Source organism: Lissotriton vulgaris, chromosome 3_1, assembly GCF_964263255.1.
Source record: "Lissotriton vulgaris chromosome 3_1, aLisVul1.2, whole genome shotgun sequence".
Classification (NCBI taxonomy): Eukaryota; Metazoa; Chordata; class Amphibia; order Caudata; family Salamandridae; genus Lissotriton; species Lissotriton vulgaris.
Genome location: NC_141689.1, coordinates 544013832 through 544085920, shown reverse-complemented (window position 1 = coordinate 544085920; position 72089 = coordinate 544013832). Strand labels below are relative to the sequence as shown.

The 72089-nt window shown below is 46.2% G+C and overlaps 1 non-coding gene across 1 annotated transcript; it reads right to left on the bottom strand.

The window, feature by feature from the left end:
* Positions 1-37370: 37370 nt before the first annotated feature.
* Positions 37371-37477, bottom strand: LOC147726760 (U6 spliceosomal RNA). The gene has a single exon (XR_015309665.1). It is a non-coding gene; the product is annotated as a U6 spliceosomal RNA (small nuclear RNA).
* Positions 37478-72089: the final 34612 nt, after the last annotated feature.

Sequence of the window (72089 nt, the reverse complement as noted above, 5' to 3'; positions counted from 1 at the left end):
ATTAAAGAATATGGACCTTATAACTGTGGAGCTCCAGGATCTTACTTTTAGGTCCAGACGCCATACAACAAGCTCTCAATGGATTTTAGAAAGAAGCCTCAAACCAGTGATTCGAAAAAGGGAGGTCATTTTTCAATATCTAGGTGACAATGACAAATAATGATGAATCATTTTATTTGATTCAGACCTCAACTGAGGTCAACAAATACAAAGACATAATATGGAAAATATTAGATTATGTTAATAAAAACATGTTAAAAGCTCTTTATGAGGAAAGACAAGTAACAATAGTTTGTGGTCCGCACAAACAATTTACAATAGTTAAAACTATTCGATTTGAGCACTTTTTCTTTAAAATAACTTTAAGAAACTCTATAAAAACTTGCACAAGTTGTAACAAACAAACTCATTAGGGGAAGACTGGCACATCGTGATTAGATCTTGTGCTGAAATAGCATTGTGTCTTAATAGGATTGGCTTTATATATCAACGCTGATACAGATCGTGTGGTCCGCCATTGCATAAGTCACATTTACCTAGAGAATTGTTTGTGGCGTCCCATCTAGCTGAATATGTTTTTAGAGGGAGAATTCCCTACCGCATAAAAAGGATACAGCCGCTTACACTGTGCTCTAGCTGAAACTGTAAATATTGTTCTGGGGTTTTAAGTACTATGTTTTCCAAGAAAGTTTTGTAATGCTTTAATTGGATACAATATTCTTTGTCCATTTCATAGCTTATTCTCGGCATCATATGTTTTAAGAAGAGCTTCAGGTGCGCTGAAGACCAGGCCTGCAAAAGTGTGACAGTGCATTGTGACACCTCAAGGGCTTTTAAAAGGTTCCTATTGAACGTGTACCGAGACGCTTCATCTCTTAAAGTCTCCAATTTTAATATATGCCTTAATGTGGCTGGAGCTGCATGAAAGAGATTATAGGCCCATCTTATGATATTGGAGACAACTCGAGCAAATATGCTCGTACAGGGACTGATTGGGATACTTTTAACAGACTCAGAAGTATAATCCCTTCCTTTACTTTTAATAATTGCCATGTTTTAATTTGTGTATGGTTCATGGCGTAAGATTAAATCGGTGGGATTTTCATGCCCTAGACCTCCAACAAAGATTTAAAATATCAATTGCCCATTGAGCGATAAAATCTCTGTAGTGCCCCGACATGGGATCCAGCCTTTCGCCCTAGATGTTGGACATGGGAAGTGTCTTGTAAGTTATACGTGAAGATACGGCCCAAGTAGATGTACTGTTTCGCTGTCTCAATTGGGTTACCTCCCAATGACCATGTGAAAGGAAGAGATTTCCTTCTTCCACTAACGGGTGCAATTTTGGTTTTAGATATATTTGGGACCAATACATTTTCTTTTGCATATTGATTTCAATCTCTAGCTGGTGAGAGGGTAGTTCACTCTATAAAGCAGGGTATTCACATGTTTTTACTCACCCACAGAATGTTATCAAAAGTACTGCTTATTTCTTACTAGTGAGTTTTATTTTCATTTTTGTCACAGTACAAAATCAAGCACAAGCACTACCTAGACTTACTTCACACATATTCATCAATAAACTCAACTATGTCCCTATATACCTGTAACAACCTTTAATGGCTCATGAAACTGTGGCATAACATTCTTTACCAGCCCTGTAACCATGAACCATGAACCCTTAGGCAGCCTTTTGGCCTACACACAGTATGGCATCCTCCCCTATGCCCCACGCTCTGTCTTGCCTTGCTTCCACCACCTTATCAGTGGTTGGTCGGCAACAAGAAAGTGAGTGCGTAGCTCATTTTTCCTTCTAGCTGTCTTCCACGTGAGACATGCTCAGTGTGTAGTCTGTTTTGCCCTCCATCTGCTGTCCACCTGATACATGCTCCATTCAGCACACACATTCGACACACTGCTAGCTGTATATCTCTGTACTCATATAACTGCATGCTACAGTCAACCTTTTCTGTCCCCACTCCTTAATAATATAGGATTTGGATGCCACCTTGAGTGCGTGCGCCGAGGATAAGGCGCCACTAGCTCACCTGACTATGCGGGTAAGCATCATAATTGGAAAATCCTGTTATTTTGTGTTGCCACATCTGCACTGACAATGTTTGATGAGGCACTGTATTAAGAGTGTGTGTATGTGTGTGCTAACATTTTCTTGTAACACTTGTCTCTTTTCAGGGAAGCCGCTGACCAGCAGAACTAGTGATTGATTTACAAACCTACTTGCTAGTTGTATGCTTTTTAACCACAACTAAATTAGCTATGCGTGGTTGGCTCACCTTATTTTGCAATTCTTTGGTCCTGAAGAAAGCCATGTTACCCCTACGGAGGGCATTACGGCTGAAACATGTCGCCCATTTAGAGACTATGACAGGTTGTATCTTCCTGCATAGCCCACACTTTTTTAGTCCTGACCCCTGGATGTATCAATAAAGCTTGACCTGACATACCAGGGAGTTAGTTTTAACCTCACCTTCACTTTCTTTTTACACTCAATCCACATCCGGCTCATCTGAAGATTTTAGAATCCCTCTCGACCATATCACAAAACATCCCTGAGCTCTTTCCTCTCAGAGAGGGGTTTGTAGACCACACTGCGACTAGGTTCGCAGTGTGAGGAGGATCCCCTATGATGAAGCATACCACCCATGGGTGGGTGAGGGAAACCATCTTTTAAAAGGGATCTCCTCGCACTCCTTTTTCACTCTTGCCCAGGGGTGCCTTTTGTATTGCCATACTTATGACAGTCTACCACATGGTGGCGCTGTTCGTCTAATGTAGAGATGGGCACAACAACAGTTGTTTATTAATTCAAAATGCAATAAAAATTACTAATACCTGCAGTCCAAACCATTACTATAGCTTTGGTGGCCTGGAATAGTGTGAATTGTCTCACTAGTAGGAGTGTGATGGTTAGTTGTTGTGGCGGCACTGCCATTGGCAGACCTGGTAGGGGCAATGGGTGGGGCAAGTTGTAGTGACTCCCTGATGAGGCCCCTGGCACCTTTTGGTTTACAAATTAGGCACTGCTAAGCAAACTGCACATGTTGGTATGATCCAAAAGAGGTCTTACGACAACGGACAGCCCAAAGTTGTGAAAGAATGCAAGTCATACAAATAAAACGGATGGTAAAGACGTTATGCTCCAGGGAAGGGACAAACACAAACAGCATAAGTAAAGCCATTGAATAAGAAGCAAGCAAATGAGAGTGGCAAGAAAAAAAACCAATAGTAAGCAATGAGCTGGCTCTGAACCCACTGTAGGTTTTTGTATGGTCCTCAAGAGGTCTTTTGACAACAGACAGCACAAAGCTGTCTGTAGGTGAGATCTAAAGAAGAACTCTTGGAGAGTGTCTAAGATGGCAGCAGTTCGGCATCTAACTCTCCAAGCATACCTCCTCTGCATGCCCAGTGCCAGATACACAGTGACCTGCACAATCCTCGGTTGTCCCGAGCCTCTCCAGACCTCCTGGAAACTACAGTATTGGGTAGACAGGCCTGACCAGAGAAGCCAAGATGGCAACCCTGCACTTCAGAGCTCTGTGTGGCTAGCACCAGAGGTGATAACTGCTGGTAAACAAGTAGGAATCAACCCCTTAGAACAGATAAGCTCTGCAATAGAGGCTCATAATCTTTCCTCGTGCCATTTCCCAAGTGGGAACCATCACCCTGATGGGATTGAGCACAGATACTAAGCAAGCTAACGGGGTGCCCACACCCACATACAAAGAGGATTGATCTGTGTTGCTCCCCCAAAAGGTCTAACCCCCTAATAAGGTGCTTTATAAAAGACGTTGATGCTGACTGGGGGGCAAACCATCAGTGGCCCACCCTGCACCAAATTCCTTCTAAATAAAGCAACAGGCCTAAGGAGATAATGAAAACTCAGCCTAGCTATCCAGCGGCAATTCCTACGGTTACCCTGAAGCCCTAGGCCACTAAGCCCCTGAGGGTCAGCCTACATTTGGGATCCTTGGGCCATCTCCGTACCGATGGGACAGCTGATGTGTAGATTAGAGGGGTATACAGCTTACTGCAACGTCTAGATCTCAAAGAGGCATGCCATTAAGACTCTGAAACAAACATTGCTGCACACACAAACAAAAGGGATACCACCCTAAAAGATATGCTTTCCAACAGCAGAGAGACAGTACTCCCTCGAAAGGCCAGCCTTGGACTTCAACAAAAGCCTTGAGTGCTCTCTACAGAGAGAGCCTCATAGATCTTCCAATGCCCTGCTTACTTGCGCCTTCATGGGAGATCTGTTTCACAGACTTGGGGGCAAGTTCACTGCCTTATGTGAGGATATCTAGAAAGACTTGAAGGAGATGAGACATGATGTGAAAGATCTGGGAGAGTGGATGCCCATCCATGAGTGCTCAGGGGGCATCAGCTGGAGGAGTTGGAGGCTCTCAGACAGACGGTGTGAAAGCTGTAGGATCAAAACATTGGCCAACAATGTCATCTTGAGGACCATGAAAACAGATGAAGGAGATCAAACATCAGAATCAATGGGCGTGCCTTGTGATGCAGAGAAAGGAGACATTACAAGCTATGTGAAAAGGCTGTTCAAACATGTCTTGCCAAAGCTGTCGGAATCCGACATCCAACTCAACAGAACACAACCAACAGGGTGACCTTTCAGATTTCCAGAAAGCCCCCCACGATATCCTGACAGGCATCCACCACTTAAAAAAGGAAGAGGGCATAATGAAAGCAGCCCTGACAATGGTTGCCATCTTCTTCAAAGGGCCAAAGCTTTGAGTGCATCAGGACCTGTCTCCCACCATCCTCCTAAGGCGTCTACTCACTCCTGAGACAAGCAACCAATTTACTGAGAAACAAAAGAATAAAATATAGATGGGGACATTTGTTCTGCCTTTTCTTCTTTCGGTACAACGAAACACACCAGGAGCCTACTCTGTTTGAGGCACCACTGTGTTCTTGGCATCATAGAGGCCCTGGAGGGCACTGGATGGCTTATAGCCATGCATGCACCATGAAAGCTTGTAACTTGAAAGCAAAAGAGATGAGGCAAGACACCTTCAAAAAGGAACATTCACAGACCTTTATCAGAAGAAATCCTCCATAAATGACAAGCAATCATTAATAAGTTGCAAGAAGATGCACCAGCAGGTGGGTAAACCCTTCATCAAAAATAGCTGAGATCTGGCTTTCACCGCGAGAATATGGTAGACTGGTTGTGATTATCCCTCGCAACACTTTGAGAAGGGATATAGTTATCTTGAGAGTGGAGTTGGGGGCTGGCCAATTTTCAAGTGCCTAGCATCCTGGAATTGGGTTGAAGAGACATCTTCTAGACCACATCTATAGCAATCTAGATAGCCTAACTGTCGAGGCACCCATACCACTGCCCTGGACCGATCATTTTTTAATACCCTTTACATGGTCCACAAGCACCCCTCCCACTTTACAAAATCACAATAAACACTGGGGAAGAAAATGGACCTCGCTCCCGCTCCCCGAATGGAAATTGGTTCTCACCGAACACCCACCCCAGAAGGTGACTAATCCTAATACAGCCACTGCCAATTTTGACAACTGGATTTCTAGTACCCTTGATCAAGTCCTCCTGAAGGCTTCCCTGCAATCGATAAAATGATCCAAAGTCGCCCCCTGGTACTCTCCTGCCCTTAGAACTATGAAACAATCCTGACGCAAACTTGAGAGAACCTGGAGACAAGAACGCTCACAACTAAAGAAGGCAGAGTATAGAGCCGCAATAAAGCTCTACAAAAATGAAATAAAATCTGCACAAGCCCAGTTTTACAAATCTAAAATTAATCTTGAAGCAAACTCCCCTAAAGAAACTTTTAAAATTGCTAAATCTTTAATTCCCCCCCCCCCCCGAGAGTCTGTCATCTGACGGCGCACAAACCCGCTGTAACAACTTAGCCACTTTCTTCTCCCAGAAGATTCAGGTCATCTATTCCTCATTCACCACTGGTAGTGGGGACTTGGAATTCACCTCCACAACAGATCCTGAATTTCCCGTCCCCTGTCTTTTCAACAAAATCCCACTCCTTGACTCCATCACATTAGACAGAATGATCCCCAAAGTTCCCTCGGGATCTCCTAACGACCCAGCACCTCCGCAGACTTTAACTAAGGTCATTGATGCCATTCGCCCGGTCATCCTGGAAGTCCTCAATGCCTCTATCACCTCCAACTCCGTCCCAGCCCCATGGAAGTGTGCGATGGTCAAAGCCTTATTGAAAAAGCCTACCTTGGACCAGAACAACTTGGCCAATTTTCGCCCAATCTCCCTTCTTCCCTGGATGAGCAAACTGCTTGAGAGGCACGTCAATAACATCTTAGTAGATTATTTAGAATCTAATAATCTGCTACGTGTCTCTGAGACGGGGTTCCGCCCTCAGCACGGAACTGAAACTGCCCTTTTAGCAGTGACGGAAGAAGCTAGAGCTGTGCTGGACCGGGGAGGAAAAGCTGCCATTATACTACTCAGTGCCGCGTTCGACACGGTTAACCATGCCATACTATTACATCGTCTGAAGGGCATGGGCGTGTCCGGCGCGGCCCTGGAATGGCTGACCTCCTTCCTGGATGAGCAATTCTTTCAGGTGTTTGAGGGCAAGGTAGTCTCCCCCAAGCATCCATTCGGCTGTGGGGTTCCCCAGGGCTCCTCCCTAAGCCCCACTCTTTTTAATGCCTACATGCAACCTCTAGAAAAGATAGTTCATCCCTTCGGTGTGCGTATTGTCACCTACGCCGACGATACCCAACTGGTGGTCTCTCGGGACCACACTGAGGGGTCGTCCAACACCCTAGGCCCCTGTCTAGAGGCTGTTGCTAAGTGGATGCAATCCTCTTGTCTCAAACTCGACGGGGAGAAGACGGAGATTATGCTACTGGGCAACCCCCCACTGACCACCCTGACCTCCATCTGGCCCACATGTCTCGGTCTCCCTCCCCCCCAAACCCCAGATAAAGAGCCTTGGAATCTGGCTCGATAAAGCACTAGACTTTGCGGTCCAAGCCACCAAAACTGCCTCTACATGTGTTGGGCTAATGAAAATGCTCCGCAAGGTGCTCCCTCTACTTCCATTCCAGGCGAGGAGAGTCATGGTTCAGGCACTGATACTCTCCCGCCTGGATTATGGAAATGCGTTATACATAGGAGCTTCGGCAGCAGTGACCAATAGGCTTCAAGTCACGCAAAACTGTGCAGCTCGATTACTGTTCCATATTCCCCGCTGGCAGTCAGCCAAGAAAGCCCTAAAAGAACTTCACTGGCTCCCAGTGGTTGCCTGAGCACAGTTTAAGGCCATATGCATTCTGCAAAAATCCTTTCACCGAACTGGCCCTACCATCTTGTTCCCCTTAGTTGTGCCCTACGCTCCGACTAGAGCCCTCGGCTCTAGCTCACTGCATCTCGCAACCACAACCAAAATTAACAAAGCCCGATGGGGCGGCCGCTCCTTTTCCCACACCGCCGCAAGGCTTTGGAATTCTCTCCCGCTAGTCCTTAGAGAGAATAATAACCGGATGTCACTCAGGAAAGCTCTGACAACCCATCTGTTCGCAAAAGTGTGCTGATCCACCCTATAGCCCGCCACAGTAATCAGTCAAAAGCGCTGCGAGGCCTCCGGGTAGTTACGCGCTATACAAGTGCAATTTTTCATTTCATTTCAGAAGGGGACCCCATGATTAGCTTGATCAAAAGGGAATATACCCAGCCATTTTAGACTACCTAGGTAGACAAACATTTGTCTGTTTCGTTGCCTCTTGTGGGGAAGATGCAGAAGTTCCTTTGAGCCCCTCCGAAAGACCACTGCTTCAGGCACGCCTGCTAGAGATTGATACCTGCTGACACATACAGTTGGAATGGCCAGACTTGCTGGTGGTTAGAACTTTTTTCTTTGTAGGGAACATGGTTACAATACCAAGCCTAAATGTTAGAGGTCACAATGCTCCAAATAAGCGCCTGACACATTTTAATCTGCTTAAAGATTCGAAGTGCGACATCTGACTCTCATAGGAGACCCACCTTCTCAAACGTGACTGCAGTCGCCTATGATCTTGATAGTTCCCAGAATAGTATTTCTCCTCCAGCCCTATTGTTGCTTCCTAACATGTTTAATGGGACAGTTACAACCACATTATCAGAAGTGGGTGGGAGGCCCCTAGTGCTATGAATGTCTCTGAATACCCCACTCACCACAGCAGTGATATACACTTCCAATAAGAACCAGGAAAAGTTTATTAGAGAGGCCATATTCAAAGTCATGACTTCACCCTACAAGGAACTATAAATTGGGGGAGACCTCCTCATAATCCTGAATCTCACTTCCAAAGATTTCACTTTTTATCTAGCATCCAAATAGCCACACACCAGATTAGATTACTTTCTAGGCACTTCCCACATTCTATCTAAAATGGAACAAGTTGAGTTCAGGTTTTTTGCCTTGTCGGATCACTTCCCAATATCCATAACCCTGAGAGGCACCCAGGTGAATAGATATTAAATGACTACCTCACCAAGCCGAAATACAAGGGGTGATCCAGTGCTTTTTCCGTGTAAACAATTCATCAGAGACATGTATAGCTACAATTTGGGACTTGCTTAAGGCTATGATCAGGGACACATTCAATAATATTGCTGCAAGACTTAACATGGAAACAACAGAAAAGACAGTGAAGAAAGAGGGAAAAATGAGGATTTTAGAGACCAAACAACAAGCACCCAGGGGTCTATATGGTATGGCGTCAGCTCACTGAGCACGCAGCAACTGAAGACTCTAGATACAGACATAGGAAAATACTCCCTTCTCCGTCTGCCTCAGCATTATTATAGTGGGGCAACAAAGCATGCAACATGCTCACTTGTAAGTTAAGGGCCAAGATACATAAGGAGAGGGTTTCAGAAATCACCATCTTACAGGTGAGACTTTAAAACCTGACTAAGACATTGCTTGGCCCTTCAGGCACTTCTATGAAGACCTCTACCCAGCAGAAGATCTCCAGGGCAGATATAGAGTCCTATCTATCCACATCCACAATAGTGACATTCACCCTACAGCACACAAACTCTCTAGAAGAAATGATCTCTGGGATTGCCAAGCTCCAACTCTCTAAAGCTCCTGGGTCTGATGGCTGCTCACCAGCATTTTCCATGGACTTCTTCCCCCTTATAGCCTCAATACTAACACGCCTCTACAGTTCTTTCATGACATCAGGTGCATTAACTAACAAAATGAAGGAAGCCGTCAGAGCAGTAATCCCCAAGCCCAGGAAAGACCCATATTCTTGCACCTCATATAGTTTGATTTCCCTGATAAACTTCGATATCAAAATCTTTACAGGCATCCCATCATGATGACTTAACCAGTTCATGCAAGGACTGATAGATCCTGACCAACCCAGCTTCATACCGGAGAAAGAGTTTAACAATAAAAACATTTTGCACATACTCAACATCATCATTCGTACTAAGAAGATAGCTCTTGTGTTATCTATTAATGCTGAGAAGGCGTTTGATAGCACCCACTGGCCCTGCGAGCAAAGAATCCTAGGCATGCTGAACCAGGGCCAAAGTTTTGTGTCTTGGGTCTTGAGCAGATACTCACATCCCCAAGCCCAGGTTAGAGTGAAAGGTGTGTTATTGGAACTCTTTGAGCTGCTTAGGAGCATGAGACATGGCTTCCCGTTCCTGCTCCTCTTTGCAATCTGCATAGAGTCCAGAGCTGACAAAATTAGATCCAGTCCAAAGATTCCTGGAGTACAAATAGGTAGCCACTGGAATAAATTAGTCCTAAAGGGCGATGACGTCCTTGTAATACTAACAGATCTACATCATTCAATCTCTGCACTGCTGACCAGCCTTAACTACTTTGGTCAGATGTCAGGTTTTAAAATAAACCTCAGAAAATCTCAGATACTCACTGTAATCACCAGATGGGATACCAAAGACACACTTCAAAGATTCTTCCTGCTAGTTGGGTTAAACAACACATCCAGTATTTGGGGATTAATACCTGCCACCAACTGACAAAACATCTGCCTAGATTTACTCTGACTTTCTGACTGCAGTTTCAGAGATCTTCAGTCTTGGCAAATGGAGGTAGGGGTGCTGTCCTGGCTGGGTAGGATTGCAGTGATCAAAATGGCTCTCATACCCAAAACCTTGCACTTATCAAAAACTACTAGAGAACTTCGTCTTGGGTGGCAAAATGTCCCAGATGGCAACAAAATACCCTTACCTGTCTCAGGAGTAGGGTGGACTAAGAATGTCCCACCTCGCTAACTACTATTTAGTAGCCCAACTCAGATACATAGTGCAATGGAATTGGACTGAATCTGAGGAGCACTGGTGCCTCATGGACCAACACATCGTGGAGTGCACATTAAGAGAGTGTCGGGGCTGAGTAAGAAGCACAGATCCTGGGGGATTACTCCTTGCCAGTCACTATGAGTAACCTGGCTTCTTTGGTTAGAGTGGTCTTTGTGGCGGGACTCTATTCCACACAGTCCCCACAACCCCATCATAGACAACTCCGATTTTCCATCCACCATGGCAGGTGAGGCCTACTCTAAATGGAAAAAAGCAAAGTGAAAAGGATAGAGGACTTTTACAACACTGAGGGGGTGCAGTCATTTGAAACGATAAAGACGTACTATGAGGTACTCTCCCCACTTTCATGGTTAGCAGTTGGTTCTGTTTTAGGTGGCACTAACAGGAGAAATGGGCTGGTGCAAGCTGCCTCCTGACAAGAGCCCCAGGATTCGTTTTTTTCACAAATTAACCACTGCTCTTTATCCACTTCCTCCTTCTAGTCTTAACCATTTGAGGTGAGTCCATCTTCCACAGGTCTCAGTAGCTTAAATCATACCCTAAATAAATGTAAGCCCTCCCAACACCTCCCAGTGGATGGATGTTTTTGAGACGCCTTCCAAAAAGATAGCCTGAGTTTTCCAGACTAGTAGTCAGATTGGTCCTTCTTTAATTTCCAGAATGGATTCTAAGGTCTATTTGAAACAGGAAATTCTTCTTTATGAGTTTTTTCCATTCCTTCTTATCCAAAAGACGTTCTTCCTCACACTTAGGATTCACACAGGCATTCTTTTACTGTTTGGCACGTACTGCTGCCTCTTTTTATAAATCATTTTTTTTAACAATTTCTTGGTTTTTTTTCGTTTCAAAACATATTTTTATTAAGTCAGCAGAGAAAATAGCCACATTTCGGACAAGAGAAATACAATACAAACTGGTTGGTATCACAGCATCCAAGTTGGTGACTTCCATGAAAATAGTATGACATTGTAAACATTAGCCCGTAACATTACAACCAAGTGTGCTATGTACTTTGTAAAAGTCCAGGTATCGTACCAATCGAACCAGTTCACAAGTGGCATAGTCCTTTGTATCATTATTCTTTGCACTTTCTTTTTGCCATGGTTTGTTCTCACAAGGCCTCCACATCAGCATGTTGCGGTAGAGGGGGGTTCCAAAATGAGACCTCTAAAGTCTGTCGATAGCTTCCAAATGTTGGGGTGCTTCTGTAGGCAGCCCGCACTGTGAATATAGGTTGCTTCTGACCCATGCACCAATCAAGACCCGCCTTCCACACACTCCCAATTTAAGGGGCTCGGTCTTTCCATACTCTAGCTATAAGTCTTTTAGCCAAAGTGAGGCCCAAGAACAGCAAATGCCTATTATAGATATTGCCCCCTATTTCGTCAGTGATTTGTAGCAGGACAAGCTTCGGAGATAAGGATATTTCCCATCCCAGTACTTCTGACAAAGAGGCTGTGACCCCCATTTCAAAATCTATTAAGCGCAGTGCATTCCCAAACGGTGTGGATGAAAGTGCCTTCCATGCGGCGCATCGTAAACACGTAGGGGAAGCTATCAGCCCCACCCTCCACAGCCTATGTCTGGTAAAATAAGAATGGTGTATGCATTTGAACTGTATAAGTCTTTTGCAATTGCATCTCCCTGTGGGGATTCTAGTGCCTCCGTCCAGTCATCACCATCGAGGGTACCAAGGTCCGTCTGCCATCTGTCCAGGAGTGAGTCTAGTGTAGTAGAGAGATTCGTCACCAAGGTTTGGTATATCTTTTCAATCTTGTGGTCCCCTAAGTCGCCCATGAACACCTTGGCTTCTATCGGATTGCACTCTGGAGAGATTCCAGGTGTGCAATGTATGGGGCAATTGCAGGTACTTATAGAATTGTGAATGCAGCCTAGCAAATTCCTTCCTGAGCTCTTGGAAGGACTTCAAGGTGGTACCTCGCATTACGTCTGCCAAAGTAGATATACCTGTGGCATCCGAGTCCCGAAATCCTGATAGATTGGATACTTGCTGTAGAAGGCCGCTCTGCCAGAGGGGTGTCTCTCCTGTCAGTCGTCCCCACCATACCATTCTGCGCAGTGAATCTTTCCATACTCCGAAAACCACGAGCGTGGCAGACGGAAGTCATCAAATCTCTTTTGAGGTATGTAGGAGCCACCGTTCTACCTGAAATGCCGGGTTTTCTCCATTCCTTTACCACCAATCATTCAGCACCAGGAGATGAGATGCTGGGTGGTATGCTTGGATGTAAGGGGTCGCTATCCATCCACAGTACATAGATTGAAAACATGTTTTAGCACAACTCTAACTGCATGATCATTCCAGAGGAAACGACTGAGCCTCGAATTGAGCTGACAGAACCAGATGGGCGGTAACCCTGGGCGTAGTTTGCGTAGTAGCGCTACGCGTAACTACGCGAACTGCGTAGTGCGGTAGGGAAAACGCTGTTCGCACTGATTGCACAGTGCTGGATGCTTGTCCGCACTGTGCAATCATTGCAAACGGCATCTTGCCCAGTGCAAGCGGTTGTTTTCCGCTGCACGAGTAGATTTGTACTCGAGCAGCAGCTTTCTCAACGCGGATTGGTACTTTCTCATTGCGAGCGGTCGCAAGCATACGCGACACTTGCAATGAGAAACCTGATCTCCCTGCATTGAGAATCTGTCCGGGAGGTTTATTTTCAACGCTCGCGATCGGCAACTTGATGTTGCTGATCGTGAACGAGGAAAAAGTGTCTCCGGGATATTGATTTTGCTCGCTCGCGGTTGCCAACTTGACGTTGAGGAGCGCGAGCAAGCAAAAAATGCCCGCTACGCTACGCGGTTTTGCACTGTGCTACATGCAATTCACGTAGTGCGTAGTAGCGCAAACTACGCACACTCTGCGAGCGTAGTTTAGTACTACGCCCAGGGTTAATGGGCGGTATCTGAAAGGGATGGTTCTGCAGCTGATAAAGTAGGGGAGGGAGCGACACCATCTTAAAAATTGCCGACCGTCCCAAAATAGATAGAGGCATATGCAACCACAACCTCATCTCAGTCTGAGTGCGTGCCAATGTGGGGGGGATATTTTTATCCCACGATATCAATTGGGAGGACGAGAGGTGGACCCCAAGATATTTAAACTCGGTTACAGCTAGCGTCACCTCCTCCGCCCAGGCGCCCATCTCGGAGTCTCCTCGCAGAGGCCACGGTATAGATTTACGGGCATTCATATACAGCCCTGAGGTTTCTCCGAATATTTGCATTATGCGGAGTAAGCGAGGTCCTGTCCAATGCGGCTCTAAAAGAAACAAAAAAGAACGTCGTCTGCATGAAGGGCGATTCGGTCTGATATCCCGCCTGGCCATTCAAATCCCTTGACCTGTGCATCAATTCTGACCCACGAGGCCAGCGGTTCCATTGTCAATGCAAATAAATAAGGGTATAGAGGGCATCGCTGGTGAGTGCCGTGCCCTATCGAGAAGGGCTCAGAGACCGGTCCCGCCACTCTAACCGAGGCCGTATGGTCGGTATATAGCTGTCGAATATATGATATAAGATGCGTTCCAATGTTCAAGCGGTGTAGGAGGGAAAACAGGTACGTCCACCCCAGCAAATCGACTGCCCTGTCTATATTGGCCAGCAGTAATGCTGCCAGGCCTTCAAGGCATTCAATTGCTGCTACTACATTGTGGGCCCGCCAGATAATGTGGCAAGTAGCCCAATGAGGCATAAATCCTGTCTGATCAGGACGAACCAGTTCAGCCATATAGGGAAGGATACGGTTAATAAGGGCTTTGGCCAAGAGTTTGGCCTCCACATTCAGCAGCGATATAGGAGGATACGATGAATGCTGATCCGTGGGTCTGCCGGGCTTGAAGAATACCGCAATTTCGACATGGCGCCATTCTGGCGGGAGCCTTTCGTCCTCGAGGGTCGCGTTCACGGCCGCAAGGTAGTAGGGAACGAACTGAGACTGAAAAAGCTTGTAGAATTTGCACGGAAAACTTTTAGGGCCCGGAGCTTTGCCTGTGCGCAAGTCTGTAAGGGTTGCACCCAGCTCCTAGATCGGCATAATAGGTCGCAAAGTTGGATGCAATTTGGACCAGGTCCATAAGTATTTGACCGTCATCGCCCAGAATACTAGTTGTCGTTAGTGGGTGGCATGCATGTTGGCACAGACAATGTAGGAGAGAGCTTGACTTATCCCCCATTGGTAAATTCTGCTGCGGGAGGCCAGTCAAGCTTGTCTGGCCTCATCGCACAGTGTGTTGGCGTATGTTTGTTGCACAAGAAGGAGTTGGCGGCGAATCAGCCTCCTGTCGCCACCCCTACTCTGCTGTTCCAAGTCAAGCATACAAGCCTCAGTTTGGAGTAATACTTCTTGATGCTTCTTACGTTGGTCAGTACAAAATGATAAATCGGCACCTCTGAGGGTTGGCTTCATGACCTCCCAGATGGTCTCCGTCAAGGTCACTGTTCCCAAATTGTCGGTGAAGTAATCTGTAATGACCCGATACATTTATGTCTCATATTTTGGAGTATGGAGGTGCCATGTCAACAGGCACCATTGCAAGGGGGGCGAGCTACATCCAAATGCTTTGTCAGCACTACTGCCAAGTGATCCGATAAACCCCTGGGTAGTATATCCGTGGCCGCGATACGATAATAGTAGCTAGCCAGTGGAAAAATATAGTGCAAGCGAGAGATTGAATCATGGACTGTGGAGTAATATTTATAGCTTTGCTCAGTCAGGTGTAAATGTCTCCACGTGTCTATCCAGCCCAGTCTTGCACTAATGTCTGTAGTCGCGTTTCTCTGAGTGTCCCCAACTCTCGAAGTGGTCTCCATCTGTCCTGGGTCTGAATCAAGACATCATTCCAATCTCCACCTATTATGCAGAGCCCTTTGGGGACATCTAACATTATATTTGTCAGGTGCTCTACAAATGACTCGGATAATGGGGGGACAATAAATACTGCCAAGAATAACGAGTTCCCCATATAACATACCAGTCACAATAATGTATCTACCCCGGGGATTAGCCCATGTTTGTGTGCATGTAAAGGGGACTCTCTGATGAATTAAGACCACCACCCCACCGTAAACCCTGGTAAACCCCAATTTGGAAGACCTGTATGTAGCAAAAATGGGAAAGGCATGGTGCCTTGGTACCCATAAGGTAGGTTTCTTGTAACAACAGGACATCTGCTAAGGCACGTTGAGCCTGACAAAGGAATACACCTCTTTTAACCTTGTCAAGCGCACCCCGTACATTCCAGCTGACTATCTGAAGTCTGCTAACTGATTCTAACATGGGGCAGTATATGGAGAGTTAATGTAGGACTCTGCTTGATGCGGGGCATGAACACCATCCGCACAGTAAAATATGACACAGCACCTTTAACAAAACTAATCAATCCCTTTCCCTCCCACGCCCACCCCACCCAATACCTCAAAACAGCTGAAGCATCTGTCGCGGTTGGGGTCTAACTGCTGCTCCAATGGGGGCAGGGAGCAACCCCAGACCAATGGATCCTCAGTGAACCATTCCCAAACATAAGCAACATTCTCAGATACTGAGAAGAGAGTTATGGGGAAAAGGCTTTAGAAGGCCCCAGGTCTATATCATCAGCCATATAAAAGTTATCTTAACGGTCCTTAGTCCTCATGTTGCGACTGTGATGAATCCAGGCGAACACTTCTTCGGAAGTGTCAAAGAAGAGTGTGCCTGATTTGTATACAACCCTAAGCCGGGCCGGGAACAGGAGAGCATATTGAATGTTTAGGTCTCGCAGTCGAGCTTTAGTGGCCATAAACGATTGTTGACGCTGCTGCACCAGCCTTGTGTAGTCTGGAAAGATTAAGATATGATGAGTCGTTTTGGAGTTTGCCCGGCAATCTGACCTAAGGGAGAACAACATTGCGGTCATGGAAATTCAGGAGTCTGCCAATAATTGGTCGTGGTTGGGACCCTGGCGGAGGCTTTTGCATCTGGGCATGGTGTGTGCGTTCAATAATGAAGCATTGCGACAAAGAAGTCTGGGAGATCATTCCTGCTATTCACATGGTAGGAAACCATTCCATATTGTTGCCTTCGCAGCCCTCCTGAGCCCACAAAGCGAAGGTTATTCCTCCTGGCTCTGCCTTCGGCGTCCTCCCCTCTGAGCACCAGACCTTTTGTAATGGATTCCAAAGAGGACACTCTTTTTTGGAGGGATGAGACAATGTCCTCCGTAGTTGATATCTGGGTATCAGCCTCCGTTATTCTGTCTACCGCTTTACGAAGATCCTGATGGATCAGTATTACACCTGACCCCACCCCCCAGTCTTTGCCTCCAGAGCATCTCAAGACGGTGTTACCGCCGGCATCAACGCAGCACTGTCCGGGCCAGTGGAGCTCTGGCTTGGTGGATCTGCCGCCAGTGTCCCAGCACCCGCATATCGATCCAGCGTGCTTTGTTTGGTGCCCTCCGGCTTGTTCCGAGTCCTTTTCAGTGGTAGTAGTTAGATCCCAACCACGTTAGCGCAGTTCTGTAGGGGCGAATGAGTGAGTTCTCATTCCAGTTGGTAGACACAGGAATATTATCACCTGGAGGATAGTCAGACAGTCGGGACAATGTACACCCTCAAGACAAGTGGGAAGGTGACCCACACACAAGACGCAGCGGGACCTAGTCCAGCCACTTCCACGCGTAGGGACCGCCCCACCACTCTAATGGGCACCCGTACCTAGCAACGCTCTGCTTCACAGAGAAGTTTTAATGTGGGGGTGTCCTTCAGTGGTCGCAATAGAAGGTCAGTGCTGGACCGGGGTGGTCAACCCCAGGTCTCCGGCTCCCTCCTTCAGCCCAGCCCATCCAAGCCGTACCTAAGAGGTGGGAAGGCAGCCTTCTTGCAGTCTTTAATGTATGGAGGCAGGGCACGTCTAGGGCACAGCGTAAGCCACAGGCAGCGACTTCACCAACTCCCCCATGTCTCAAAGGCATAGGGAGTAAGGCCTCATAAAGCACAGGCCAGTTTCAAGCTACATCTGACAGCAGGGGGCCACAGCACTCGGTTGGGTCACAAGAAAGGCACTGCCCAGGCCCTCTGCTCCACAACACACCTTCATCCTTGTCAGGGGTGGGAAGTGAAAGCCCCATAGTGAGCCCTGGTAGGTACTGCCCCGTATGTAGAGCACGAGCCTCAGGCAGGAATTCGACAGCCCAGGGAAGCAGCCACAGCTCCAAGACTGCAGCCCACGCCAAAGCAAGGTCCCAGCCACTGACCCGGTAGCAGCCGCTTGTCCCTCCAGCAGCCATGAGGTACACTCGGGGCGTTGCGCTCCCCCACCAGCGGTGCAGAAAAGATCATGTTGTTGCGGCATCACTGGGTACAGCGTCTCCGGCCTCCAAGCTTGTCAGCCGTGGCGTCTTCCGGGGGGAAACTCTGGTGTGGTTGCCCAACGCGCGGCCACCGCCAATCTCTATTCCGGGGTCTGCTGCTGATGGACCCGCCCGGCAGGTATGCTTTCAACGATGTCAGCAGCATGTATCGCCAGGCAGGGGCTAGGGGAGACACTAAAATTCTGGGGGGGACAGGGACAACCTTGTGGACTTTCCATTGACCCTATACAAATCACCGCCTATTAAAAAAATACAGTTGCATAGTTTTGAAGTGAAATATTGAGAAAAGCAGGCATGTAGTCACAGTTTGCATGTATGCTTTATTGTTATTTACATTCACATAGTAATCAGACAAAATGTTAAAAAAACATGTACATGAATCTTGCATCTTCCTGCACCAAGCAAAAAAGGTCGCTGACTTCGGGTGAGGGTGTCATGTTTGTAAGTGCATTACGGTTTGAAAAGTACCTGCTGCTGCATTCCTGATCTCCAGCAATTTTCAGGCAACAATAAAAATGTGAAAATAACTTCGGTGATTAGTGGTCTTTATTGAGAGAGATCAGAGGTCTGACTACTGGAAGTTTTGACTCATGGTAAGGTAGCCACAATGTGTTAATATGCCTGCTGCAAAGAACGTGTACCAGGCAGATCACAAAATGCTTATCATGTAAATAGGTCAGTGAGTTACTGCTTTTGTCTGAGAGATTCTTTTGCTATTTGCAGTTTATAAGTAAAAATCTTAACATTGAACAGTGAGCTATTAACCGTCATCAAAGAGCTGCATGAAAACTGCAAGGTATAGATTAGAACGTTATGATTTTTACCCAATCTTTCATTATCCTAAGGTTGGAAAATGGGTTCATTAGGATGGAAATAAATTCTGATTATTAAAGAGAACCCCCAATCGTGGTGTTATGTTTTAACTTCTGGGTTTGTGCTTCTCTAGTGTCGCAAAGCCATCTGTGCCCTAGGCACTCCCCAACTTTTTGCTGACTTGTACTGGTGGTACCTCACTCTGACTGACCCTGGCCTCTGACTAACCAGGTCCAGGGCCAATGCTATGTTGAAAGAGACACTTACAAATACAGTAAAACCCCCTACATACAATAGGGTGCACTATGGGTTAGGGTACCTCCATGATTTACATGACCTCTCCTATACGACCCAAGTACATAATAGGACATAGGGTTTGAAACTACCTTTAAGTCCCTAGTATATTTATTAGGGCATAGTGGTTTAGAGGCCAGCAGCCCTTCCTGCACTTGCATGTGTGCACTGCTGTAGCCTGAGGTCAGTTTGAAAGCAGGCCCTTGTTGGAGGACTGCTTTTAAAATGCAAATTGTGCCCAATCTTGACTTTTGGGTTTGGGGCACTTACATATTGATAAACTACAATGTTTGGGCATATTAGGTATCCCCAGGGGTTCACCTAGGTGTTCCAGGGGTTAGAGGTCAGGTATCTACAAGGAGGACCCTTATAAAATGAGTGTTATATGCCCTGGTCTTAGTGAAATTGCAATTTCACCGCCTACATTGTAGTGTAGTGCTTCCCAAAATCTGCTTTTGTGTTAGGAGCACTGTGAAGTGAGGATCTGCAATACTTTGATATAATCAGAACCCCTAAAGTCTTTCCTATTTATTCTAGTGGTGTGGGGGGGGGGGGTCTGTAGGTATAAGAAGGATCCTTATATAGGCCCTGGTATTGGAGAAATTGGCCAGTTAATTTTTCCATTGCAGATCCCTAGGCCCATAGGTTAACATTGCAAGAGGTTATTAATTAATAACAGGAGAAAAGAAAGCCATACAACTAGGATTAAAGGACTCAGAAGGGTGTTAATGATAAATGCAACAATGTGGTATTGTTGATTTTATTCTAAAATGTAGAGACAAGAAGTTATAAGACTTTCTTGTCTGCAAGCCACAATTCAGCCCTCTAGTGCCCTGCCTTGATTTGTCAGAGGTAATTGGATTGGACTGGCTGTTTGAAGAGGTGAGAAATGACCCCTAGAGTTAGGAGGCCTGTCTGGGAGTTGAGGTTGCTGGGCATAGGAATGCCAGAGCCAGGGGGAGCGGTGGTAAACGATGCTCTTCAAGAGAAGAAGACAAGCTGGAAAAATCAATTTCATTTACACCTCTCCCACAGCCGGATGGGGGATTAAGGAGAAATTCCCAGATGTAAGGGGAGTAGACCTAGGTAGATGAAGCCTTCCTATAGGCTGGTTTAGTTAGTTCTGCTCTCTCTGCTGGAAAATCAGCCATAATGAATTTTGGAGAAATTCTGCTCTCTTTGGGAAAATAATGCCACACTTTAGAGGATGTGGTCACACCCTGGAGAATTGCCCTGCACCTCATTGGATGGGAGTGTCCTCCTTTTTGACCCAGGGAACTTGGAATAAGTATCTGAAAGGGACAAAACCTTTCAGATGATGCTGCTTCAAACTTGGGAGAAGAAGTGTTTCCGCTGAGGAGTTTGATTTGAACCAACCAGGCCCTGGACTGAAGATTGTGCCTGTTGCACAATCTGGAATTACAGTCCTATGGACTACCTTGCTTCAAAAGGACTAAAGAGTGGACTCCCTGCAAGCTGAAGGTTAACAGAGCACAACTGGACCACAAAGAATCCCCAGCCTGGAGAACTACCAGTGAATTTGAAAGGGTTTTGTCCAAGTGGATTGTGGTAACTGAAGTCCATTTCAAGGACCATCTTGGAGATTCCAGACCCTTGGAGTACGTTTTGGCCACTTTGAGACTCCTTGGAAAACTTCAGGAAGATGTTCCAGAGGTTTGGAGAAGTTTGGAGCAACTTTGGTAAAAAGCTCCGTAAGTGGACCGACACACTCTGGCCAGCCAAGTTGACAACCATCAACCATGAGTTGGCCTGCTGTCCAGTTTCCTCCCGCTGAAAAGCTCCAGGGGTCCGACTTCCAGAGTTTGATCGGGCGTAGGCAGAAACCCAACTGGCGAACCCTCACCGAATCCGGCCTAGTGAAAAGCATTGAGGGACCCTCCAAGAAAAAGCTCTGCAAACATTTCTTTTTTTTTTAACTTTATTTTTCATTTTTCATATTGTACAGACATTTACACCCCCCTCCCCCAATTGGTATCAAAACAGCACGTACACACATCGACTGACTCATTAAGGCACTTTTCGCTGACTAGAGGCCTCACTGAGAAGATGATCACACAGACTACTGCAAACATTTCTAATTCCGAACTTAGAAAAGGTGACCGGGGCCAACAATGAGAGCCAAGCCACCGACCATCAACTGTGTGCCAGCCAGCCTCCGGAAGTTGGACTTCCATAAGTTTTACAGGGAGTTTGTTGCAAGGCAAGCCGGCGAACCCTCACCTATTCAGGGCTGGCTGAGAGCTTCGATGGACCCCGTGAAGAAAAGCTCTAGAAAAGTTTCTAAGTCCGAAGGTAAAAACTTTGACCGAGACCTACCGCAAGGAGTAGCCCGGCAGGGCTTCATCGTGGTCGGCCTGAAACTTTGACTTTGAGCTGGTCCAGCATGACCAGTTGTACCAAAAGAGGATATAGGTTCTATGTGCTATATCGTGCTAAAGTTTTAAAAAGTCATATTCCCAGTTCCCTACATTGGATTTTTTTCATTTTAAAGAGAAAAATATTTTGTACTTTTATAAATTGGTGTTGGATTTTTATTGTGTGTTGTCTTAATTATTTACTGAATTGGTGTTTTTAAATACTTTACATACCTGCTCACAGCTAAGCTACCAAGGGTTGAGCATGAGAATAATTTTTGAAGACCGGTACGGAGCTATATATTGAGGTAGTGTCTTTATTGCCAGGGACAGATATACATTTGCCCCTACTATTAACCCACTTTCCAACATCCAGACCAAGCACTCTTAAACAATACTGTCTACAAGTATGGATGGCATGTGACTCCTACAGCCTGCAGTTTTATTTAACATTTCCTATACACAGATTTACAGTACACAACTATGATTGACTGCCTCTGTGTAGTGTGAATGATGTAAAGTGCTGACATCCTGCACTGGTATGAGTGGCGCTATATAACTAATTAAATGCATCTGAGAGAGTGGTTATGGAGACTTAAGCAGCACTATTAAATGGTGGTAGTGAGGGAATCCGTGGCGGAGCTGGGTTGTTGAATACCAAGGTTGTATATCTGATTTCATCTCCTGCCTCCTTTATCCACCAACATACTCTCCTTCCACATTATCTCACTCTTCCAGGTTCTTTCTCATCTTTGCTTTCTCCTTTTTCCTTATTTCCCTTCCTCCTTTTGCCAACAACTCTTGATGCCTTTCTCTTGTTCGGTTTTACATTCTGATGCTTTAAATAATGTACCGGTCTCTAACAAAGAATACAGTTACGCCTCACCTGCAGACACCAACTTAAATTAAGCATCATTAGCTTGCAGCCCACAAAGGAAATGCCAGAGTGGCTATTCTGGCCCTTTCTGCATTGTATATCCTTCCAGAAGAGCAGATACACCTTTTTCTCTCCTTTCTGCAAGAAACAAGGATCCCAGCCATCTCCCTTCCCTATGGAAGGGAGAAGTGTGCATGGCGATCGGTCTCTCCGACTGCCAGGGAAATGAAATGAAATGAAATAAGGTATTTATAGAGCGCACGGTGGCCAAACGGCTTCCTGGCGCTGGGAGCTCTACTGAACGGAACAGACAGGGCAGAGGGAGTTTAGCGGGGGTAGGCCTGGGCAAACAAGAATGTTTTTAGCGCTTTACGGAAGTGTGAAAAGATGGGAATGGAACGCATGGAGAGAGGGAGAGAGTTCCAGAACCGGGGGGCGAGGACGGAGAATCTGGTTCCACCAGTGCGGGATTTACGAAAACGGGGAACAGTGAGGAGGGCAAAGGAAGATGAGCGGAGGGTACGGGCAGGGGAGTGAGTGGAAATCAAAGAATTAATGAACGCCGGAGCAGAGCGATCAACAGCCCGAAAAACTAGACACCCTAGTTTAAACAGGGATCTCTGTAGAAAGGGGAGCCAGTGGAGAGATTTGAGGACAGGAGTGATATGGTGAGTTTTGGGAAGATGAAAGATGAGACCGGCAGCCTGATTTTGGATTGCTTGGAGACGACGGGTTTCGTAGGCAGGAATGCCCACGAACAAGCTGTTTCCGTAATCAAGACGGGAAGTGATGAGAGCCGAAATGATAATTTTAAGGGAATCAAGGGAAAAGAAACGGGAAATTTTACGAATCAAACGAAGGGAGAGAAAGCAGGAGGACACTACAGAACTGACCTGGCCGTGCACTGACAGGTCATGGCTGACCTTAATGCCCAGCATTTTGACGGAAGGGACAGGGGTAGGAGGGGGACCAAAAATGGGGGGCCAGAAAGCGGAGGACCAAGGGCTGGATCAGCCACCCGTCAGGACAAGCTCAGTCTTGTCTGGATTGAGCTTGAGGTGATTGGCGCTCATCCAACCAGAGATGAAAACCAAAGTGGAACGAAAAAAAGATAAGGAGTGAGAAGAGGAAGAAAGATCAAAGACGAGCTGGAGGTCATCTGCGTAGTTGTACACAGAGACCCCCAGATCGAGAAGAGAAACAATAAGGGGGCGAATATAAAGATTGAAAAGAAGAGGGGAGAGAGAAGAACCTTGGGGAACCCCACAGGACACCGGGAGGGGAAAAGCAGAGAAACCAGAAAGGTGAACAGCTTGTGAGCGTCCTGAAAGAAAGGACGTGATCCAGGAAAGAGCGGAGCCTCGGATGCCCGCTGCGCTGACACGGTCAAGAAGGATGGTATGGTCGACCGTGTCAAACGCAGCGGAGAGATCCAGGAGAACCAAAGCTTGAGGAGAGTTGGTGTCAGCCTTTGCCTTCAACTCGTCGAGAACCGCAAGCACCACTGATTCGGTCGAGTGGCCCGAGCGGAAGCCTGCTTGGTGGGAAGCAAGGAGATGATTCTGCTCAATATAAGAGGAGAGACCAGAGGTGACATAGCTTTCGAGGATTTTGGCAAGATAAGGAAGAAGAGAAATAGGTCTGAAATTAGAAGGGAGGGAAGAATCAAGACCAGGTTTTTTAAGAATGGGAAAAACAATCGCAGATTTAAATGAAGAAGGGACCAAACCAGTGTAGAGGGAAGCATTAAGAAAGGAAAGAGGAGTAGTGGGACAAGAGGTGAAGAGGGTTCTCAGCACGCGGGCAGGGGCACAATCAGCAGGGGAGCCAGACTTGATTTTGGTAAGTAGAGCTAAGAAGGAGTCCGAGGAAATGGGTGGAAAGGAGGCAAAAGAAGAGTTAGACACAAGAGGGGCAGGATGGGGAAGAGGTAAGGGAGTGGTAGGAATGTTGGACTTGATTTTTGCGATCTTCTCGATAAAGAAGTCGTTTAAAGAAGAGCAGAGGGCCTGGGAAGGGATAAGCTTGGGACAAACACGATCAGAAGTGGCCAGATTAGTGACCAAGGAAAAGATCTCTTTGGATTTATTAGCAGATAATGCTACCTGCTCAGAGAAATACTTGGTCTTGGACACAAGAATAGCTTTCTTGTAATCATTAAGGAGACGTTTATATTTGGCCTTAAGATCGGGGCAATAACTGCGGCGCCAAAGACGCTCAGAGCGTCTAAGTTCCAGTTTAAGGACCTTAAGTTCGAATTGAACCATCTATGGGCCTCGTGAGGGCGAATAGACTTAACTATTTTAAGAGGGGCAACGAGATCACAACCAGAAGATAACCAGTTGCTGACTGCAACGGCCTGAAGATCGAGAGAAAGGCCGTTGAGGTCAGGAAGGGAGGATGCCAAGGAGAGGGAAAGGGAGGGGAGGTCCACGCGATTCCAGCTGCGTGCAAATATGTTCTTGGGGCGGGAGGGTTTGTGAAGGGAGCCGAGATTAATAGTGAAGAAAATGAGAGAGTGGTCGGACCAGGTGCAAGGGAGAATGCTAGGGGGAGAGACAATGTCCTGAGATGACCAGACTTGGTCCAAAGTATGACCAAGGTTATGGGTGGGAGCAGAGACGTGAGACAGGAGATTGAGACATGAGAGAGTGGCCGTGAAGTCCTTGGACGCCAAATCCTCCCTGGGATCACCAGGCCAGTAATTAAAGTCTCCCAGCAGGAGAACCAAGGAGTTGTTAACTACTAGAGTAGCAAGGAGTTACTGCAGGGAGGCCACAAACAAAGGCATATTCAGGGGGGGGGCGGTACACAAGGACAACTGTCAGATGGGCAGGAAGGTTAGTGGAGCGGGCAACCAAGAAATCCACTCCAGCTATGGAAGATTGAGGGAGAAGCTGGAATTGGAGACTGGCCCGAACAATCATGGCTACACCCCCTCCGATCCTACCGTCAGGGCGATCAGCCCGGAGGGCGTAGTAGGAATCGGGGAGGATGGCCAGGATGTCAGGGAGTGAAGCCTCCGAAAACCAAGTTTCTGTTAAAAACAGAATGTCAGGGGAATCGGAGGTAAGAAGGTTAAATAAATGCAGTTGGTGCTTGCCTGCCGAGCGGGTGTTAAGGGGGCAGGCAAAGGGGAACCGCCCGCCATTGTATTATGGCGGGTAGTAATCCCCGAAATTAACAAAAGCGCAAGGTAGGATGGTCATTTTGCGTTTATCTTTCAGATAGAGAGGGAACAGATCAGCATGTCCGGTCAAGGTTCAGCAGCACTATTTTCCATGACGCAGGAGGAGGAATCGGAAGTAGGAACGTCGGCAGAAGCGCAGGCGGCAACGTTTCTCCAGCTCGTCAAGGCCAATGGCATGGCTTGGGCCTCAGAGCTGCTCAAGGCCGGCACCACTGACTCAGGTTTTAACAGTGACATTATACCCATCCGTATCCTCCATGATGAGGAGGATACGGATGGGTTAGGACACATCAGGGCATCTAAGAGCATATGCATTGCCACAAACAAGGACTTTCCACCACCCGTGAAAAACAAATGTGGGGCCAAAATGGCTGTCGCCTTGGTACATGACGCACCCGGCCCGTCGGGCAATCGGAAAAATGCCCAGCCCGCGGTCGAATACGCCACAAAGAGCGATCTGGGTAAGATCATGTCCACATTACAAACTTTCATGACTGAAATCAAGGAGAGTGTAGCAATTCTGGGAGAGGGGGGGTGAGGGCCCGGCTAAGGTTTGGGGGGAGGGGGGGTCAGTCACAAAGCCACCCGCGCCTAACAACCCGGGGCCAGTGCCCCCCCTTCCGACGGTCCCGCTGGCACCGGCGCTACCGGTACCAGCGCCAACGCCTGCATCAGACATAACTAGGCCCGTGCTCCCTCTCCCGATGGCCCCGCTGGTACCCGCAGTTTCGGTACCTGCGCCAACTCCTACACATACCTCACCAGCTCTTCTAATGCTCCCCCTTCCGACCGCCCCGCTAGCACCCGCGACACCGTTAACAGTTCCCCCCTAAGAGTCACCCCCGGTGGCTCTGGCAATGCCGCCAGTAGATGAAGAGGTGGTGTTGGAAGCCCCCTGCTATCAGGGCGCTCATCCCTGTCTTGGGAGGTATCCCTAGCAGCGAAAGAGTTGATCTGGAAAAGGGAGTTCATCAACATTTTTTCTCTACTCATGTTGGGTCAACAGGGCACAGACCTGTGCAGGCAAGGTCTAAAGGAGGATGAGAAAAAGGTGAAGTTCCAGGCAGGGCCCGAGAAATCGATTGACAATTGGTTAGAGGCTCTTGCGATACTATCTTCAGTAATCATGGAAAAATTCTCGGATTTAGGCCCCGCCCTGGTACAATATGGCAGACTAATTCATAATGAGGCCAAGAAGTGGGGGGGCGTAGGCTGGCTAAATTATGATAGGGAATTCAGAAAGAAGATGTCCAAATGCCCCAGCATGCGTTGGGATCACAAAGAGGTGCAACTTTGGATGGATCACATGGGGTCCAGGGCGCTGCAGGGAACAGGGACAAGCGGCAAAGGTCAGGCCATGCAGGCAGTAGTAGCAGAACGGAGTCAAATGCAACAGCAGCATCATAATGAGCAAAGCAACCCGCCATTTCGAGGGGGACGCCGCGGGAGGGGGCAGAGAAGGGGAGGCGGGAGAACACAGCCCGGGGTGTGCAGGTTATTCAACAATGGGCAGTGCCACTGGGGGAAAACCTGCAGGTTCACACATACATGCAGTAATTGCAGAGGACAACATCAGGCAGGAACATGCAGGAACCACAAGGGGCAGAAACAGGGAGCACAATTCCTCCAAACCCCCCCCCCCCCCCCCACCTCCCACCCCGCCGGGCCAAGGGCCCCTCACCCCCTTCGCCCGACACACGACCTGATCCTAGGTACATTAAGCAGCGAACAGGGGCCGTGCGGCCTATGGTGGTCAGAAATGACGCCAAGGCCCATATGGCATGGAGCAAGATCCCAGGAGGTGTTGGAGGTAGCCCGCAAGAGAGTAAACGCAGCCATGGGCAAATTTACGGAGATGCGGGGGTTGGGCTTCATAAGGCACGGAATGCTACATGCGAAGGCTGTAGGATGCTGGGAGACGGACGGGGTCCATTGGTCTACAGTTGGCATGGCAATATTTTTACTAGACTTAGGAGAGGCGCTAGAGGCAGCTGGATGCAAGTAGCTATGAGTGGTGGGGGCTCTGGGTGCAGCGGTTGCCACACCCAGGGCTGTGGAGGAGTTACAGGGCGATCCCGAAAACAGGAAGGCGCAGGAACAGGACCTGAAGCCCCCTTGCAAAGCACACGTGTGCCTAAGTCATACAAGCTCCAAGGGGTCCTTCTGGGGAACTTGGAGTACAACGGCACCCCGTTAGTCCTTAGGGCAGTTGTAAACCTGAGCAACGGGGGCTTGCCTATAGCGCTCCGCCCGGCTGGGGAAGGTGTGAGTCGATCTCCGCTTGTCTCACTGGGTGTGAATAATAGTGGACGATAGGTTCATCGGTGGGAGGAGTAGATCCTCCCAGTGTAAAACACCGGGCTATCGCCGCTGGTGTACTCTTTGGCTAACTTCAGGTGCCCGGCAACTAGGGGTTGTGGGGCGGCAAGGGATCGACTGTAAGATAACCCGTTTATTTATTTGAGTAACAAATAAACAATGCTGCTAATTTCTCCGATACATCTCTGTGTCTGTAGTTATTGTATGAAAGCTGCGGGGTACTGAGGGTGGCTGCGTAACGATAAAGGTACTATGCAGGATGCCCGCGGTCCCTGCAAGGGACCCCGAAGGAGGGCAGCCCCCCTTGGTACCTTTGAGGGCAGCCGGGGCACCAGGACCCTGCGGACAGGCAGGGGAGCCGTCCGGGGGGGAGTGGACGGGGCGGCAGGTATAAAGGGCTCCCCCTCCTCCGCAGGTCTCTCTTGCTGCTGCTCCCCTCCTAGATGGTTCAAGGCTACGAGGTAGCTCCCCGACCATTAGGCCTTGCCAGTTAGGTCTCGGCCACGAGGTAGCTCCCCATCCTAGGCCTTGCTAATTGCCCCCTTACAAATCTCCCCTCCTTACCACTCACCCAGTGTAAGGGTGTTATGTGGGGGGGGGGCAGCAGTTAACCTTTGTTGCTGTGGTGAAGGGGGGGAGCTTTTTAACCTTTGTCTCTTGTTGCAGTAGGAGTTACAGGGTGATCCCGAAAACAGGAAGGCGCAGGAACAGGACCTGAAGCCCCCCTTGCAAAGCACACGCGTGCCGAAGTCATACAAGCTCCAAGGGGTCCTTCTGGGGAACTTGGAGTACGACGGGGGCCCGTTAGTCCTTAGGGCGGTTGTAAACCTGAGCAACCGGGGGCTTGCCTATAGCGCTCCGCCCGGCTGGGGAAGGTGTGAGTCGCTCTCCGCTTGTCTCACTGAGTGTGAATAATGGTGGACGATAGGTTCATCGGTGGGAGGAGTAGATCCTCCCAGTGTAAAACACCGGGCTATCGCCGCTGGTGTACTCTTTGGCTAACTTCAGGTGCCCGGCAACTAGGGATTGCGGGCGGCAAGGGATCGCCTGTAAGATAACCCGCTTATTTATTTGTGTAACAAATAAACCTGCAGCTAATTTTTCCAATACATCTCTGTGTCTGTAGTTATTGCATGAAAGCTGCGGGGTACTGAGGGTGGCGGCGTAAGGATAAAGGTACTATTACCCAGGCCCAGTCTCTGCTCCGATCCCTGCCGCTCACTGCTCCTGGGCAGGGAACGGCACCAAGACACCGGGGGAGCCGCCACACAGTGCGGGCATGATCCACCGGTTCATAAGGAGCTCTGCCATCCACCGCCATCCAACCATCCCAGGACTCAATTTCGCAGTTGTCCGTCCTCACGTGCAGCCTGGGCATGTGAACGTTGTGTAAGGAAGAAGGGGGGGAATGTGTGGGCTGATGCATAAGGATATTAGGAGGATTTTAAGCGGGCCTAATGGAGCTTGTTTAAAGCTCATCTGCCATGTTGGACAACTTGGCAACGCCCTAATTTCTATTTTTTTTTATTTGTATCCTCCCATTAAGCATGGCAATAATGATCAGTTCATGCAGTTCTTTCAAGATCGTCTGGCACTGTGAGAAAATGCACTCCTGTGCAAACAGGTAAACTTCACGGTTGTTAATAATATTCCACATCAATGATATCACGGCTTTGAAGTCAACACCATGCACATGGAGAGGGACAGAGAGCGAAGGTATACCTAGTAGAAGTAGTTGGACTCTTACAATAGTCTGGACATCTTGACCATTGGGCCTCCACCTTCTTGAATTTCTTGGGGCTGCCTCTTGCTTCCAAAATTAATTTTTTCCACACATGCTCTGAGTTAAATCTGAACCTCATTCTTAAACGATCAGGGCTTCAGCCCCTCCCCATGTTTTGCAAAATCTCAGCACACCACAATCAGACTTAAATAGCAGAAGAGTTTTGTGTACCTAGGGTGAGTATGTTCAGCCCAAACTCCGAACAGCAAGGTTGGACGTCATTCACTGGTGATATATCTGTGACCTTCACAAGATTGTGGCCCAGTACAGAACATGCTGGTTTTAGGCATTTCCATGTGATATGGTGGAAGTCGTCCACCTGCTGTTCGTTTCTAATATGCCCCTATTGATTCTAGTGAATTTAAACAGTTGTGTTCAGGTGCAGTATGCCCTATGTCAAACCACCTCGCAATCAGAGTCCTCCAAGTCCCCTCAGTCTTGCGTCTATTGTGATCGCAGATGGTCAAATGATGTGACAGTATTATTGATCAGTCTTCTGTAGATCAATGAGACAGCATACTCAGACAAGATTTCAGATAGAGTCTATATTCCAACGCAGAGTCATCTAGGACATCTGTGTCATTTCGAATGTGCACAGACATGGTGTACCTGACTAAACTTTGTCAGGCAGTCCAGCTTCTTTCTGAAGTTGTGGGCAAAGTTTCAGGGCTTTACTATCCCACACATCAGCAAGGGTTGTAACCTTATGTAGATCCAACTTATTAAAGCTAGGAGATTTTTCAGTTCTAGACTATCTTTCCACAGCAGGGTATAGGCAGTAAGGAGGTTTTCCATGGTTATTCCGTTCGAGGCGCAACAGCATATTTCTGAATTGAGGCACAGAGGGCTTCTTTTTTGAAAATTTGTAGGGCCGTGAAATGAGCAGGTCCTTCATTCTTTGACATTATTGTCTCCAGCGTGAGGGCCCAAGAAATGTTGACTTAGTATCAATTCTTATGTGTGAGGTTATAGAAAAGTGGGTATTTCCAGTCTGCTCAGCATTCGCTTGGGTAGTCCTCAATATATTAAGAGTATGATGACGAGGTAGTGGACCAAGAGATAATGGGGCATATGTACAAGGGAAGTGGCGGAGTGAGGCGTTAGCTCTCCTGACTTAATGCCTCACTAAGTCACTTCAGAAACGCAGAGCTGCACCATATATACAAGAACATGGTGCCTGCGTTTCCCCCTGCACTGGTGCTACACGTAGCGGCCTAGCGCCAACGCAGGCACCATTGCACCATAGTGCTAGGGTGTCTGCGTGCAAGGGAAGATTGTTTATGTACAGGAAGGTCCCCCTTCCTGCACATAAACAATCTTTAAGTTATGTTTTGTAACTTCTATGTGTGCTGCCTAATGCAGCACACACAGAAGTTCCAAAAAGGCATTAAAAAAATGACTGTTTATGTGCATGAAGGGTGACCTTTGTGTACATAAACAACCATTGGCCTTTTGCTGTTTTCATGAGTGCTGCACAACCCAACACACATGAAAACAACAAAAATGAGGAGAAATTAAAAATGTCTCCTTGTTGCTCTAGGGTAAGACCAGGTATTCCCTGGTCTTAATTCTGGTGCAGCCTCCTATTGACACCTCCCTTGTAAATAGGAGGCAGCATCAGAATCAATGGGGTTTGCAGTGAAACGCCCACAGGAACACCCATTGCCCTATCCTTTCATGCAAAGCATATCGTGAAAGGGTGCCTTATTTGCAAGGCAGCATAATGCCACGTTAAGTGGCTTACCACTGCCTTGTAAATAAGGCGTAGCCCCTATCGCCACTGGAACATCGTAAAAAGTGACGTTCCCGTGACGATAGGGGCTTGTAAATATGCCCCATAGTTTGATTTACTTAGCAGTAATGTCCATTCTTCATCCCTCCAATCTTCACTTTCCTCCCTCCTGGTTGGTTGCTGTCTCACCTATGGGGGCTCACGGGACAGTACAGGGCTCACGGGACAGTACAGGATGTCTTCTTGGTAATGGTTATGCAATGGTTGGTATTACGGTTCTGTAATTAAAAAGCACAGGACTCTCGCTGTGTCTAAACAGAAGACGCGAGTTGTCTGTTGAAACCTATCAGGCCGATGTAAACTGAACTGCAACTTCTTGCCTGGCCTCTACGTACGTGCGTCCGCCTCGACTGGAACGCACTCTCATCACGCGGTGCACGTGATAACGCTATGCCGCACCTGGTAGAATTGTTGAGAGCGTTCTGTGCCTAATTGGCGGAGACTACGTCGAGCTTGCTGTGAATGTAAATAAGGCACACGACCCCGCAGCTGGTACATTAATTGAGTGAATTGTTCATGGATAATCCATTAAGAAAGTAATTAAATCAGTTACCGCCTATCATGGCAACAACATTTTTTAAATGACAAGTGGGTCCAGCGGACGGGAAATGGTTCGTGGCGTGAGGCGGGGGTTCGTCTGCCCTCCGCCTCTGATTGCCGCCAATTTCTCTGCCAGTCTTCTTTTCATCTAATAATTATAGAGGTGCTAAATTATTCAAGCCCTGGCCTGTGTGTCTTAATGGTGTCAGCTCGTGAAGGTTATGCTGCTGGCAGCAGGTAAAGCTATGTCTATATTTGTCTGTAGGTCATGCGTGCCCTGCACGCGCAGCATGCACTCAGAAGCATTTACCTCTAGAGGGGAGGCTGACTCATTCTCCAAGCCCGGGCCTGGGCGGGAGAATGACGACGAACAGAAACATCCAGAAGATAGTGTCATCGGGACACCTTACTTGGAATTTCAGGATGCTTTTTAATTTTTTTTTTTTTAAGAGGACAATTTTGATCCTATGCCGTGGTCAGTACTGTGCCGACGTGCATAAGAAAGCGATACATTGATTGAACCCGGGGCGCTAGCTCGGTAAATCGAAGTTCAATTGTTGAAGACATGAACACACAATGGTTTGTTGGTTGTGGGTTTGAGTCACTTCTATATATGGACAACATGTAACACTGACTTGCAGGTATTCCAGGGAATATCTTTAGGGATTGATGGGCATGCCCTTATGTGGGTTTGTGTAAGGTCCCTCAGGGTTTCCAAAATTCCTGTTAATTTATCATCACTCATGTGTAATGTCTTAGGGGCCTCTTGAGAGAAGATTGGTGATAAAGTTAACTTATAGTGTGCCTCACCTACCTATAGGTCCCCAAGTCCAACATGGGATACTATAAGCTAACTACATTCTAAATGCAATCCCAGTGACTGGAAGTGAACCCCCCACCCTTAATTAACTGTGTTGCTTGAGGCTTGAGAAAAGTGTTGCGAGCACCAGAGCCCCTTGGGTGAAACTCACTGCACCCCTAGTTGAGGGGAGAGCTCACTGGAAAGAGTTAGCATGAGTCCTACTAAGGATTCCTGGATGACCATGGACTGGAGACCCCCAGAATATTTTCACGCAGTAACATTCAGTAAAGAAGCAAGCCTGGGGACCGAAGGTTGTTTACGTACCCAGGGGCACACGTGCAGATCAGCTGCGTCTGCCAGGTGGGTGTACTGCCTGAGTTTCAAAGCAGAGCATTCATATTGGGGTACGTCTGTTCCTAGTCCTCTCTAAGCCCGTGTCCTGATACAAAACACAACTGAGCAGCAACCTACATCACACATCTCAGAAAAGAAGTATTGGGCGCTAACCAGCGGATTCGACTATCTAGGAGAAGCATTTGCATCTCAATTCTTTGTAAGCCGGTATTAGTATGAAGGTTGGTGGAAGAGGAAGGGCTTCTAATAACGCAAGTCACAATAACTTGTTTTCAAAGCTCTTCATGTTATTGTACTGGCATTACTAAGTATTTGGAAAACTGCCTTTACCATTACCCGAGTTAATGCCGCTTATTCACTATCCTTAGAAGGCTGGTGGGCATGTCCTTGGAGAGATTCACACTCATGAACTTTGGGTTGCAATAAATGTCTTATTACTTACCGGTAATCTTCATTACCCCGATTAGGGTCCTCCCCGTCCCAGTCCTTACCACGTGAGGCAGTCCTGCCTCCACCCAGCCAATCAAAACGCCAGAAATCCAAAGGTCGAAGGTGACATAAGCCCCTCCCACCCACCGCCATGCCTGTTATCAACAAGACTCAGACACAAACACAGCGGGAGGGAGGGAGGGAAGAGGACTGGGACGGGGAGGACCCTAATCGGGGTAATGAAGATTACCGGTAAGTAATAAGACATTACCCCCTCATGGGTCCTCCCCGTCCCAGTCCTTACCACGTGAGGAACTCACAAGCAGAAAATCAAAAAGAAAAAATGCAGGACACCAGGGATCCATGCAAAAGTACAAAACTTCAAACAAGAAAGCATCGACGAACAGCAGCGTACAAGACGCCAACAGAAATCGTCAGAAGAGGCAAGAAAAACATCAAGCCGAGAATGTCGCACAAAAGTACGACGGGACCGCCAAAAGGCCGCCCCACAAAGCACCAGGATAGAGACCCCGCCCCATCAGCACAGGAAGCAGGCACAGAACCCACAGGAGACAAACAGGTTAGGAGAAACCCGAGACTGTAGTGAACATCGGTGGCAAAACAGAAGAGCCCCGCGAACACCCAAAGAAGGGGAAAGGGAGAAACCCCCACACCAGGCAAAACAGGAAGCAACACCTCCAGCCGCAAAAGGAAACACGAAGAAACAGGCAGGAAAGCCCGATCTAAGCCGCAAAACTACTCAAACCTGCAGAAACTGCAAAGAAGGAAAGAAAACGAGCAAGGCGCCCAACCCACCCAACCGACAAGCGGAAGAGAAGGCCAGCAAAAGAAAACACCGCAGTGGACAACCACCACACGTCCACCACCAACAAGGACATGAAAGGGGCAACCGCAGACCATGCAAAACAGCAGGCAAGGCCCAAAGAAGAAATGAGAACAGGAGAGCCCGGACAATGAAGCAAAAGCTCCGAAGAAGCCGACCCATCAAAGGGCAACAACCACCGAGGAAGCCCCAAGGCCCCGACAAGCACAAACCGCCGTCTACGAGCAGACAAAGCGGAAGGGGAAAAATCCCAACAACAAACCCAAGCTGGAGAAACCAGCACAGAAACAGGAACCCCACCATGGATTCCGACCAAGAGAAGAGCACCAGGAAACAAAAGAGCCCCAAAGTGCATCACAGCTCCAAAGAGCGGAAGGCCAACGCGACCAACACATGCCACAGGCCACCACAGAAGAACAGCCCAAAGACGCCAAAGACAGCCGCTCAAGAGACAGGCAGTCAGAAGCAAGCGCCAAAGACAGGGCAAAGACAGCTGCGGACCCAGAAGCAGAGCCGGAGGCAAGGGAGGCTGGCCAAATCCGACTCCCAACAGCAACAGCAGGAGCGGAAACCAAAAACAGCAAGGCCAACCCAACAACACCGACACCCCCCAAACCTCCACAGAGCGCCCGGGAGGAGAAAAACGGGAGGGAAGGTATACAGAAAACCCGAAGGCCAAGGAAACGAGAGAGCAACCCCCGAGGACAGACCACCCCGGAACAAAAACCGGGGGAGAAGAGCAACAGGAGGGGAAGCAAAAATGACCAAACCAAGAGACCCAAACCAAAGACAAAAGGACCTGGAACAGCGGAACAGACAGAGGGAATGCTACACGAAGTAGCAAGACAACCCAGCGCAGGGCCATTCCAAGCACCAGCGCACAGTCCCAAGCACCCACGCAATGTCCCAACAAAAGGACATGTCCCGTCGAAACAAGCACCAGACAGCACCAAACAGAGGACGGCAGGAAGCGGCCTAAGCCACCAAAAGAAGGCACAACCAGAGTACCATTCCAGTAAAGAAACCAACCGCCGTAACAGGGATGCCTCTCAAGACCCTCCGAAAGACAACAGAGAAGTCGCCGCCCAGAAACAAGACAGGGAAGCCCGCAGGAACAGAGACACGTACCGGGACCCCCCAAGAAGGCCCAAACAACATCGAGCCCCCAGAGCGCCAGCCCGAACAACAGACAAGCCAGCCACCAAGGACCCCAACGGGGCCCCCAACCCAAGGACAGGCATCCAAGGACAACAAGAGGAGAGAGGAAAGCAGAAATGCACCCCCCACACCAGGTCAGGAGAGCAAAGCCACCAGACCAGGGGAGAGAGGAACCAGAGCCTCGTAAGACAAAGGACCCAACAAGACATCAGAAGAAACACCAAGGACACGAGGTGCACAAGAGCCCAAGGAACCACAGCCGAGGAGGCAACCACCATCTGCCGGACACAAAACCAACCCCGAGCAGGGCAGGAGGGAGACCCAGTAGGACCCGCAGAAGATCCAACAGGACAGAGAACAGATCCGGATATATGGAACGCCTCACGAAATGCGTGTCATCCCAGCGCAGGGGCCATGTCAACCCCCTCCAGCAACGCTCAGCAGAAAGCATACGAGCCGCTGAAGCGAGCACTGAGAAACAGCCCCCAGCAAAGCGTCAAACCGGTCCCGAGGAACTGAAGCCCCCGAACAGGAACCAGACGAGGAACAGCCAGACCCAAAACGACCCCAGAAACCGGAACCAGGCCAGCAAACCCCCACAGCAGGAGCCAGCACCGTGGAAAAAACCAGAGGAGCATGAGAGAGACCGAAAGGAAACACCTGAAAACAGGAAACGGAACTCAACCACCGCAAACCTCTGAGCAGCCGGATGGAGGGGATCGAGAAAAACAGGTGACTCCCACACCTAGGGAAGCCAAAATTACCCACCAAGAAGAGGGGAAAACCGGGCTGCAAGGGGCTCAACCGAAAGGGACACAGCCGCACCAACCCGACCAAAGCCCCGGGAGGCAGAACCGAACAGAAAGACCAACGGGAGCCAGGACCTGGAACAGAGAGAAAGCGGACCCCCGGCCCCACTCCATCACCAAAACCAGCACCACAGAGCGTAGCGACAAAAAATTGGCCGACGCCAAAGAAGAATGGCCTAAAAGGGGGACAGCCCGGAATGGAAACCGGCAACCAAGAATGACGACCAACAGGAATCACCATTCTCAAAGCAGACCGGACCAATGACACCAAAGGAGATAGGCGACCCACAAGCAGGTCAACACCAGGAGTGGAACACATAACCTGAAGAGGAAGAGATGCAACCACCAGGCCACAGAGACTCCACCAGGGCACAACATATCGGACTGACATTCAGGGGCAGCAGCAGGCGCCGCAGAGGCAGGGAACCAAACGTAGTGCAAAAAATGCTGGCATAGGACCAAGGCACCAGGGGAATGGCAAAGCACCAAAACGCAGGCCAGCGAGAAATCTCACAAGCCCCCGCCGCCCCGGTAGCCGAGGACAAGGCCCAACCATCCGGGACCGGAAGGAGGGACCCCTAAGAAAGCACAGACTGAAAAAGAGCAAGCACACACCCCAAAAAGGAGAAGCAGCATACGAACTCTTGAGAGCGGAATCCACCAACCGCCCAACCCGGACCTCCAGGGAAGAAGCCTCCGAAGACCGAGGGAGAAGGTGCAAAAAAGAAGAAAAATGGAGGATACCAGGTGACAAAGACCGCCAGGCGAAATCGTGTCCCCAGAAAGAGAGGAACACCCCGCATGGCAATGCCAAGCCACACCGCAGCCAGTACAGCCAACAGGACAGCACGAAATGGCCGGTAAAAAATGGGTATAAACCCCGCCGGAGCAAATGAATCAGGGAGAAAGACCCAGCAACAAAACGCCAGAAATCTCATGGACCATCCCCGAATGTATACCCCAACAGGGAAAAAACGTCCACGATCCCACCAACAAGAGATGATGGCATAGCCGCATGCACCAGCAGCGCAGACAGCGCAAAACAGTCCAAGAAAAACTGCAAAAGATGCTACGTGGACAAAGAGAATGCAAATTTCCAAAGCACAGCATGAAAATGAACATCCCAAGTCACATTGACAGCATAGGCAGGACTTGAACCCTCAGCACATGATAGCCTGTGACACCAGAGGCATATGACATACCAAAGAGCAACAGCTCCGTGGATGCACCGGAGAGGAAGTCCCCTCAAACATGGCGAGTAAAGGAGTAAACCCCATATATGGAACGCTTCACGAATATGCATGTCATCCTTGTGCAGGGACCATGCTAATCTACTCTGTATCGTTCCAAGCATAGTATATGTGCTGCCGAAGCGAGCAACAGGAAAACACCCAACACACATTGGTGGTGGTATAGAAAGGAAGTGCCCAGCAACCTCCAGGAAACACTGCCCCAAACAGTAATCTCATATGTGAGAACAGAAAATAAACAAAAAAGGGCAGCCCTGCAGTCTCCACCCACAGCCACATATTAAGAACATGGCCGCAGGGGCCGGCCACTGCACTAAAGCACCAGCGCCGGAACGACCTGGGGCCAGAACACCAGGAGGGCTCCCCGCCCCAGCCCAGCACATGAACGGGGAGCATCCTGACCCCAGAACAGGAGCGTGGCCGGCCGGAGGACCGGAGCGGCCGTGCCGGTAAAAACATGAAAAGACCATAAACAGAAGCATTTAAAAATGCAAAAGAAACACTCACGGCACCGCCAAAAACACCCAGAAGCAAACAGGAACAGAGGCAGGAACCGGGAGCACCAGCGTTCCGACAGCCGTCGGAGCAGAAAAAAAACAGGCATGGCGGTGGGTGGGAGGGGCTTATGTCACCTTCGACCTTTGGATTTCTGGCGTTTTGATTGGCTGGGTGGAGGCAGGACTGCCTCACGTGGTAAGGACTGGGACGGGGAGGACCCATGAGGGGGTAATGTCAGAGGTGAGCGGTTTATCTGTAATGTTATCTCACTAGCATAGTGCTCAGTGAGGAGCCATGATCAGGCGTGGAAAAATCAGGGGGCATATTATCAAGGGGGTTTATCTCCGCTTTTTTGGCTTTAAAAGCCAAGAAAGCGGAGATAAAATTATCTCCCTATTACCTAGCTGTCGCTAACACCAGTTAGCGACAGCTAGTAGGAGATAGCGACCATCTTGGGCCCCGCTTTGCATGTCAGTGAAATTTATCACTAATGACATGCAAAGTGGGCGTGCCAAGATGTTAGCTACTGGAAACAGTCGCTAACATCGCTATCTCATATTACCAACTTTTGAGATATTCGTGCTAAGCGCGATTATCTCCAAAAGCTAACACCTGCCCTGAGCAGTTCTTAGCCATGTTATCCAATGGGAGGTGGATAACATGGCTAAGAGCATTAGCTCGGTAATGCATGAATATCGCTGACTTTTCAGCAATATTCATGCATTTCGGCCGATTTTTATCGTTTAGGAGATAAACCTTGATAATAGCAAGGTTCCTAAGCGATAAAAATCGCCGCAGCTCGGCGGCAATAAAAATATTGCCGCTAAGCCAACATAGCGATAATTATCGCTAGTTGTTGGTAATATGCCCCCAAATGTTTTGCATCATTTTGTCGAATAAGTGAAGAGTATTGAGGGGCCGGGGTAGAGTGAATATTAAAAGTTGCCAGCAGCATGTTTTCACAAGGTTTATGAAGGAAGGACTGAAGGAAAAAGAAGGTTTAAATTGGCTTCTAATGAATGCCCTGGTAGTATCAGAGGAGAAGGACGTAAAAGGAAAGGTGAGAGGGAAAAATGCAAAAAGGAGACAGAGGCTGCTAGGGTCACGATGAAGAAACCTAAACTCTGTTCCAGTTAGCACATAGATAGGACCAAAGAGGATGTCCTCGTGTGGGGAAGCAGGTAAAGAGAAAAGAAAGAAAATATGCAAATTGATAGTGTAGACCTCAGCTTCAGCCTCAAAAGATTAAATGATGGATGAAAGAGTACTGGTGTAATGACACGGACTGCAGAATAATTATTAAAACAATCATAGGGAACAAATCTGTTTTAAAAACTGCATACAATAGGCGGTGACAAAAGAAGCAAGTGATTGAAGAACCTGAGTAGAAATGCCAGGAGATCACAGGAGTTGGTGCAAGAGGTGATGAACTAAAAAGCTAAATTCTGCAGTTAAATTATGCAAGAATATAGGAAGGGTTGTAGTGTGTATGTGTGCGACGACAACAACCGCTGCGTGAACTGCTGTGGGAAGACTGGAATTGTTCAAATACACACATAGTGTGATTGATAAAAACAGCTCAATATTCATCACACAGGTGAAACTGATGCATTATTAATGCTTGTTCTTTTACCATCCTAGATCATCTGTTCTACAGTATCTATCCTTGTCTTAATTCAAACTTTCTTGATTTCAGTGTTGCGATGTAACATTTTTAATGTCACCAGCACTTCCTCACTTCATGCACTGTCACTTCCTATGTGAGCACTAGAACTATTACAAAAGGACGTGATATCCCATTTATGCCGATAATAAATGTGTTGTCTTTAGCACCGTGTCCTTTAAATAATTGCCTACCTAGTCCAACTGGGACTAGCGATTCAGATTAATACTGCCTCTAATCCACTAGTAGCCCTGGCTACCAGAGTACCGTTTTGGCCTCCACTAGACCTTTGTTCTACACAAAAGCCTTCGTTTAACAATCAACAGAAATAATTAGTTTCCAGACAATTTTTTCCAAGCTAAATAAGTATCCTTTTATTAAATCAATGGATGCGGGGAAGCTAGTATAATTGCAATTGTGATCACATTTACTTAGCGCTTACTACCCCTGACAAGGCGCTTAAGTGATTTTCGGCGAGTAGCACACTACTCCGGTACCCAAAAAGGATTAGTGGAGAATTAGTATAGGGAAATAGACTCAGATATCCACCGCTCAAATTAATTTCCTGTTATTTGGGTTGAAAATGATAGTGGAGGAATGAAAGAGGGAGGGGTTTGCACTTATATAGCCCTTAGTACCCCTGATGAGGCATCAAAGTGCTTTTTCGTGTACAGCACTCTACTCTGGAACCCACACAGAATCAATGATGAATTAGTATAGGGAAACATATAATTAATTTGAGTGGTGGAGATGCAACTCTGTTAGATATGTGCAAGCACGGTGCCAAATCCACAGAAACTCAAATGGAGTGGCACACAGGCACAACACCTAACATTTCCCACATAGCTCACACTAAAACCATTTCCTCTACTATCCATTCATAACACACTGCATGCTCTAACCGTACTGCCAAGACGTCAGTGGTATGAAGCTCTATACAAATGCTAAACAGAAAACAATCAAGAAGAGGGTGCAGCACAGAAGCATACCAACATATAAGGAACATTAAATGACGCATAAGATAAAACAAGTTTTTCCAATGTGCTGCAACAATACTTAAAACCGCCGGAGTTACAACATTGACAAGAATACGTATTGGGGGACAAGAGGGTGATGTGTATCAGGTAGGTGAGGGGGCGGGTGCAAAACCAAAATTACCAGAGGGACAGCAACAGTGCAGTGAAGGGAGCAGAAAAAGAGTGAGTCTCCACAAACAAAACACAATGGGCTATAAATTTGCCCGCACTACTTGCAGAATTTGAATTAGTATCTGAGGGTGTGCAGAGGTTTTTGTGTAATGACTGTATTGATTTGGGACAGTGTCCATACAAATGTTGGAGCCAGAAACGGGGTAATCATACACAGAAGTGGCAAGTAGCTGCCAATTCGCAGAGGTACGGGTCATACAGCTGCTCAATTGCAGGGGTGGGTTTTGCAGCTGCTCATTTGCAGAGGATAGGTCAAGTGGCTGCTCAGTCCCAGCAGAGGCAGTGTTGAAGTCAAAGGGTAAGGTATGTATACTATAGTCTAGAGGCACTCAGTTAGAAGCAAATTCTTTAATTTATGTAAGAACCTTAGGTTCAAGCAACGCCAGGTAAATTCTATCAGGGCTCCATTCAACTAAAATACCCTCTTAGCTCCCACTCAGTGCCAGGCCTTGCTCAGACAGTGCCCTGCGCAGATTTTTTTTTGTGTCTTAGCTGCTGCTGGTAAATTAAAATGAGACAGCAGGGGACCCTATTTGTGTTCTCTGGCCAGTGCCTTGCTGATTACATCAAAGCAGTGACTGGCCTCTAAAACATATGTCCCCTACTCACCTAAATCTCTCACTGCTGAGTTCAATTATGCTGGTGCCAAGTTGTTTGGGGATGGGGATGTGTGATAGCTGGTGGTAAGGAAGATGGTAGACCAAGGAATGAAGCTTATTAAAAACAGCGCCTGCAGCAGGTTGAACAATGTTGGAAAGCATTTTGAACTGTCATTGGAACCAAGTGACAGGGAAGCAGCTGTTTTCATAATCTTAATGTAGACTGGGCTATGCGCCCCGCTGAAGACTGGAGCCCCATACATAAAACCAACCCTTCAAACACTTCAGATCACACACCAACATTCTAGTAAGTCTTTCACTCTCTGAATTCCAGACATTAGCTACGACATTCAGGAAATGGGGCACATAGATACTAGATTCTGCTCCGTCACTGCTCAGGGTTAAGAACAAGTTCATCAGCAAGAAAAGTTAATTCACAAAGCTACCTGTGAAATCCTGTTTGAGGTGTGATAGCAATGGACATGACTCTGATTCCAAATTCTGATTTGCTATGAATAAAGAATGCCTCAAATGTGGTAGTTTAGGACGTTTCGCCAAGATGTGCAAAACCAGATCACGGCCTAGACTAGCTGTTGTTCAAGATACTGTGGTGTGGACAAAATACAACAGAGATAAACTCCTTAGTGTTGGTGAGGATGATGATCCTCATGATATGACAAGAGGATGAACAGACCCAAAGCTATGTTTTTTGCCGATGGGCAACAAGTCTCCTTAATGGTAGACTCTGGGTCCAGATACATTATAATTCCCTTAAAAATGTTTGATCAGGCGTGGTCAGGAAGACTTTTACAACCCAGAGATATATCTCCTGTGGGTTATCAAGGGGAGTCTATAGACCTGTTAGGTTTTTTCAAAGTACAAATTGTATTCTCTAATAGGTCCACAAAAAGCAAGGTGTAAGTGGCGGTGAACGGAACCCTCATCTTAGGTTGGATTCACCAATATGACCTTCATATTGTCATGAATCCCAGGGCATCCTCACAAGTGGTAGCTCTTTTTGTTGCAGGGGGTTTCAAGAGTGCTTGGTTGCTTGAGCGGAGTGACCGGCTGGGTTGGTACAGTTCAAGAGATTGAGAGAGATATTTAGGACTGTCCCCATATAAGCACTTGTGAACCGTACAGCATATTTTGAAACTGATACGCTGCCGTATAGGGAGCCAGTGTAGCTCTACCAACAGAGGCTTAGAGGGAGTCCTGGCCGGCGCACCCATGACTAGCCTAGCTGCCGTATTCTGGACTACCTGCAAACGACCTACTGCATCAGCGTTTGCTAGCGTCAGCAGGCCGTTGCAGTAGTCCAGGCGGCTAGTAACCAAAGCCTGCACGAGTGTCTTCCTGTAGGTATCAGGAAGATATGGAAATACTCGTCTTAGGATGCGCTGCTCCCTGTGATGGCCAAAATTACAGACAAAAGGCGTACTGACGGTCCGTGAAATTTACGGACAGATGGTCACCCTAGACTGTGTGCGGCGCCCCTGGCACCTCATTACGGTGCACCGGGGTGCCGCGGCGCACAGTTTGGGAACCACTGATCTAGGACACTCACGTCATCTGAGCAAAATTACTCAGTTATTGAAAGGGAAGCACTGGCGGCGGCCTGGGGTGTTGAGTATTTCTGGACGTACCTCTGGGGCACAAGAGTTTTACTTAAGACTGACCATAAACCTTTGGTGAAGATCTTGTCTCTGGAGCTGCGGGGAAAGGGTCAGCAAAGTTGGTTAGACTTGCAGCTAGACTGCATGAATACCAATATGAGGTCACTCGCAATCAAGGTTGGAGAAATCTCCAAGCAGATTGCCTATCTAGGTAGTCTCTCAAGTGGCAAACTATTGTTCGTTCACCTATTTCTCTGACCAGTGAAGATGGTGCTGTTGCTTCTGTACATGACGCAGTGGTAGTCGATGAAGGAACCTTTACTTTTAAAAAGTGGTGCAGGGAAATGGATGTGGAAAACGTTCTTAAACCTGTTATGGATCTCATTAGTTAGAGGCCAGGCGTGACAGTTGTGTGCTTGTCCCTGTGCCTCCTTTTATCAAAATTTTAGATGAGTTATCAGTGTGTGGTTCTAATGTTCTCATGAGGGGAGACAGGTTAGTCCCACCTTTTGGTCTGAGATCCAAACTCCTAGCTCTCGCTCATGAGGGACATTTGAGTCAAATTTTTACCCAACGTCGTCTTAAGACTAACTTTTGGTGCCCCGGCATGGATGAACAAGTGACCTTGTGGGTGGAAAAGTGTTCTGTGTGCAAGGAGGGAGAGAAAAGACTTGAGGTGTGTTCTAAGTCCTAGATGGGTCATATCAGGGATCCAGGCAAAGCTTGGCACAGCATCTGTCTGGGCTTCATTTGGCCTATGGAAGTTACCATCTGGTCAAAGATTTGCCATTGTGGTTATTGATGTCTTTTCGAAATGGTTGATTGTGAGGTTTGTGAGGGACATCACCACAGAGAATGCTATTGTTTTCTTGAAGTGTTTATTTCATGAAGAAGGTTTTCCCTCCATTATCATCACTGTTAACGGTACTCAACTTACTTCATGTGTCATGCAAACCTGTGGGGTGGTGCATCATCGAACTTCTTTGTACAACCCACTGGGGAACGTTCTCCGTGAGAGAGCTAACCATGTAGTCAAGGGTATCATGCAGCTGGTGCTTGTCAGTGGTGGTGTTACTCAAAACATGGTGGAGGAAATGATGTGGGCTTATCGTACCACCAAACTTGATCAGTGCAATAAGTCTCCCATAGGTCTTATGCATGGAAGTTCTCCAGGCACTGAGTTGGTCCCTCCTTAGATAAAGCAGTGGGTATCAAGTGGGGGTGTGATGGGTGCAGTGCCTGTAAGTGATTCTCGTGTTGGAAAATTTCACACTTATGAGGGAGACTTAGTTAAAGTCAAGCCGGGTAGGTTTAGCAAAAGTCTTACTAAATTCAAGAGACCTTTTAAAGTTAAACGTGCCTTCCCGCACTTTGTCATTTTGGAGAATGGTGAAAAATTGAACCTTCATCATGTGGCTTTATACCAAAGACCTACACGTCTTTCAGAGTTTACCACTTCTGATCTAGGATGGGACAACATGTGTAGGAGTAGTGGTTACATGTTGGCAGAAGATTTTGGTCTTTCAGCAGGCCTTTCTGTTGGTGGTAAAAGGGAAGGGGGTGGTGGTAATGCCATTGCCTATGGAGAAGAAAACTCACAAATGTTTCATGAGTTCAGGAGTGTTAAAAGGCGCGGACCACCTTCGTATTTAAATGACTTTGTTAAACTTTTGTTTTCATGCTTATGGAGAAGGAAACTCACAAAGGATTCATGAGGTCAGGTGTGTAAGAAGGCGCAGATCACCTGCGTATGTGAATGACTTTGGTTGCTTAACCCTTGTTTTTATTTTTTCCTTTCTTTAGTGTTTTCGTTTGTGTAAAGGAGGAAGATGTGATACACATGTAAGTTATATTGTTTTACTCATACACTATGCTTTAGCCCTTTCTTTGTTTCCCTGTTTCCTTACCCTCCTAGAATGTCTTAGGTAGATTCTGGTTGTCAGTTGCTCGACTGGTCAGCTGTGGGGTGTTTGTTACGCTGCTGGCTCCCAATAAAGTTGGCAATGGAGAGGATAAACAACTAATTTGATCTTGCGCAGTCTGTGGAGGAAGTTGCATCTCAGCTTTGGGCATAACAGACTGTAATGTAGTCAGGATATGTGAATGCACAGCCAGGAGGGCCAGTGTACCGCCTGTTATTTAAAGGAACTGTGGAGCCATGTGTGCGGCTTCGAAAACTACTCATAATTTGCAAGCCTCTAAAGTATATGTAGCTAGTATCAACCCAACGTCTGTAAATGGTGCTGTGGTGGAAGTGAGGGTTGGAATTGTTCTCTTTGAAGAAGAAGCCCAAATACTGCAAAAAATAGTTGGGAGAATGTAAATTGGATTGCCACGCAAGTGGCTCAAATGCACACAAGTAGTCATGCGCTACCTACAATTATGAAATCTTTTAAGGAAAATTCCTGTTAGATGATTATGCCACGGAGAGTGGCGTAACGAAACTTGAGGCCTCCCCCTGGAAAGTACCTTCAGGGGGCCACGATCCGGACCCAGTCCAAAATGCTCAGGCCAGGAGCCTGTCAGTGCCGGAGGGGACCACCGGAACTTAGGGCCCAGCCGCACCGCGGGGACCATTGTTATGCCACTGGCCATCATGGAGGCATCCCATTGACGCCTCATTCAGCGGACTGACCCTGTCTGCAGCACTGACCAGCTGTCTTCATTAGCCAGTGCATCATCCCAGCTACTTTGGAGGTGAGGGGGGCAGGAGGTGAGGAGAAGTACTTTTTATGAGCGAGCCCATCACCAGGATGAAATCTACAGCAGCGATTCATAAATTGGGCTCCCAGAGCAGCGCTCTTCCTGCACAGCGTTAGGACACAGTAACAGCAGGCCTAGCAAAGCTGCGATTTTTAAAACGTGGCTTCGTGTGGTGACCAAGCATGCAGTGCGAGGGGAAATATTTAAGCAGAGGATGATGCATATGGAAACAAGTATCACAGGAGTCTAAACGGTCTGGCACAGCAGCCAGAGCTGCAGACTCGCCAGCTCAGGATCACGGTTTGAGTCTGGGCTGCTCAACATCCTGTGATCCTCGGCAAATCAATTAATCTCTCCCATTGTGCTCTATAAAACTGCTGCAAGATCAGAAAGAGAGAACACTTTATGAAAAATAGTTCCACCACAGCAAATTTTAACAGTATTTTGGCTACAGGAAACTGATAAGAGAAGCAGACGAGGAACAAGAATTTGTAAATGCAGGAAAATATGCATCAGCCAATAGAAATAAACTAAAGGAAAGTGGCAAACACAGGACCCAATGAAAGCCAGGAAAGAGAAGAGGCTGGATGTAAGCCCTTTTAAAATTTATATTGAAAACAATAGATTTCACAAGACCTCCAAAGAGGAAATGTGAGAGAGTGATAAATGAGGATTTATTGGAGTCAAGTAAGATGGGGCCTGATGGAGGAAAGATTACTGCGTCACAAACCTAACGGCTATCCCGTCTGCCTTATTACATGTACATTATATCCTGGCCACTTGCACTAGGTGGATGAGATATCTCTCAATTATTTTGTGACAGAGGAACCCATCTGCCAAAATTTAAATCTGGCCCTAAGTGTTTGGAGACCACTTGAAGGACACTAGCAAGATAACATTTGTAAAAGATAGGTTAGATGGGTCTCAGAGGAGAATGAGGGAGAAGGGGGACGAGTGATAGTTAAAGGGTAGGGGGTGAAAGGAACACGGTTTGAATTACCTTGAGAGAGAAGGAAGGATGAAATGTGGGGGAATGTTATGAACGTAAGATTTGTTGTGTTAAGAATCAGAAGATTAAGGAGTTAGGAGAGGGGGCTGTTAATGAGAGAGACCTGGGCAAAGAAATATATGGTGGGAAAGTGCAAGCAGCGGCGAAGCATGTGAGGCATGTCACCCTGGAATCCCATTGTCATTGAGCCCTCAAAGTCACTAAGGGCCCTATTTAGACTTTGACAGATAGGTTACTCCATCGCAAACATGAAGGAGTCCATTCTCTGCCAAACCCTTGGTCCACCTGCCTCATTTAGAGACAGGCCAACCTTAAGTTTTCCGTCAGCACAGCGCCCCATTGACTACATCAATGGAAAACTTCCTTCGATGACCCGGCAGATTAGGAGCCATCGGAGGAATGGAATTATACTGCTTGCCCTATTTAGGGTGCAGTGTGATGTATTTTTTCCCTTTCAATCACTGCTAAGAAAAACCTGAAGGCGAGCCACAGAAACAAAATGTAACCCCCACACCCTGGAACAAATCTGCCAGTCTGTAGGGTCATTCGTTTTTTATTTTTAAGAAGCAAACACCTGCGTTGGGTGTTTGTTCCTGAAAAACAAACAAGTTTAAAGGTTTGGTGAACGACCATCAAACTGACAGTGGCCATCCACAAAATGTTTTAGACATTGAAAGGAACCACAGTGTTGCCGATTTCTTTCAATGCTCAGAGATGATTGCTGGGCTAGTCGCCATCTTTATATTTGACAGACAGTAGTCCGTCAGGTGACAGAGATAATCCTCTCTCACTAACGGACAGAGGACTCCGTCAAATGCTGAATCGGGCCCTAAATCTTTTTATTTACATCCTGTTGACCATTGTATATGAATATACAATATAATGCTAATTTGAAATTAAATAACACATATTTATATTGAAATAATCTTTTAGTTGACATCAAACAGTGCATAGCACCTCCTAAGAATACATAACTTGTGCATACCATGTTTGCTGAAACACAGAGGAATGGTTCATGGGTGCCGCTAAAGCACATAGGCTAAAAATAGCAGCAGGTCAGGATTTTGCCGTTCCCATATTTGAAGTGCAGGAGAAAGGATGTGTCCTTTATATATAGCTGCTACTCGAGGGGATGATCGGCTGATTCATTCAGAGCACTTCTGTATGTATATAGAATGCTCATGACTGGGGTTGGACCCAAGCACATTCCAGACCCTGGGGTATATGCACTACAAACCGGTGGAGCGCGTTGTTACGCGAAAATTAGTATTACATATCTCCGTCAGTTTAAAACCGCAGGGATGCGCCATATTTACAAAAAGGCTTTTTCCCTAGTGCTGGTGCTGAAGAAGCAGCCTAGCGCCAGTGCAGGCACCCTTGCGCCATGTTGCAAGGGTGCCTGCACTGTAGGGGTGGGGGTTGTTTATGTGCTTAAATACAATCTATACAGGCGATTCGCTGTTTCTAAGTGTGCTGCAGAATGCAGTACTCAGAAATAGGAAAAAATGAGGAGCAATAAAAGTATTTCTCCTCGTAGCACCTGCTTAAGACCAGGTATGTCCTGGTCTTATTTTTGGCACTGCCCCATACCTTGTAAATATGGGGTAGCCTCAACAAGCAATAGGTGTTGCAGCGGAACGTCCACTGCAACACCCATTGCACACCCTTTTCACGCTAAGTGCTGCGTGAATTGGGGAATTATTTACAAGGCAGCATTATGGCTTAACTCCCCCTTGTTGTTGTGTGCTGGCGTAATGAGCACTTTGGGGCAAGGCTGGCCAAACGCTGCAGCGCGGGGGCAGGTAGCGCTCAGCGCAGTGACTCAGTCCGACACACGAGTATTAGTCGGAAGTGACGTGTGCGAGCGCACGTCCTCCTTTTATTCATCCCCGCAGGCCACGCCTGGCCTGCGGATGTGGGGATGAGAGTGTGCGTGCGGCAACTAGACCGTTGCTATCATTACATCCCTATCCAACTATATATTTTTTTTTCCAACAAAGAATCAAGACAGACCTGTATTGCAAACCAGTTCAAACAAAAATGCCTAGGTACTTGCGTGTCCCTTGATGACAGCTTCAGGGTCTCAGCAGGCAGGCATAGTCTTTTAGCTTCTGACTCGGTGGTGGGTTGGGCCTCAGGTTGTATCCTCGGGCATTGGCCCTACCACCGTCAGTACCTTGATAAGTGTCTCTGACCGTGGCTGGCGGTGTTTGAGACACCGGTGCGGACTCAGGCCCTCCCGCATGGCCCTCTAGAGTTGTATTGTCTTCTTCTTCAGGAGTCGTCTCCCCATGTAGCTCGTCGTCTCTCTCCACTACCTCCGGGCATTGCCTGGATCCCGGTGGTATGGCCTTGAACCACGAGGCATTTCTTGATACTTCCTCTTCCCCTTTCTGGGCGGTGACCATGGTGCCCTGTCCAGGTGCCCGGCTCATATCGAGTTTGGAACTTCCCCCCGGGGCGTCTGTTTCTTATGATAACTCTAGTCCCCGGGCTTAGGGTTCTAGGTGTGGCTCTCCTAGTTGTCTCCGTTCCTGAGCTTCTTCGGCGGCAGCCGGAGGTGGTGTCCAGCCCGGGGCATTGGGGAGAAGGTCTCTCCGTGGTCCTTGGAACATGAGGGTCCATGGGCTACTTTGTGTGGTGCAGTGAGGGGTGCCTCTGTATTCCCTCAGGAATTCATGTAGTCTCTGCTCGGGGTCGGCCTGTTCCACCATTGCTATCCGGAATACTCTGTTGAGGGTCCGCATGAATCTCTCTACGTCCCCATTTGCCTGGGGCCATTGAGGTGTGATGCGACGGTGCTGGATCCCCCTTTGCCGAAGGAACGTGGCAAATTCAGCCCCTTGGAAGGGTGGTCCGTTGTCACTCCTTATCTCTGACAGATACCTGAACATGGAGAATATCTTTTCCAATGCTGGCCCCACGTGTGTGAATGCAGTGGAAACTACCCTCTCCACTAATGGGTATTTCGAGTAGTCGTCGATGGCCACTAGTGTATGTCCTTCTCCCAGGAAGCTCCCAAAATCCACGCTGATCTTGGTCCAGGGAGACGTGCAGGCTTCTTCAGTGATCACCGGTGCGGGTCTCTCAAGGTCACTTGTTAGTTGGCAGGCCATGCAGCTCCTCACATATTCCTCCACCATGCTCTCCAGCTCCGAGAACCACACTTTTTCTCTCATGCGTGCTTTCATCTTAGTAGTGCCTTGGTGGCCCCCAGGGGCGAGTTGTACTGCCCGGTGCCTCAGGCTCTGGGGAATGACCAGACATGACCCCCTCAATAACACTCCTTCTTCAGTCGCACTTAGCTCGCCACATCTTCGTGAGGGATTCTTTATCTCCCGCAGACCAGGAATTGGGTGGGCGTAGGTAGTGGGCCCACGAGCCTTCTCGAACTGCCTGCAGCGACCTCAGGTAGACGTCGTCAGCGGCGGCTGCTTCTTTTATGTCTTCTATTGTCATGCTTTGAGGGCATGACGTGAGTGCCACCCACTGGGCATATTCATCACAGTCGTCGTCCACTGATTCTGGTTCCGGTTGGGAGGGTGGCGCGAAAGGTAGTCTGCGGGGTTCTTGGCCCGGGGTGGTATACCACTTCCATCTCGTACGGTTGTAATTGAATTACCCATCGTTCAATGCGAGGTGGCGGGTGTGGAGCAGTTCCCTTGAAGCGGGACACCAAGGGTTGGTGGCCGGTGACCATCACAAAGGAGTGTCCTCGTAGGTACAGATGGAAATGACCACAGGCCCATTTAATGGCAAGAGCCTCCCTCTCGATCTGGGCGTACCTGGTTTCAGTTGGAGTCAGGGCTTTGCTTGCAAAGGCTAGCGCCGTCCACTGGCCGGGTTCATGTTCCTGGGTCAAGACCGCACCGAGGCCCACCGGGCTAGCATCGACGATCACCTACGTACGTTAAGTGGGGTCAAAGTATGAGAGAGTGGCGTTTTCCAGGAGAGCATCTTTGATTCCCTGGAATGCTTCATCTTCCTTCGGGCCCCACTGCCATGTGGCATCCGTCTTGGTCAGTGCTCGTAGCGGTTCACACAGTAGGTGGCCATGCCGAGGAAGCTTCTTATTTCCGTCGGAGATTTCGGCGCTAGGGCATCCTTGGACTTCCTCGGGTCTACCTGAATACCCTCCTGGTTGAAAATGTATCCGAAGAATTCTATGGATGGCTGAAAGAACTGACACTTTTCTTTGTGGAGTGTCGCTCCAAAGGTACTCAGGGCCCGATGTAGGTAAATCCCATTTACCGATTTAGAAATACCGAATCTTACCGATTCGGTATTTCAAAATCGGTAAATGGGATGTAGGTCCCAACATCTGGATTCGTTACCGAATCCTTAACAATTCTTTAATTACCGATTCGGTAAATACCGAATCGGTAATGCCCATTCATTCCTATGGGCTTTGAAGCCCATAGGAATGATTAGGCATTACCGATTCGGTATTTACCGAATCGGTAATTAAAGAATTCACAAGGGTGCAGGGGGTGTCACTTTGACACCCTCTAGCACCCCCAAAACGGGCATGTGTGCAATGTGGCACACAGACATGCCCTAAGGGCACGTCTGTCTGTCACATGGCACATGTGTACATGCACAGATGTGCATGTACACAGGAATCAGTATTTTACCATGGATTTGTATTCCATGGTAAAATACCGATTCTGTAAGCCATGTGCCAAAGATACATTTTCTACCTACATTGCTTTTTCGGTAATTTTAACGAATCGGTAAATATTACCGAATCGGTAATTATTTTACCGATTCGGTACATATTACCGAATCGGTAAATATACCGATTCGGTAATGATACCGATTCGGTAAAATTACCGAAAATGTGCCCCTACATCTCGGTAGCCCTTTACCGATCGGAAACGGCCGAAAATCGGTATTTTCGGCCGATTCGGATCGGTAAAGGGCTACCTACATCGGGCCCTCAGTCTCTTTAGGACATCCCGGAGATGTTTGTGGTGTTCTGACGCGGTGGCGGAGTGTATCAGAATGTCGTCGCTGACACTTATTACCCCCGGCAGTCCGGACAGGAGTTCCCTGATGGTGTTCTGGAACACCTCCGCCACTGAGGAGATGCCGAAGTTTAACCGCTTGTAGCGTCGGAGACCAAGATGGGTGCTAAAGGTGGTGATGAACCGACTTTCCTCCGCTAACAGTAGTAGGTGGTATCCCGCGTTTAGGTTTATTTTCGAAAACCACTTCGACCCTTTCACGTCAGCAACGATGTCGTCCATCGTGGGGGTCAGGTGTCTCTCCCTCCAGATCGCGGCATTCGGTAGCCGTATATCGATGCACAGGCGGATCTCGCCTGTTTGCTTAGGCTTCTCCATGATGACCATTGGCGATACCCACGGGGTGGGCCCCGTGACCTTTTCTGTGACGCCCAGGTTTTCCAGTTTTTCAAGTTCTTTCTCCACCAGTGGGCGTAGGTGAAATGGTATCCGACGGTGACGCAGGGCAGTGGGAGCAACAGACCTGTCGATATGAAGTTTGATGGGTTCACATTTTATGCAGCCTAGCCCTCGAAATAGTTTGGGAAATCGTCCCAATAGTTCCTCTACTTGGTGTGCTCTGATGCGGTTGGCAAATGCTATTAGTATTAGGTCTTCAGCTGTGTGGCTACTTAGCAGAGTGTCAGCCTCCCGGTTAATTATGTGGATTGTCGCCATTACCTCTGACTCGTCGGCCTGGATAGGTATTGTGATCTTTCCTTTGAGGGGTAATGGTGTGTCCCTCCGTAGGCGAATATCCTCGTTTTGGATGGCAATACCTGGGGGCGCGGGCGTAGCTTCTTGAACTGCTGTAGACCCATTACGTTTACCGTGGCGCAAGTGTCAATTATACTAAAAACAGCGTTCACAAGGAACTCACTCAGAACTTAGAATAATGGATATGGCAATATAATTAATTGCCCTGTCTAATAACAAACTATGTACTGATAATTTCTACTGTATATTACTATGATTCAATCATTAAGTTTCCTACTGACAAGCTTACTTAAACAACCCAATGGTTATAGCCTATTTCTGAGAATAGGTCCTTTATTTTTACAAAAGTCAACAATTTATATACATTACATATAAAAACATTGATATAGACTTTGAAACCAATTTCGAAAAAAAACATTTACATAACCCCAAGTGTAGTGACCGTAACCATATTTACAGTGAACATTTGTGACATATTCAAAAAAAGGGTTATCAATACAAGCAACAGAAGAAAAGGACACTATATACAATGAAGCAATTTTGTTTGTTGTGTGTATCCTTAGTCTATTTCGTCGACGGCGTTTCGACCCTCTCTAGATACCGGGTCTCATCAGGACTGTTTATCTGGGGACTAAATAAAATAACCATAACTAAGTTTGTTTATTTTTACGAATTTAAAATGAGCTTGTCAAAAAACCAAAGGTGGGGGCTTACCAGTACTTGCACGTGAAACAAGGCATCCAACCTGTAATTTATGGATATTTAATTTAGTATAACGATATACATTGGATAAGGCTGTTTTTATAGTGCTCACCCTGTGCACATTATTTGAAACCAAAATTTATTTGACTCACGATTATGGGGCTTGTATTTTATCTGAAGCCCATGGAAATAATTACCCTCAGTTCAGACGGATACTCAATCTGAAACAAATAATCACTTGTAATTCACTTTAATTTATAGTGTGATTTAATTATTTCTTTCTTTGAAGGGACTTACTTGATGTTCGGTGTATTTGTGAGATGCAATTTCCTTCTTGCTAATCCAAGAAAGACGGGGAGAATACTCGATCTCACTCTGTTTCCAATCAAAAACACTCGACCACCTGGAAACAAGTGTCCGATTAAAATACTTTCTCTACAACATTTTAGTTCTCGTTATTGTGAGATGTACGGGGCCGGTAAACAACTTACTCAATGGTGAGGTAGAACAGGCAGCGTTTTTGCCGATCTTCTGCAGCAACAGTTAGTTTGCATGCACGGCGGAAGCGTAATTAGCTTATTTATGTCACTCTTGATTGACTATACGAATGGGCGCCATCTTGTAGTGTCTAGTTAGATAGCAATACTATTCTAAATCGGGACATTATTCCCATTGTACTTGTAAATTAGTAATAGCGTGTTTTCACTCATCTGTTATTTAAGTTCGGTCTGAATTACGGCATATATCCAACTTGATTTTTTATGTTATCATTTCTATCAAGGAAACGATTTTAATTCAATAACCTAATAGTTACATTCAACCTTAATCTGAATCTATGTTTATTGAAACAACGGACTATTTGAATTACATCGGGAACAACTAGATTAGCTTGTATGTATTACCAAAACAGCTGCTGTTATTTAACTTGCGATTTGGCATCCATCTTGGAATGTCAAATTAGACTGTGACATACAAAATGATGTTAGTACATGGCAACTATATATATTTTCAGACTGATTAGACTCTTAAAACATTTGCACATTTCAATATAGTTCTTAATACAGAATATTGACCAATCAGTTTTATAAAAAAAAAAACATAGTATCACATACCTCTCTGTGTTATCGATTTTATACACTTGTATTTTGTTATTTTACTCACATATTGGTTGAAAATGAAGGGGGTAATTGGTCAAACATTTTTAACACAGGGGACCGATGTGATCTACTGTATATATGTAGCCTTAGATAGAAATTAGTAGGATAATGTTCTACAGTGTCACTATTGAACAGGACCTGCTAGATATGACATATCTTGCCTTATTCCAAGGGTTAGATCAGTGGAGGCTAATGAATTTTCGCCACTCTTCTAAGTTATTCAGTCCCTCATGGATAGAACCACATCTGTCTATTCATTTACATTCTAGGGACTGCAGAATGACAGACATATCCCCTCCTCTTGGAGGTAGTCTGGCTTTTTCGATAACTTGCCATTTGATCTCATTAGCAGAATGACCTTTCTCTCTGTAGTGTTCCACTAACGGTGCGTTATCCACATCACATCTAATCCGGCTTTTATGTTGACTAATTCAGGATTTTACTGGTTGACTTGTCTGGCCAATATAGATTAAATTACATGGGCACCAACAAGTGTCAATTATGGCCTTGACTTCGTTTCCCACCATCTGCACGTTGCATGTCGGCTGCAGCCGCCGCCGTTGCTTGAGCTCTCGTGCGAACGAGACAATGTAGGCCTCTTCATCCTCCGACTTCGAGTCGTCATTCACCGTGGGTAAATATCTCTCTGCCTTCAATGGCGATGGTTCAGCCAGCGATAGTTGTCAAACTGCTTTGGTGGTGTCCGTGACTTCTTGAAGGTCTTCGACGTGTTCCTTCTGCGGCACACTGTTGCGAAATTATTTGGAATTCCGCAATTCGCGCAGGTTTTGTCCTGGGCTGGGCAGTCTTTTGCCGCGTGGGGCTCATGTCCACAATACCCACATCGTGCTCGGGGCGGGTCTCTCCTATACTCTTTCTGTGGTGGTCCACGTGGTTGGGACCGTTTCGCATCTGCCCGCTCAGTCTTGACGGTTTCTGCCTTGATTTGAGGTTTGTGTAGGGCTTGTTCCATGGCGGTGGCCCTGACATTTGAGAGGTCGTGAGATCTGGCCAGGATTAGTATGTCTTCCAACAAGATCCCTGGTTTACGTAGAATTGATCCTCTCAGTGCCTTGTCTCGGCATCCTTGAATAATCTGTCTCCTTATGGCCTTCGGTTGGTCCTCGTCAGTACAGGAACTGGCTAGCTCCCTGACGCGGGCATAGAACTGGTCCATCGTCTCATCTTCCCTCTGGCGGGCCTGACCCAATTTGAAGACTTCAAAGTCTAAATTCAGCTGTGGGTCGAAATGGCCGTTGAGTGCAGCAACTGCCGCGTCGTAGTTATCCGCCGCCCCCGTATTGGGCAGGTGTTTAAATAGTCTGAATATTTCATCCCCAGCGTAGTGTAGTAAGAGTGACCTCTTCACTGCTTTGTCTGTCTCTCTTGTGACCACAAAGTAGTTTTCTAGTCTTTCGAGCCATATCTTCCACCTTGGTGAGGCTGTGGACGGGTCCTCCGTTTCACTGAATGGTGGCAACACCCCAGTGGAGGCGTGTTGAAATGGAATGTTAATAGTGGCGGCTGGTGCGTCTTCATTCGCCATGGTGGCGGTTCGTCAGGACAAATTTCTTGCTCTACTCCTCTACTCACAATGTTAAATGGGGATTGCGCGCTCTTGCTAACTGTCCTTCCCAGTTGCACCGGTTTTGCGGCACCACGTGGCAGCTGCGCGGCTCACCTCAGCTCCGTCGGGCTTCCTACCGGCATCCGTTAGCGTGGGGGCGCTGGGGTTCTGGTAGGAGTCCTTCTCAGAGCTGTATAGCTGCATACATTCCCTCCAGAACGCAGAGAAATACACCCCCGGCCGTCTACCGCGTCTCAGGCGAAATGCGTGAGCATTGGCAGGGCATTTTCCCACGTCTCACGCGCAATGCGTGAGCATTGGCAGGGTGTTCCGCGGATCCGCGGCTCACGCGAGATGCGGGGGAGATGGCAGGCAGTCACGTCTTCGGCCCAGTGTAGCACACCGCTGCGCCGCTTCTTCCCGGCAGCCACCGGATCCACCAGGGCCCACACGTGAGGAGAGGCAGGGTGAGCAGGCAGGCTCCGGATCTGCCAGTGCCTCAGCAGACACGATGCACGGCGGGCACCGCGTAGGGAGCAGGCTGCTCCGACTCAGCCACCAGTGCACGGGCGAGGGTTGGGCCCCCTCCGCTCGTCGCCAATGTTGTGTGCTGGGGTAATGAGCACTTTGGGCAAGGCTGGCCAAACGCTGCAGCGCGGGGGCAGGTAGCGTTCAGCGTAGTGACTCAGTACGACACACGAGTATTAGTCGGAAGTGAAGTGTGCGAGCGCACATCCTCCTTTTATTCATCCCCGCAGGCCACGCCTGGCCTGCGGATGTGGGGATCCGTGTGTGCGTGCGGCAACTAGACCGTTGCTATCATTACACTTGTAACTAAGGCGTTGCCTTAACACCACCAGAACGTCACTAAAAGTGACATTCTGATGGCATTAAGTCCTTGTAAGTATGCCCACCTGTGCAGCGGATTATTGTTTGATGACAGTCTTTACAGCACCTTGTGTGATACCATTCTGATATTTAGTAAAGAATATTAGGAAGCCTTCTGGTTTTGGGGCCGATGTCCCATGACACACTAAAGTATCGACTTGTACAATTGTCTTTTATGTTCACTGTGTACACAGCACAGGAGGGGCTTTTTTTATTTGAACCCAAAGAATGCCAACTCCCTCCCTGGCGGATAGCATTAAACAGGGTTATGACTGCTAGAATTGCTAGAATTAAGTTAGCGTCCAGAGATGGTATAAATACATAACAGTAGAGTAAAACTGAAAATTTTAGTTAGCACAAACCTTGATTAAGTACAATTGTTTTTACTGTGTGATTTTTTCATGTTTTTAACAAAATAATAAATTTGATATAATTTTTATATATGTTTTTGTTATATTTGTTCAGTGTAAGTGTCCAATATTAACATGTGGGCTTGATTAGTTAAGAATCCTGCCAAGGGAAACTTTTACTCTACTGTTGACAAGTACCCTATTCCCCTGGTTGAGGGGGTCTCTCTCTACTTAATTCAATAAATACATAACATACCAAAGCAGGGGAGTAGCAGTGAACATGAAGAGGGGACAGGAGATGGCAGGCACTAGGCAATGTGATTAATAGTGATTCACCTGTAAACAATCATAAGTTCAGGGGCACAAGGGTTTTCCCCAAGAGCTCCATTGTCAAATGCCGTGGTTGCAGAATATGGCTGCTTAGTTTTGATTGAACCTCATACCTCTTTCGTATTCTACCAGCCTACACTCCTTGTCTTTTTACCTCACTCCTGCAGTCTATTTCCCTCCACTGCTTTCTCCCTTCGTCACTATTTTCTGTCTTTCTCTCTCTCTCTCTCCTTTTCCATTTTTCTGCCTTTGTCCCTCTTACTCTGAGTCGAAGTCGGAAAATAAAAAATAAGCGCCGGTGAGTAAAAGTGAGTGTTGGTGTCCACACCCTGGAGTGTTGGTGTCCACACCCTTGAGTGTTGGTGTCCACACCCTAGAGTGTTGATGTCCTCACCCTGGAGTGTTGGTGCCCACACCCTGGAGTGTTGGTGTCCACACCCTGGAGTGTTGGTGTCCACACCCTGGAGTGTTGGTGTCCACACCCTGGAGTGTTGGTGCCCACACCCTGGAGTGTTGGTGGCCACACCCTGGAGTGTTGGCGTCCACACCCTGGAGTTTTGGCGTCCACACCCTGGAGTGTTGGTGGCCACACCCTGGAGTGTTGGTGCCCACACCCTGGAGTGTTGGTGTCCACACCCTGGAGTGTTGGCGTCCACACCCTGGAGTGTTGGCGTCCACACCCTGGAGTGTTGGCGTCCACACCCTGGAGTGTTGGTGTCCACACCCTGGAGTGTTGGTGTCCACACCCTGGAGTGTTGGTGCCCACACCCTGGAGTGTTGGCGTCCACACCCTGGAGTGTTGGTGTCCACACCCTGGAGTGTTGATGCCCACACCCTGGAGTGTTGGTGCCCACGTGAATTCACTATGGTGTTGAAATGGAAAAAGACACAGGGACAGGAAGTGGAAGGAGCGTTGCAGGGAGTAGGGGCAGGAACACTTGATAGGGTAGGAGTCAGAGAGGCGAAAAGAAAAGGCACTGAGGTGTGTATTGGGAGGGGCATTAGAAGGAAGAAAATGGGAAAGAACTCATTGGTCGGGGGGTGTAAAGTGCACAGAGGATGGGAGAAGAGGCAAAAGACGCATGGAGCGATGGGATCACGGCCCGGACTGCATTATGAGGTACCTTTTGTTCAACATTCAAGGCAACTCACTGAGGGGCATTTCCAATTCACCCCATTCATCAGCTGAGATGTCAGTCTTTACTATAGCAAATGAATGGGGACAAAATTTAGTAGTAAGATAGGTTGTGGGTGGAATGCAGCAAGAAAGGTGTTCAGTGCTCTCAGTAGTATAGCAGCCCTGTTAGAACGTGGGGCTGGGGGCAAAGTATTTAAAATATCCTGGTGAAGGTTGGTAGTCCAGGTGCTTGATGGGCATAATCAGGAGGTGTTGATTCAAAAATAGTGAAAAATGCTGTATATGTAAGCAATATATTTTGGTTATAACCTAATAATCTAATGGTTAATTCACAGACAATTGTGTATTTTTAACAACTTTAGGCTAAATTGGGTGCTGTTTATTTACTAAGGCCGAAACTGATCCCATGATTTATTTTCAGCAGATGCATTTGCAATCAGGGAATATTGCAAAAATTGGGCTTTTTTTGGTTGAGGTAGTGATACGCTCATTGGCCAATTCCCAAATCAGAGACATTGATAATCAGTTCCACTTTAAATTGAACTTCAGATTTATACAACAAGACAACAGTAGAAAAGGAAGATCAGTGATCATGTTGATTCCGTGTTACACCTGGAAGGTCACGGTTGCCAGTTTTTATTTATCTAATTTACATGACTTTGAACCCCATCAGTCTCAAGATACATTATGCTTATAATCCTGCTCCAACTGGAAAGGTGGTAATTTCTACACTTTACCAAACTCACTACACTACTAATCTTACACTATTACATGTTGATTCCCAGTAGACCTGAGGAAATGGAATTTGGAAAAGAGAGAGAAACAAAGGTACCGGATAGCTCATGCATGCCTTGGTGCTGGGCTGGAGCTGTACTGCAGGAGCAATGACATTTACATACAAGAGAAGACTTTTAGAATGGCTATAGTGCAGATATTGGAATTTAACCCCCAATATCATATGTCATATACCTGCTTGACTGTATGTATGACTCGATATTATGAAACAGATCTCAATAATGGTTCTGAGCATTAATGGAATTAAAGTTGACATGCCATGATTTATTATTATATGTTATTTGCTAAAGAGAACTGACTTCTGTGCTTTGCAATAGCTTTCTGTAGTTCTGGTGGAGTTGTAATATGAAGAGCATTTATTAATCTCATAAAGTTTAATTATAACCTGGGTGCTCATATAATTGCTATTAACAATATCTACAAACACAATTATATGGTGTTGTGTTTCTAATGAGTTCTCTTATGAAAGAACATTGCATTAATAATTGAGTTCTAGATCGCGTTGGATGACTCCTTGTGAGAATATTATAGTTCAATAAGTTGGTAATCCTAACAGATAACTCCTGATGAAAACACAAAACGCAAATAGAGTTTATAATCCTAATGGCTGACTCCTGCTGAAGTAACAAGGGCAAGTCACTATGAGCCAGATGTACTAGAACTTTCCGCAAAATGCTGGTCGCCATTTGCACCAGTATTTTTGCGACTAGTGTAGTAACTTGTGTACAGGCCTGTGTACTAATAGGTCAGTTTGCAAACTACAGCTTCCTTGTGGTTCGCAATGCGACCTACTTCATGAATATTAATAAAGTAGTTCACAAATTGCAATTGTATCCAGCACAGGAATTGCGGCTTGCTGATGTAAGAAGATACTCATGTCTGTGATTGCTTTTAAATAAAGCAATTTTGATTTTGAAATGCAACCCCTTTTCCTTAAAGGAAAATGGGATGTATTAGAAAAATAAATTGCGTGTAACTTTCATGTTTTAAGAGTTGGCAGTGGTCCATAGGAACACTCCCTACTCTTAAAAAATATTTTTGTCAACATTCCTAAAGGGGAATGGGCCCTTTGGGGACCTCTTAATGTTTCTGAATGGCTTACTGCCTCTTTCTGTGAGGTGGTAAAAGGTAAATGTTTTGTGATCCGAATTTGGTTGCAAAACATTAATACATACCACGAGGATTTGGTATTTGGAACAGATGCTCTAAATAAGCATCTTCCAAATATCAAATTGTTATTGGGTCACAAATCCAAACTGTGATTCCATAACTTGTTACGTAATCGCAATTTGTGGTCTGTACATAAGAAAAAATTTGTAATGACAAATGGCCTGATTAATTGAATTGGTCCTATTGTGACCACAACAATTCTTTAAACAAACATTTTCTGAGGTGTGTTGAGAAATATGCTACTATGGGTTTCCCAGCCAGAGCTACCAATAAACCACAGTAACACAACCAATCTCACCCGGCTCATTATTTCAATGTAAATTTGTCAGCGTAGAGCACTTGTGCAGGAGTGGGACCCAGTGTTAGAATTAAGAGAGGATAAGGGATTTCATGCTACATGCCTGAGGCTGTGATTGCCCCTTTCATCATCACAGTGCTCACAAAACTTCACACTCAAGAGGCAGAGAAGCTGAGGCAAAGGTAGTGCAGGTTAGTTACCAAATAACCTACGGATACTAAAGGTTGTGGTTGTATGAGGGATGGTGGAGACCACTAACCTTGTCTCTTGTTGTTATCTAAAGGTCCTAAACGTGGAACAGCCCTAGGAAATCCCAAACACAGAAACAACCATAGGAACTGACAGACCTCCAGGAGAACCAGAGAAACTTCACAGGAGTTCTCTATTTACTGAGCCAACTTCTTTCTCTACGCTATTCCTCTTTTCCCTCTGTCTTTAGCGTTTCTTTTGGTAAATGATATTAGATAATACTGTCAACCACATCACAGCTCTGTACAGATACTCAGACACATTTACTACCCAAGAATCCCCAAAGGCCAGTTCCTCTGGCATTTATATTTGTTCTTTTAAAAATCCCAATTCAATAAATTGGATGCAATACAAGAGCTCCTTAAAGTTCCCAAGCAGATCATGTTTGGAAACAGGTTTAACACAAACTTTCTAAGAACAGAATAAGATCCAAAATAAAACCAATTAAAAGCAGTTTGAAAACCAATCGTAAATTAAAAACATTGTGCAAATGTAAAGGTCAAAGACCTGAAAAGCAAAAATACACTAGCTGGCCCAGGGGCCTGAATAAATATATGGATACATTAAAAGAGTAGAAATGTTCAAATGTAGTTCAAGAACATAAAAGGGTAGCCCACCTCAAAGAACACAGATGTAATTGGCCAAAACATTTCAGAAGATATTTTCAACCTATTCTCCAGAGATAGGCAGAGAGGAGCTGTGTGGCTTTGACTTTGAATGAAGCCTCCATGAGAATGCATTGGCTGGTCAAGTAAATACAGTGACATGTGCTAAATTCCTACATCTGCACTAGCCTAAGCAGTAAAAGGACATTGTCCAAAAGTTGCAGTTGTTTTTTTTTAGTTTATTGATGCGTATACATTAAATATTCCCTTTAGGCATACATCATGTGTATGGTAGGAAAAGAGAAAAAGAGAAAAAAGAATATAAGGTTGTCTATTGCCAACAGTGTCTTATGCAGCTTAAATCATTCCAATAAGGAGTCCCAGGTTAAACTTTAGTAACACCCCCTACAAATAGACATTCAATCAAACTTGGCTTTAACCATTTTCTCCAGCCTTTCTAGGAGGTCTGGAAGACTTCTGGTTAGTTGTAATCAGTGATCTAGCAATAAAGATTTGTTTGAGATGAATGTTGATGAGAATGTCTTCTGAGAGTGGATGCCCTTGAAGAGCTGTTACTTGATTTGGATTAATTACAACCTGCAGTTGTTGACTAACTAATCTAAAAATCTCTTTCCAATATTCATTCAACTTGAGACAATTCAAAAACAAATGTAACCAGTCTCCAAGGACTCCATACTGAGATCTTAGGCAATCAGGATCTTTGACAGCCCCTGCTTTTTTTACCGAAACGTGGGTGTTACTTGCTGCATCCATTTACACTATTATTTCCATCTCTTTGACCTATTTATTAATTTTTCGTGTTGTTTTAAAACAAGTTGTGTGCTGCAAGAATTCATACCAAAGGTCCATACCATAGTTCTTGAATAATGTTTGAAAGATTTCCACTGAATCTTGCAACTTGCTGATCATTGACCAATCTTTGACGCAAACTGTTAGGGTGCATGACATCCAGAACCAAATGTTGCGCGCTCTTGATCAATAAGCCATTGTGACAAATCCATTATCTTGTCAGCATTTGATCACAGATGAGGTCAAGAACGGAAATCTCACAGTGCAATGAATAGGTTTGGTCTCAGAGTTTGAGTGAAATCTTTAAAAGTTAGGAAGCTGCTCTTTTTCTGCAAAAGAATATTATCAGCGTTTTATAACAAATGTAGGAGTCAACTACTAGCGGAGTCATTTGTCTCCCAAAGCTAGAGCTGAACTAAAACTGGATCTTTCTAATCACAACAAAGTAGTCATGCCGCTAAATCTGAATTTTACTCTAACCAAATCTTAGCTGCTGAAATTCTATGAAGGAATTCTTCACATTCTTCCGAACTCGGTGACATGCTAAACTTTTCCTTTCACATGACTTTGATCACAATTTGATGATGGCTTTGGGTTCTTTTCATCTGTACTTGATGAGTGGATTAAACTTTTTGAAATCCACATATTTTACTGAAAATGGTTGAGTATTGTGTTTTTCTTGGGATTGCAGCCCCGAAGACGTCAATAGTGCATTATATCGTACAACGAAACAAGTGTTGGAAGTTTTATGCTGTGACTAGTGCTTGAGATCAAGCTGTGTCTTGGAAATATTGCCTGGCTACAGAACTGAAAATTCGAAAAAATACCTTGAACTTTTGAAAATATAAAGGACTATTATGTTTACTGTGTGTGATCATGGTATACCTTTGTGTATTAAATAATTATTGTAATTCATAAATAGTTTTTAAGAAATTAAAAACAACACAAACTTTTTTAAACATTTTAATATGTTGTAAATTTTCCTAAAATGTATGTGTTGAATTAAATTATGTGAGTTTTCGTTTTTTATTAGTTTAAAGGCTTAATTTCTTTTTCTTTCACATTTACATTTATTATTACTTTTCAAAATAATTGAATAATATTTATATAGATTTATAGTCTAAATTTCGAAATAATCTAATCCATTTAACATAATTTGCTGTCCTTAGCGCTGTGATATCCATACCGATGAATGATGCACTGTATAAATAAGTAAATAAATAAATTAGTTCCTATGGGTTTTCATTTTATATCCTTGCCCCCATTGTTTTCTATGGCAGTTTGTTGTAGTACCTGTGAGTAGCTATGTGTAGTCCTTTACTTACTCCAAAGCTGGCTGAAATAAGTATGATCTGGGTGTGACGCCTTTAGGGATGTAGTAACTTTAGAAGTGTAGTTGTAAATAGAAATGTTCTTAGTCTTTTGTGTATGTGTGTATGTGTGTTTGTATTAGCTTGCCTTTCCCTCAACCATGTCTTAAGTTCTGCGATACCCCTCCTTGTCAGTAGTATTTTTCATTTTTGAGTCACTCTACCTTGTCCTTCCCATATTTACTACAAAAACATATATGCTGGAGCCGGTGATATCTACACAGAAAAGATAGGAGAGGTGGAGGTCTCCAGCTGTAGATTTGTGAATAGCATTTTATCGTATGTGAGTAGTACTCTTGTAGTACCACTTTACGTGCTACAAAACACAGTTTGTGAAGATGCCCTTTGGTGTCTTTACTGAACACCAAACAGGCAAACATACATAAGACTATGGACAATCTTACTCAAGTGAGGATTTTTCGCAGTCTCAAAGTTAAACATGGTGTTGAAAAGTTTTCAATGGGTATGTCTCCAATAGTGGGGGATAACAGACCTAAAGTGGGATTTATCACACGAGTCATAAAGAAGTGGCTTGGGTAGAACACTACACATGATAGTACATAACCACACATGAGTAAGTGAACTTAGAGGTCTGATTCAAAAAACCTGGGAGGCACACTTGTTAAAGTGCTGCTGAGATAATCCCAGACAGTAGCAGCCTATCTTTATGCAGCATTCTATTAAGTCACGCACCACACATACACCAGATGATAGAAATAGGCTCTCTTTGCCATAGAGCCATCTACAAAGATCAGTCTGCTACCACAATGCCTTAACAGCAAATAGTTTCTGCAGTCATTCTGTGGTGCCAATTGTAGATCCATCCTCAGGGCACGGCCAAATGTGGAAACTGGGAGGGGGCACCACATGCGCCCTCCCTGAGCCATAAATAGCGCTGGGGACCCCACCCCCAGGGCCAGCCCATAGGCTATGTCCCTGTGTGCCCACCATCAGGACATAGTGCTTCCCCTGCCTGCACTGGCAGGGAAACCTGTGTTTGCTCTCGGCTGGCCGAAGCAATATCAAATCTGCCCCCAAGCAGGAGCAGACACCAAGTGGCTCCCAGCCGGTGGGAGCTTGAAGTGCTGCTCCCTATGGGCAGGAGCAATGCCCGGAGCCAGCTGAGGCCATGGGGGCTTTGGGATCCCCTGCAGCTCCCAACATTAGTGAGATGGGTGCCCTGGGTAGGCACCCACCCTTTGTTGGTCAGGTACCAGGGTATGGAGTTCCCTGGGCTGAAATCAGCCTGAGGAGGGGGTACGCGTACCCCCTCCGCCTTAGAAATTTGGCAGTTGGATTATCATATGGTAATTAAATATTACTTTACATTTTAAAAAAAACGAGAAATTCACTCAAAAAAAGGTTAAAGTAATATTATAGTTAGGTGAAATGTTCAGTAACAACGTAACACAGGGATATCTTAAAGATTTTGGGGGCCCTGGCCCAAGCATATTTTGGGAGCCCCTGTGAGGAACAGTTTTGTATTCATGATCCTAGTTCAGCTCTTGCGTGCCATCTTTGGACGAGACACTGACAGTACACTGACACACTTGTCCAAATTCTAATTGTGTACATGTAATATTCAGGAATAATAATGCGTATTTTCAATACTGTAACACAGCAACAGCTCGACAATATTATTGCAAATAATCTCTGTGACTCCCCTCCCATTTCTCATATGTGAGGTCCTTATTTGATCTAAAAGAAACTATTTGATGGATTTTGCATGAAACATAAACACAACATTTCTCTAGAAAATGTCCATAAGAGACACACATATCACCCACATTGAAAATAAAGCAAAGGAAAGTGGCATTTAAAAGAATCTGTTTAAGAATCATTCAAGGCCACCAGGGTAAGACTCTGTAGAACAGAGCTGGTTCTATCAGGGGGCCCGAAAGGCTGGGGCCTTGGGCCAGAGCCCACTTTGCCTATGCCTTAAAACATCTCTGACATAATGTTTTAAAATATAAAAACCAGTGAAATTCACCAGTTATAATTATAATTATCTCAAGTAATTATAACTTGTGCCCTAAGGTAACTATAAATGGCGCTCTCGCCATGCACTGATAATTGTCCAACATATTACATCACTCATGGCATCTTCTCTGACATCATTGATAGTATCACTGTGCATAGTGGGGGCACGAGCTATAGTTAATTTAGGACACAAGTTAGTTTCCTTGTAGGTATACTCCATTTATAGGAAACCTCCTAGAGCCGGTTGGGTTATTCCCCTCTGATATGATCTTCGTTCACAAAGCCTCGTCACATAATCTGGCAGGATTATATTTGTTTTAAAGGCAGATAACCCAACAGGCTCTAGGAGGTTTCCTATAAATTGGGTATAATTACAAGGAAACAGACCCATTGCTGGAAATGTAATAAATACACCAAGTTGTATAAATGAGAGGTTTACAGCCAGATGGACACGTAGGAGCACTGCACGCCAATGTGCACATTATCATTTCCATAAGAATGGGGGGAACCCTAACAAGTGAATTCCAATATCTTGTTTGCAGTATAACGTTTGGGGCTTGCCACATATAACAGGAAGATTTGCACACATCAATGTAATAAGAAAGATAGAAACCCTAATGAAAAAACTCCAATATTTTGTTTGAACTAAAAAGCTGAATCTACACACCTATGAAAGGAAGTTTATTTGTAGATTTGACCTATATGATCTCAAGATTGAGATTCTGTTACACCATAATCTTATGACAGTACGGTACCAGTACATATGGCCTAATAATGCATTACTAATGCTACATCAACAGTACTTATTAGCTCCGAAGAAGCGGCTATAAGGAAGCAAATAGTTTTTCATGAGACTGATCTCAATAATATCTGTACAATATACATTGTTTGTGAAAACATTGGAATATTGCTGTCTTTTTTATATAACAACCTTTCTAAGATAACGTTGAATGAAATAGATGGGTAACACATAAAATTATGAGCCATATCTTTCCCTTAAAAAACATTTTTTGCTCCCCATTGGAAAATCATTTTCAAACTTTGACAGGTATAAGTCCCCCAGCCTTCCCTGAGCAGCAGGAGGGGTCTGTAATCCCGCTAAAGGCACAGGACATTTAGCGCAGGCACACACCCGGGCCAAGAGCAGGCCCATCAGAGCCTGGAGGAGGTTGGGCTGGTCCACCCCTCTTGGATCGGCCACCAAGAGTCATCATCTGTACGCTTTTACAGCAGCCATCGTTGGAAAACCATGGGTAAGAGAAATGCACGTGCTATCACCGCACCAGTTAATGACCGTCAGGCACTGGGTCCATTACTAACTATTTGAATACCACAAGGAGTGCCATCAACTCTGAGACTGAGAGTGTGGGCGAGAGATTGGGGGCAACTAGAAAGAGCCGCTTACTAGCAACTACCAGTGACCATGTATACAATCCTGCGCAAGTCAACGTAGACATAATAGCTGATGCAGGGGGAGTTGTTAGCGAGGGAAGTTTAAAGCCAAATAATCCATGTGTTTGTGTGTACGCAGGGGACCTTGACATCGCAACAACACCACAGGCGCCGCAAGCCTGTCCTGGCAGGTCTCCAAATACAGATATAACAGGTCCCCCTCCAACTAAAAGAAAGAAGGGCAAAACCCTCCTGGTGCGCGTGCCCAAGCCCTGTGGAAAGAAAGTCTCGGAGTGCTTGCCGACTGAAACCAGGAATGGGCGTATAAAAAGCCCAAGGGAAATGCACAGGTGCAACTCTTTACAACTTATGATGGAAGTGATGTTAATATCCTGGAAGCATTAACCAACTGGAAGGGATTATCACAAACCTACTTAGTCCTGTGCTGGCTGTGCTCAAGAGTATGGATAAAACCTTGAGAGAGCTTGTTGTACAAATCCAGCACAAGTCACCTGGTTGCATCGAGCACTTCAAATGCCCCACGCGACCTGAGGAGACTGCTCCCCCCCAGCACAGTCACTGCGGACTATGGGAGTCTGAAGCACTATAACCTAGTGCCAAGACCACAGGCTGCCTCCCCCTGATTGTTCGCCATACGTGATCGTGCTAAAAACATAATCCACCTTTAAGCCCAATTTCCTCTGAGTTAGATTCTCAGTTAAAGCATTAGGTTATTCACTTGTTCAGCTCCCCTTCCCTCCCTCCCCTTCCCTCCCTCCCCTTCCTGACCCCCTCCCCTCACTCCCTCCCCTCACTCCCTTCCCTCACTCCCTTCCCTCACTCCCTTCCCTCCCTCACTCACTCCCCTTCCCTCACTCCCTCCCTCACTCCTTCCCTCACTCCCTCCCCTTCCCTCTCTCTCTCCCTCCCTCACTCTCCTTCCCTCCCTCACTCCCCTTCCCTCACTCCCTCCCTCACTCACTCCCTCCGCTTCCCTCTCTCCCTTCCCGATCCAGGTCTTTCAAGACATCGCTTCAGTTACTCTTCGAAGGTGCAAAGACTTCAAACCGGTCGCTGTCATGTTGCACAAGCTTAAAAATAAATACCAATGGGGCCACCCCTTCGCGCTGATCTTTTCCTGGAAGGGCAAGCGCCATGTTCTCCGTTCGTTGAGAGATGCAAAGCACCTTCTCCAAATCTCAACGGAAACCTGGGAGGCGTTTAGGAGTCCAAACTTTAGGACTCCTAAACTGAGAAAAAACCTAACTTTAAGACTTTCGGTATTCACAGAAGGCATTTAGGAGTCCTAAAGTTAGGAGTCCTAACTTTACTACTCCTAAACTGAGAAAAATTCTAACTTTAAGACTTTCAGTATTCACAGAAGGCATTTAGGAGTCCTAAAGTTGTGAATACTGAAATGAGTAAGTGCCTTCTGTGAATACCAAAATAGTGTTAATTTTAGGATTTTGTTTTTAGTTAGTTCTGTGAATCGGGCCCATACAGTCTGGGTTTTGACTGGGACATAGCACTGGTTCAGTTTTGGATGACTTCAGGATGGTAGCTGACAAGGCTAATCCAGCTGCCTTAATCCTTCTTGATTTGCCCGCAGCTTATGACACTATATCTCATTCCAACCCCTTAACCAAACTGGCAGAGGTTGGGATTGGAGGCTTTGCCTTACAGGGGTGTAAAACCTATCTTGAGGATCGACATCAAGCTGTGCACCTCCCTCCTTATGTGTAGGTTTAAAACCTAGTGAACAAGGTGATCCTCACGGTCTTCTATCAGTCTGACCCTGTTTAATAGCTCTATCTGTCCTTCGTCCTGATTGGTTAGTTAATTTGGTGCCACCTGCATGAACTGTGCACATCACACACAGTTTATTTTAACTCTGAACAAAATCGGGTCTGCCCACTTGGACAACTTCCACTATTGTATGTCCTCTGTCGCTTCTTCATTGAGACTTAATTCTTTAAAGTTCAACTTCAGCAAGACTGAGGTACTCCTCAAAACTGAGGTTCTCACTCCACCCCATCTGAACCCTTCCCTTTCTCCTTTTTGGCTTTCTTCCTAGCTTGAACTTCTACTGCCAGCTACATTTGTGAAGAATTTGGGTGTTTCTTCTATTGTCTTAGGCGAAACTTGCTATCCTTTTTACCACTTCTTGTTTCCTCCAATTAAGGATGCTTGGAAAAATAGTTCCTTGGCTCCCTCCCCAGGCACACCAGATTTTGGTGCAAGCTAGTGTCCTTTGTTGTTTTGATTTTTGCAACTCTTTGTATCTATGAGCCTCTAACAGTGTTCTGAATAAGTTTCCATGAATCCAAAATATGGTGGTTAATGTAGTTCTTGGTTTACCAAGCGCTTCTTCTGCGCCCTTGACTCTCTGCACTGGTTTCCAGTGCTTAAAATGCTTTTCTTAATCTCTGTGCATAGTCCACAAGACTCCTTGCCAATCTTGCACAATTTATTTTATAAGTTTTATGTTCCCAGTTGCCATCTTCGTTTTCAGGTTTCTTTCCGTCTTTGTATTTCTAGAGTTAACCAAGTTTGCTCTTCTGGTAGGGCCTTCTCCGGGGCGGTCGCCAAATTGTCGAATTCTATGCTTCGTTCTTTGCTTAGGACGTTGGTCCTGATTACATTCAGAAAATCCTTAAAGACCTGGCTAAATACATACTGACTTCGTCTCTTTTGGTTTACCGGTTTGACGCTTCGCTCTGCCTGGCAGTAGGATTTCTGTGCTCAGTTCTCTAATGCCAGGACACCTTTCTGGTATTTGCATGCTCAATAAAATCCCATAACATAATGTAACGTGACATGATGTGACATGACATGACATGTCATAACATATTAATGGAAACTTTGGGTTAATGTTAGTCATCTACCATAACTTTCGAAAGTTGTGCAGTAGTAAGATCTGCTATTATGAAAAGCCAAACCACTGTGCTATTTTGTAATACTAAAGCATTTCCAAGGCGGCAGAGGGCGCTTATCATTCCAGATAAAATGCTATGGGTAGAGTTCCCTTGAGTAGGAAATAACATTCAGGACAATTGGAAATCAAGACAATGTAAAGATACACAGTGGGAGGATAGCGAAACCCATCAGGCATCTGCCCTGTTCGGGCCTCCCCGAACAGGGCAGATGCCTGATCGGTGCTCCGACGGACAGAGCGGTGTCCCCTATTCCTGAGCTGTAGCCAGGTGAGGAGTGGCGCTGGTCCCTCATTCTTCAGAACAGAGAGAGGACTTATTCAGGTGATATCCAATTTATTTTCTTTTGTTGCACTCACTCACTTTGAAGCAGTCGCAAAGTAGATTTCTGGTCCTGATGAAGCAGGAGACCCCGGTTGGGTCTATTCACTGCAGAAACATGTCGACCTTCAACAACATGCAGTAGATATTTGTTACAAACTACTGTTACTTTGCACCTATTTGGTTTTTAATCTTGGAAGTGGTTGCCTTTCATTAAAAATACTTGTGTTTCCACTATCCATTTTTATCCTTACACTTTCACTCACACATATTGTTTTGAGCACTGCTTCCGGTTACCACTGTGTGTTAACTAGTGGTATGTACAGTGTGGACATACCACTTTGTGAAATCGCCCAAATGATGACAGCAGGGCGGTTCAGAGTGTGTAACTGATGGGTACATATATCACAATGTGATTAGTCCCTTTTGTACTCTATGATATGGTTGACACTTTTTGTACACAGAGACCTTAGTTTCACGTAGACCCACAGTTATTGAGTGTCCAAAGGACACCCTGTTGCACCCCTGAAATCTTCTTAGGAGTACATTTTGCACACTCACATGCCCCAAGGGCATGTGTGTGTGTAAAATGGAACTTTGAAAAATGCACTTTAGTGCATTTTTCAAAGTTTCGCAAATTACCATGAAGGTCAACTTCATGGTAATTTGCTCCCCTTATTTGCGAATTCGCAAAATTTTAAAGTTTGATGCATTGCATTTAAGGAATCTCATTTTGAGATTCCTTAAATGCAATCGCAATTTAAGAAATCGCAATTTTGCGATTTCTTAAATTGCGAAACTTACTAAAATGTTCATGCATCCCAAAAATGGAAATTGCATTCGCAAACGGCCGAATTTTGCGATTCGCACCGTTTGCGAATGCAATTTCCTTTGATGCATGTGGCTGTTTCTGTTTTAGGTGTTTAGTTGCATATCTCCCTTTATGGGAGACGTTTGGCACTGATTCCAATACTGAATGAATATTTTCTTGGTCTGCTCAGAGATACAAGATAATATCATGATCCTAAAGTAACATTTTTGGAAAAAGGTGATAGACCAGAGTCTGATTACATCAAAAGGATTTTATGACAAAGACATGATTTATGACACCTCTTTGTGAGAAAAATGGCAAACGTGCAGGTCATACGATCTGAGAAATGACGCTATTCATACAAAATATAGTTAATGCATCTTAAAAGCATGCCTAAGAAAGGCAGACTAGATATATGATAATCCTTTGAATAATATAGTTGCATATATATTAACATGTGTTAGAATTCTGCAGAATGATAGACTCTCACGTTATGGAGTTCATTGCTAATCAATTTGATATTCATATACGAGTGTGAACATTATTAAGACTAACATTGAAATCATATGAATTTATTTGTTTTTTTATGTGGAAATTAATGAAATGTCGTTTCATGTAATAATGTGTACACCAAAAATTACAAATGAAAAGTAAGTGTTATTCAATCATACTTAACCTTGCCTTCATGAAAACTTCTCTAGGATGTATTTTACATATGTGTTAGTAGATTAACCTATAAACGAAAATGATTAGACACATTTTCAGTTATATGTGCGCGTTGGTACTTAAAAAATTTGATGGGTCCCTTATACTTACATGTATTAATTTCAATAATATTGTAATGATTATTAATGCAT